This window comes from Apteryx rowi, unplaced genomic scaffold, assembly GCF_003343035.1.
Source record: "Apteryx rowi isolate R43461 unplaced genomic scaffold, aptRow1 scaffold_183, whole genome shotgun sequence".
NCBI classification, from domain to species: Eukaryota; Metazoa; Chordata; class Aves; order Apterygiformes; family Apterygidae; genus Apteryx; species Apteryx rowi.
This window is the reverse complement of record NW_020448119.1, coordinates 1,522,531-1,594,619: the sequence shown is the minus strand read 5'-3', so window position 1 is coordinate 1,594,619 and position 72,089 is coordinate 1,522,531. Positions and strand designations below refer to the sequence as shown.

General features: G+C 40.1%; 2 protein-coding genes across 10 annotated transcripts in view; one reads left to right on the top strand and one right to left on the bottom strand.

Moving 5' to 3' along the window:
• Positions 1 to 16,558, top strand: part of LOC112964043 (dynein light chain 1, axonemal-like) — a 26,658-nt gene extending 10,100 nt beyond the window's left edge. For 3 of the 9 annotated variants that reach the window (XM_026061654.1, XM_026061659.1, XM_026061660.1), the window contains 7 exons: positions 1,083 to 1,121; positions 4,899 to 5,008; positions 5,981 to 6,036; positions 8,861 to 8,916; positions 10,149 to 10,275; positions 10,618 to 10,833; positions 13,373 to 16,558. In XM_026061654.1, coding sequence (XP_025917439.1) covers positions 1,083 to 1,121; positions 4,899 to 5,008; positions 5,981 to 6,036; positions 8,861 to 8,916; positions 10,149 to 10,275; positions 10,618 to 10,833; positions 13,373 to 13,419 — 651 coding nt within the window. In that variant the 3' untranslated portion in view covers positions 13,420 to 16,558. Of the gene's footprint in view, positions 1 to 1,082; positions 1,122 to 4,898; positions 5,009 to 5,980; positions 6,037 to 8,860; positions 8,917 to 10,148; positions 10,276 to 10,617; positions 10,834 to 12,342; positions 12,486 to 13,372 lie in introns of all 9 variants that reach the window. The other 6 variants (XR_003252820.1, XR_003252819.1, XM_026061656.1 and 3 more) reach the window with 6 other exon arrangements.
• A 5,212-nt stretch (positions 16,559 to 21,770) lies between these two features.
• On the bottom strand, positions 21,771 to 58,609 carry ELMSAN1 (ELM2 and Myb/SANT domain containing 1). The gene is made up of 13 exons (XM_026061651.1): positions 58,529 to 58,609; positions 49,392 to 51,087; positions 41,980 to 42,300; positions 40,605 to 40,950; positions 40,035 to 40,101; positions 34,279 to 34,421; positions 33,310 to 33,413; positions 31,795 to 31,870; positions 30,485 to 30,573; positions 29,128 to 29,277; positions 28,767 to 28,940; positions 28,163 to 28,362; positions 21,771 to 25,863 (listed from the first exon to the last, which is right to left on the bottom strand). The coding sequence occupies exons 2-13, from the start codon at positions 50,850 to 50,852 to the stop codon at positions 25,641 to 25,643; spliced, it is 3,354 nt and encodes a 1,117-aa protein (XP_025917436.1). The 5' UTR covers positions 50,853 to 51,087; positions 58,529 to 58,609; the 3' UTR covers positions 21,771 to 25,640.
• Between the last annotated feature and the right edge of the window lie 13,480 nt (positions 58,610 to 72,089).

Below are 72,089 nucleotides of genomic sequence, written 5' to 3'. Positions count from 1 at the left end.
AGCTACCACAACTGTTGCCTTTTATCATTGGGTCCAGAATTTCTAGTGTTCCAGAGCAATAATAACCTTATAGCTCTGTGACCTGAAGGAATTACTCATAAGATTTTGGGTGGAAGTCAGTTTGTTGGTTTTAACCGACACAGTTGGTTTTTTTGGTATCTGATTACCTGAAAAGCTGCTTCAATCCACGTGTTGTAGAGCTACAGAGAAGAGCAATAGAGATGTTCAAGCTAGAGTCTACCTGATTTTATAGGAAGGAGGCTGTTGAGCAGTTTTTGTGAACGCCCAGTCTCAGTGGAACCGTTTTCATCCAAAAGACCTCTCGGAATATGTTTAAAGTTTAGGACATATCAGAGTTTCTCTATGTACTACTGTTTTTGGATGGAGAGTCATTTGGCTTTGATGAAGGAGTTAGTGACAATAGCAAGTTTATCAGTGGGTTGATCTGTAAAAAATCTTGTACAGTAGCTCTTGGATTTTTTTAAACAGAATAATATATGTTTTTCAATAACATGATGGGACTGGACATAAAATGAAGAGAAACAAATATAAACATTCCAGACTGCCCTTGAGATTTGGCCAGACGTGCCTTATTTTCCTCAGTGAATCTTAATAGGCTCTATCTTTCTACCTATTCATTGACTTACTTTCAGACAGGAAGTTGCATAATACATAATAATAGAAAGTGTGTTTTTAAGAAGACTGGACCATGCTTTTTAGTATAGTGACTTCTAACTTCTGCGAATTCAATTAAATTTCATCATCAAAACTAACAAGCAGTGTCCCTAACCCATTCTCCAGTCTACGCAGAGAATAAGATCACAAAGATAATGTGCTTGTATGAAGTCAACTGATTCCTTGTGAAAATGCTACTGAATATCCCAGAAAATAAAATTAAGAACCACTAAGGAGTTGTGCTCATTCCTACTTCTTAGAACCAGCTATAGGACGGTAATAGAGGAAAGTGGTAGAAGGGGGTTGACAAGCAGGTAAGGGAGAGTGAAGGGAGAGGAAAGCAGTTTGCAGTGAACAAGCCATCTAAAAATTGCAATGAATGTTAATTTTAATTTGTTTATTTTTAGGCAAAAGCAACAACTATCAAAGAAGCTCTAGCCAAATGGGTAAGTACTAGAATGGGTAAGTACTAGAACAGTATCTAGCTGCTTTGCATTACTCTGTGGCATGGATTTTGACTGTATTCAGATAAATTTATTTTTCAAACTTTTTGTAACAAATATGTTTACTTGAAACATCTGCTGCTGTAATAAATTTCACAAAGTAAAATTTTTATTACTAATATTGATGTGCAGTCAATTCTGTTAAAGTTTCTTTGTGTTCTTCTTAAAATTATATGGCTGGTAAAGATGAGTCAGTTTTGCTGTCTTGCCTTGTTCTGCTGAATATGCATTGATAGAAGGCCTGAAGCTACAAAGAGATTCAGGATATTAGTTCTTGTATTTTAATTATGCTCTGTTCATTTTACCTGAGTATAATCCCTCCCACAGAATAAATAGGTATGAAACACTGACTGTACTGAAGTCAGTGAGACATCTGCTGTTGCCTTATAACAGTGCTAAAATGAGTGTATAGAAAAAAGCTACCAGCAATGCTCAAAAATTCAACCCCCTCACCCAACTTCTAGTGGGTTCATTTCAATACATAATATTTGCTTGTTTAGTGTAGTGGTGTAGAATAAATTTAACACTGTTATATCAGTGTTTTTCTGCAGCAGTGATACACAGGCSTCTTATATTGTCCACTATGCAAAGCTTAACTCAGAATGAGTTTCTTATTTGTTTTTCTCCTTCAAGTACACCATTAATACAGACAGTTACCGGCTGTGACTGAACTGGTCTTGTAACCTTCTAGAAAGCTGTTTGATGGAGAGGACATGGATGTCATTTCAAATAATGCTACAGGATGCCTCTGGGGTCAGGGTCACAGTTCACTGAAGTCAGTGAGAATTTTCCCCCAATCTCAGTCGATTTTAGGTTAGAGCATAGATGTGCCATTCTGTGTGTACGTAGGCCCCCTCTTGTTCTGTCCGGCTGCTAGAGCAACAGCACAAACAGTTTTGGTCTCTAGATGATCTTTGTATGAGATAGTGTGGGCAGGTACAGTTGCAAGCCAGAAGATCTTTACCACCAGCTTAAGGTACAACACTGTAATTGAAGATTACTTCCTTTTTGAATGTTATCATTGTTTAGTACTTTCAGTATTTCAGGGGTTTTTTTTGTTCTTTTTTTAAGCTACACTGGTATATCCCACAAACTTCACTCCTGCTGTCATAATAAGCCAGAATGCAACATCTTGTGGAAAGTAGCATTACTAGAGATGTGAACAGAGTATAAAAAATTCTGATATTTTTCCATTTTCCTCCCTCCAAAACCTCAACTCCATATCTCCTATTAAAGATTTATTTTACATTTGCTCTTTCGTCATGTGTTTTGGGGAGAGATAATAGAATTACGTCAGTGAGTTTTTATTAAGTAAGAAGTGCTGAATTTGCTCTTCTGTCCACGTTGTTTTGGGGAGAGTTTTAACTCCTCATTTTCCTGCTCCTAATCTGAATCTACCTGACTTGTAAAATTGGATCTGATGTTGAGCTGCATTCCAGATGTTTTTCTTCCCTTCAACATAAGGATTTACTTATGCCCTGTTTCGAGTCAGGATGAAGTTAGTTAACTCAAAGAATCTTTAACTTAGCAAAAAGGAATCCTTACCTTAAAAAATGTCTGTTCTACTGGTGGTTTCTCTGTGGCTTGTTGGGGTAGTTCATCTGACCTTTTTTCTAGAACCAGGTGGCAGTCAGGATGAATGTTCTTCTGCAGGTGCTCACTCATGGCTACAGTCTCTATTGGGAGCTCATTCCCTTTCATGTTTTTAAGAAACAAATCATTTTATTGATTGGTATAGGCTGATAAATTGATAAATTGAGTATAAGTGCCAATAGATACAGTGTAATCCTTGTTTTTAGAAAAGAAAATAGAAGTTTTTTTCACCGTACTGTAGCATAACATCTGACATGCTTCTTATTTTCTAAATTGCTAATGATGAGTGAAAGATCATCACACTGAATTTGGACCGTGAATACATAGGGCAACATGTTGATTTTTCATTAAATTAAGCCACCTGAAGTGCTTGGGACATATAAAAGAGAAAATAATGTTATCAGAACTTATTTTGCATTTACTTTGAACAACCATATGAAGTATTACATATGGTTACTGAGGTGAACAGTCAATACCTGATCTTATGCTATGGGATTACTAAATACTTCTGGGATGCAATTCATTTCATTCTAAAGCAGACACATAAAATAGGTCAGACCTCAGCTTTCTCACTTTTCAATTAGCTGAGTAAAAATGGGGGAGAAAACAATACTCTCTGTTTTGTAAACCTGGGGTAGATTTCTCCTTTGTTAATGGACCTCCAGTCTTCCCGCTGAACACTGAGTGAACTGGCAAAACTCTCTCTTTGTTCTGTCAAGGAAACAGCTGTCAAAACTGCTGTTCCACCTAAATGAGTACTTATTCCAAGTGTTTACTCAATAATCACCATCAGTTCAGAATTTTAAAGGACTTGATAGACTGCAGCTTTTAAATAAACACACCCAAATGATGAAGTTATGACCATTTTTGTAAAGTTCTGAACTTACTAAAGTACTTAGTTCTCTAGAAAATTATCAACCTAGATTATAACTAGGAAATTTGCTTTTTGCTATATTCTCTAAAGCGTGAAATCTTCTCCTTTCCTTTTTTTAATGACTAAGTGGGGGTGTTTGGGGTTTTTTTTTTTAAAGCTATTAGCTCTGTGAATGGTAAGGATTTAATATTTTCTCTAAATACCAACTTTTCCATTATTTCTAACCAGCATTTGATAATCCAAAGATGGAATATAATCAGTCTAGCTTCAAAATTTCCTCCTCTTTGCTCTGTATTTTATTTTTCTTTATTGGGTAAGAGTGTAAACTGATTCTCTTTTCATGCATATGTTCCTTTGGACGTATAGTTGCATGCAAGAATTACCATCTAAGCTCATGCATATTTTAAGGCTGACCTCAAACTACCAGCACAGCTGGAGGAGCAGGAGTCACAGCACAGAGTTCATGAGGAACACCTGGGATCTGTCCAAAATGGTTAAAACCATGGAAAGACTTGAGAAAAATGCAATTGAGGTTCTCCCCCAACACAGGCTCCCCTGCCTCTGGGAACAAGTGCAAGTCTCCTAACTATACTTCATGGCTTATGGATTTCCAGCTGCATTTTGTGTTATTTGTTCACCTATAGTTGGCTGTTTCGCTAATGCTTTCAGCAGTTTAGGCTGTGCTGGGCAGCTGTAACTACGAGGAAGTAGTATGAGTGTAGCTTAGTCCTGATTTTTTGGTAGTGAGTTTTCTGGATGAAGTGGAAACGAGATTTTTCTAGCAGAGTTTTTAAGTATCTGCTTCTGCTACAGATTGGCCCTAGTTCAGGCTCCCATTTGTCAGTCTCCATGGAAGTAATTTGATTCAGCACTTCAAATCTCTAGCTAGTCTCCATTTCATTTTAGCAGAGGATCGCTGAATCAAATTGCTCAAGCGTAACACAACTTTTTTTAAACAAAGAAAGTGTATGTAATGTATAAGTGTTTTATTACCTTGGACATAAGCAAGCCTTCTCCTCTCTACTCGCCTTCCCCCCACCCCCTTTTTTTAATTCAGGCTGTATTTGTGATTTAGTGAAATTGGGTTGTTGTGGCTGAGGTGTCATTCAGAAAAGCAACACCAGTAGGTGTCTTGATAAAGAGTATTCAGAATGCTTTCTCTTTTCATTAATAACTTTTAATAGTATGTTGGCATTAATTTATAATAATTGCATGTACCAGTGAGTATATTCTTTGCCTTCTCTTTTCTTTAGGAAGAAAAAACTGGACAGAAGGCTTCAGAGGCAAAGGAGGTGAAACTCTATGGCCAGATTCCTCCTGTAGAGAGGATGGATGAATCTCTCTCCACGCTTGTTAACTGCGAGTAAGTTCTGTTAAAAACAAATCGGAAGACAAATATTCTCTTCTCTTTGTATTAATTTTCATTTTTTCTGTTGTCCACTATGCAAACATGTATCTACTATGTTTAAGTGTGGCCTTCAAAGCAGCACCTTTCTTTTTTCTCAGCTGGGCTTCTTCTTCCACACACAGTTCCTGCTTGTTTGAGGTTTTTTCCTATGATTCCTGTCACTTAACTGAGAAGATGTTAGGGTAGATTCTGTATTAATATTTGTCCTCAGAAAATTAGCACATTATTCACCAGTATGTAATTACAGGTCCGTGTCTGGAATCTGCTAACTAACAGACACATTTGCAATCCATTTATTTATTTTTCTGTGGTATTATAAACCAGAGTCTGCAATAACACATCCATTTGTTCAGGCTCTTTCTGCCTTTAATGACAAATCTGAGGTACTTCCTAAAATACTATTTGTACTGACTCCTACAGTGTTAAGGTTGTAACTGCACAATGAACTGTCTTGGTGAATGTGCCCAAATGGCAAAGTGCAGCGGCATGCACAGATATCTAAGTATCTCTGGGTGCCAAAGCAATATGGCTGCTGTTTAACTGACCAAACTGTTGTAATAATATCTATGTTTGAAATGCGAAAGCAAGAGAAAAGTAGACCTAACTAGGACTTTCAGAGAGAAATTACAGGCATTTCAGAAAGAAATGGCTGCCTATTTGTTAAGGTTAGACATAAAAAGATAATCCCCTATGTGATRTAAATTACTGGTGGTAGTTTCCCAGAAGCTAAATAAAGTTGCAGAAATCTTGATGGTTTGAGGATATTATAAGTCTGTTCACATAGTTAGTTAGTTTACCATCTAATGAGAGAAAAATAAATTGTAATTTATTCCTAATGTAGTAGTGTTTGGAAGTGGAACTCTTCTAGTACAGTGATCCCTCTTATACTGTCAGCATAAAAATGATTGATTATTCTTGTTTTGAAAGGAAGCTGTCATTGTCTACAAACTGCATTGAAAGAATCACCAACTTGAACAGCCTAAGTAAGTGACAAGCCAGTGGCTGATTATATTCATTTTCTAGTTGCTTAGATTGGACATATACCATAACCTGGATCTAGCTGTATACCCAGTCTTATCCTTATTAATTCTTTTACCTTAGAAAATTACATGTGATTTTTAAAATTACCGTTATTGGAGAATGCATGTTTAGCAGTAATGGTGTATTAAAGCATGTACCCATGGGCACTAGTCTTGGCAGTTAGCCTGTGCAAGTTTAACAACAGCAAAAAATCCATACAGAAAACACCTTTACAACTTCCAGTAGGCCTGGGTTGTGATATTCAACAGGTAATCAAATCCAGAGTGGTTTAATGACCTGTTTCCATGCTGATAACGGAGAGAGTCTGCAGTTCAACAGCTTTTTATCTGTGGTGTTGTCTGTTGCTGAGGTTGTAGACCTGGGTGGAAAAATGTCATTCCATTTTGCAGAGGATTTGGTTATACTGGTTTGGATTGCGGTCATACCTGAAAGGGGTGTGCTGGGGGCGAGGGGGAGCCAGCTGTCTACAAGTGGAACTGAGCTCTTGTTTCCTGGGCAGCTGTTCTGGATCTATGAAACCTTGAAACCCATCGGGTTGCTGACTTTAGGACCAAAATCTTAATGGTCTGTCCCCAAGTTGTGGACCCTGTGGCAAGGAGCTGCAGGTTTTGGGCTGGAACTTCCAGGCTTTTCTGTCCCCATCAAATTGCCAGGCAGATGGACAAGGAACCTGGAGTCCCATCCTCTCCAGCTACACACCCATGGGGCTGCCAAAGGAGCCTGATGAACTTTACTGCCTCCATAATATGCTTAGACTTCCACAAATTCGCAAATACTGATGGGGAAAAAACACTCCCTTAGAGTCTTTCCAAATAACTACTGTGAATATTTCACTTTGATTAACTCTATCACAAACAAAAAATGATTAAGCAATTACAGAAAAGTGAAACAGTCTTTAGTGGGAGAAAACTTTAAAAGCCTTTAAAGCATCTTAAATGTTTATATTAATAAAATGTAGAATCAAACCATCCAGTCTGTACCAAATATCTGATCCTGCAAGCAGACACAATAGAACCACATGGTCTGTCTTTTAAAGGTTTAGAGTGTGAGAAACTCTCAGTTTCTATTGCTTTCTGTGAAAGAGAGAGAAAGTAGTGCTTATAGCTATGAAAATCAGGTGAGTAACTGTTACTGTTGCATATTTGATTTGGTTCATTGTGGAGAGGAAGCTGAGAAATAAGTTTAACCATCCAGCACTTTTTTCAGACAAAAAAGATTAATGTTAATGTATCTTCCTAGTTATAATTATGTCGAGTAGATAATTTTGTGTAAAGAACTACACCCCTCTATCCATACATTTGAGGAAGATGTTTCAGATGATAGCAAAAAGCAGGTAATTTTGTGTTTTAGCAACTGTAAATATTCCATGAGGGAGATTTAGCTTCCTCTAAAATACAGAATTTCTCAGAACGAGTACTAAAGAGCAATAACAGTACTTAGAAACAATTTTAAGGCATGGCATTTAAGGCATTCTGTTATTTTGTATTTCTAAGTATCCTTGTACCCTTGTATTTCTCAGAAATTTCAAAAGCTAATGCAGACTTATAATTTCTAGCCATGCATTTCAGCGAGAACAAGGATAGCTGGCTAGATCAAAAGGCCTTCTGCTGCTGCTCCCCTCTGTGGACAGAGATCCTTAGGGATATTCTGAAGAGTATTAGCTGTAGTAGGCTTTAGACTTAGTGATTATGATTCTTCATATTTTAAGCATAGTTATGTATTAAGCTGTTGTGTATAAAAAAAAAAAGAATTCAGAATCCTGAACTCTTTAATGAAAATGAATGTTCATCTTTTAGAATATTTACCTTTTTTTATCAGGTGTGGTTTCATCCCTGCATTCCTTGGGATAGGAACAATATAAATGAACATATAACTGTCTATTCCAGACTAGGCTTGAATACTCTCTCCATAGCAATCCTGAGCCACTAAATGTGCTATCTATGCATCATATATTGCTACTCAGTTGGAATATTCATTGGTCTTGCCTTTAATTATTGTACAACGTATTTCAATCATTGTGCATACAAGAGCAAAACAAGTTCATTAATTAATTGATCCTTAATTCAGTTAAGAAGAAGTCTTGAAATATTCAAGGAAGGTTTTGATTCAAAATTAACCCAGCTAGATGCTACAACACAGTTTACATATTTACACCTGGAAGAAGGCTTGTGTGAAAACTGAAAATGAGTTTCACAAAAAGATTGCAATTTTAATAGCTTTGAGTTATATTAGTATTGCACTGAAAACCAGCAAGAACAGCTCACTTGAAAAGGAATTTCATCTGGGTGCTAGACCAACTGAAATGTCTCTCATCAGACTTCTGTAAGGCAGCTTCATATGCTGCCTCTATTTTAGAAAACAAATCTTTTGCCTTAAAATAAGATCAGAACAACTTTTGCCTAGAGAAGAAAGGGCATGGACCACATAAGATCAGAACTAGCAAGTCAGCAGTGAGAGTTCAAGTAGGAAACAAAATAATAGCTTTTGTTGAGTATCTATTGGGACTGAATTTCAGCTAAGTAATGTACCAACGAACAGTTTTGTATTCATCTATGTATTTCTGAGCTGTCCACCATGGACTGGACGTTCCTCATGATCTGTGTATGTAGAGAGTTTTGCTTCTGTTATGTCATTCTTTTTTAATACAGCTTGTTCAGAATGCAAATATTTTTAGAATTAGAATGTGGGGTTTTACCAGACTTATAGCATCTTCTTGCAATTTAAAAAGAATCTCTTATTAATAAGAAACTGTTTCATCTGTTGCAGAAAATTTGAGAATTCTGTCTTTGGGAAGAAATAACATAAAGAACTTGAACGGATTGGTACGTGCTTCTTAGCAGTAACTAATATTCACTAATGAAATGGAGTGCTCTCTTGAATTTGGATCACTGAATTCCCCTTATTGCCTAACCATTCCTTTCATTTTCTCCTTTCACTACAATCTTTTCACCCTCTCACACATTGCTTCTGAATTTTCAAATTCTCTTCCTTCTCTTCCTATTTTTTTTTTTCTTTTTACTCTCTTCATGTTTGGAGATTTTTCAGGGCTAATTTACTCCATAAAAGGATATTAGAAAGGGGGAGTTCTTCATTTGTGATGACGAAGAACAGAACTTTTATTTTAAAATTGTTTAGGTTTGTAAAGCACTTTAAATTCCACTAGCTTTACATGAAAATAATTTATTCTAACATTTTGAATATGGAATTTTTTTCCAGAACATACTTGGATTATGGTTCTGTACTACAAATATTGGCAGTCACGTGAACCCATGGTTCATGAGTGCCGCTTTTTATGGGTAACTGGCACTCTGAGCAATATGGCTTTGGGGGAGAAGATGGTGACAGGACTAAGTCTACCAGGCAAAGGAAAAATTATTGGGGAAAAACAGGATCGATTTTGTTACATTTGTATTAATGGCAGAAAATTATTTTTAATCATCTGATTAATTAAGCCAAATGAATATAGGAAATGTTTTCTTCCTCAAGACTGGTTGTATGTTTCTCCTGCAGAATGTCTCTCTTCAAGGCTGTTCCCACCTTTGGAGATGCCGTATCTCTTAAGTGTGAAATATACAGTCAATGTGTAATGGTTGGTTTAAAAAAATACCTCTGTTTTTGAGGGAATTGTGAAAGCAATTTCTGGCCTACAGATATGAACATACATGTACCTGAATCTATTCAGTCCCTCATACTGTATAAAAATCCCTCTAATGTGGTTGTTGAATCGCAGTCACTTTGTATGTACTTACAGTGCACAAACAGCCAAATTAGTCTCCTCTGACCCTATGCCTTAAAAAGAACTGCTCCAGCCAGCTATTCCTTGTATTATTCTAGTATTGTGACTTCTTTCCTCCTAAATATATTTCAGATCCTTTGTACTTAATCCCCATGGGTATTTGTCGTGCATAATTAGGGACCTGCTTGAAAGGATATGAGGACCAATATGCATTAATAGTTTATTACATGAGATGACCTGCAGGGTGTGAAGAAGAGAGAAGCTGAAGAATAAGGAAGACTTACCTTCACTTCTCTGAGTAGTCCTGTCATTTTCCAGGAGGCAGTTGCAGATACTTTAGAGGAGCTGTGGATCTCATACAACTTCATTGAGAAGCTGAGGGGGATCCGTGTAATGAAGAAGCTGAAGGTTCTCTATATGTCAAATAATTTGGTGAAAGACTGGGGTAAGCCAGACCTTTTTGTTCTGTAACTTCTTACTTTCTTATGGGGAATGCATAGGTTAAGTCAGTAAGTGGAAAATAGTTCTGTTTGTTCTAGGGGCTAAGTTTTACTGATAACTACAGAGAATCCCTAAATCTCTGCTCATGCAAGAGATTAAAAATAGTTAGAAAATAGTTCAAAATTTGAATTTAATTTCTAAGCCCAATGGATTTTGTCCTTTGAACCATCTTTCTCTGACTTCTTTTATAGTACATGCCTGTTCTTTAACTTGATACCAATTTTTGCCCAAACAGTCCCCATCCTCTTTTATTCCATGCTATTTGTGTTTGTATTGACCTTGAAAGGAAGGTTTGCTGCAGATGTACTTTCCACGTTCCACAATCTGGTTGGTGTTTTCACATTTGTGGTTGCAGCAGAGTTTGTGAGACTGGCAGAGTTGCCATTACTAGAGGATCTGGTGTTTGTAGGCAATCCACTACAAGAGAAATACGCCTCTGATCAGAAGAACAGTTGGATTGAAGAAGCAACCAAACGAGTGCCCAAGCTGAAAAAGCTAGATGGTGAGTTTGGGGCATGAGGCAATTGGTGTAAGTTAATAGCTTAATATACAGAAGACCACAGTGAAATAAATCATAGCCTCAGAAATACATGTGTGACCATGTAATACTCCTCTTCTCCTTCCTCTCACTGAGTTATTATTCAGAAGTAGACTAGCTTCTGACAGCTGAATTTTGCAACCCTGGCTTCAGGGTCTTCTGAAAGTGTCTGATAGATTTCAGAGTGTTAAATCTATGCGGCCTTGCAGCTGGACTTGATCCTTGAAGTTGTCCAGTCAAATAGTTCTAGCACCTAGCTAATAAGGAACTGAAACATATGTATGTTTATTTTTAATACTGGTTTGATGTTCTCTTGTGAAGTTCACACATTGACTCATGTAATTATATACTTACATGTTTAGCATTAAATAAGTTAACAAGACTTCCATCTGCCAAGTGGAATTATAGTTTTCACAACAAAGTCGAGTTACAATTTTTCCAAAAAAAGATGGTGTCATGGGGGATAGGGATATATAGGTATATGTTCTCTGTTTTGCTTCTGGTGCAAGGGCAGGTTTTCAAAACTTCACGCAAGTTTCCCAAATGCCTGAATATGCCCCTCTCTTCACTGCAGTAAGCCTCAATTTATGAGCTTTCCTCTGCTGCTTTCTTTTTTTAGTGGCTGATATGAAAATATATTAAAGCATGTCCTGATTAGTGAGTAAAAGCGAGACAATTTTAAAAGCTATTTTAAAATATGTTATTTTCTGCTAATGGAGTTATTAACTGTTCACTGTTATCCCCTGTTTACTAAAGCAATGAAGAGAAGAGCAGGACTGGTAATATTAATAAAGAGTCAGCGTAGCAGCAGGGAAGATATGGGTGCATAGGGGGCAACAAGAGAACAGCATCAATGCAGTGGGCGATGGATGGGAAATCAAAGCCAGATCAACTGAAGTAATAAGAACTAGGGAGAAGCTGAAGGCTAGTGAGAGGGCTGTACTGCTATGAAGGATGGCCTGCAATAGTCCATTCACTGGTGTAACAGAAAATGTTATGTGAATAGAAAAGCTGGAGCAGGGCAAGTATTTGTATGGGCAAAGGGTAACCTTGCTAGTACAGGGCTGCACCCTTAGTTTTGTAAGCGTTGTTGCAGCCTGGAGCAATGGACAGCTCTGAATTAGGTTTGTGTATTTCCTACACAATGTAGAAGGAGAGGAAGATATTTAAAAATGGAAGCCACAAAATACAGAATGTGGAGTAAAGCAGATCTCAGAAATGCTGTAGCAGGACATAAGTTTCTTGTGGCTGCAGTGTCCCAAGATCTTGCTATGCTTATGCAGTATATGTGAGATGACTAATATAGGGATCTGAAAATGAGTAAAATGTTTGAAGATGTTCTGGATGAAAATAGGCATTGATGGTATCTTTGGGCAGGTGTCTTCTTTCTCTTGGTTCCTGTGCCGGGATCCCTCCTCAGAAGTTAGGTGCCTAACCATGACAGAAATCAGGCTGCTTTGTTTTTATTTTCAGTTTCCTATTTGTGAAAAAACAGAGACACAGCGCCCCAATCTTGCAGTAAGCAAAGAGTTCTCACCTCAGAGCCTCACCAAAGTCAAGTCTCTGCTCCAAGCTGATCAAAGCATGAGTATGAACCTACAGTTCCCATTTCCCAGGTGAATGTTCTGGTCACTAGCACAGGTGGATGGACATATACCTCCACACCCCTACTATTCTTGTACTGTTTATTTAGGCATGTACTTTACTGTGCTACTTCAGTGTGCTGTGAGCTCACCTGTACTATTGAATCTTGCTAGCGTGGGGAAAATGTCTAATTTGATAAATCTTTTGGGGACTGTTAGCATTGCAGCTTATTTTAAGTTCATGAACACATCACTGTGAGGTGGTATCCTGAGCCTTGCAGTCTGTCAGAATCTGAGGTGCCCTTGCATTGTGTTGCATTCATACCTTGTATAGGGTATGTTCATACTGTGCAATGCAGCTTTAGTCTGTGACACCCAAGTTAGCTTTAAGAAGGTGTAACCATATTGCTTCTTGGATCCCCACTAAGAATTCACTCTTTGGCACTATGTTTTGTAGTATAGACATCCTAGTTAGGTATCTTTGATGATGTAGCCTGTACAGTATGTCATGGAAATGGCAGTACAAAGTAGGGGCTCTCCAAGAGGAAGATTGAGTGCTAGTTGGATGCTAGCAGTTGAAACATCACAGTGCATCTTCCAGTGACCAAGTTAGGCTGATCTTTGTGGGTCATGCTTTAATACTTTTTTACCTTTAGTATCTTTTTGCTACTAAAGAAGTTGGAAAAGCATCCAAGAGAAGATCTCATCAGTTGAAGCCTCTTCTAGTTAAGAGGGATTCAGTTATGTAGAAAGTTGGTGTCTACAGTTAGAAGCAGTGGCAGCAAATAGTTGTGCAACTCTTTCTTCCTTCTGTCAGTCCAGATAAGCTTTCAGGTATATCAGCATCAACTATACCTTTCTCTGCATAATCTGTTTGTAAATCTTTGCAGATTTGTTCTCTTTCTCTCTTTTTCTTTTAGGTATCCTAGTTATTAAACAAGAAGATGAGGAAGAAGGAGGAAACTGATAAAGCTTTCTTGTTGGGTATTTAATTATTTAAGTATTTCCAGAATGGCTCAGTACATAGAACTTTTATATAAATGTTTGTTTTGAAGAAAATCTTTGGGCAACTTTTAAAAGACTAGCTTATCTCCACAGCCTCTCACCTGAAGAATTGTTTTCCAAAACCTGGGCACACCAATTTGTCACTCATGTCACCTTCTGAAGAGACCAGTGGAGCTGAGTTTATCTGCTGTTTGACTAACAAAAGATCTTTACCTAAAATAATATGTAGCTATTTTAAATCCCTGATTAGTGATGCTTGTTGTTCACTCTTGGGTTACAATAGAACAGTTTTAGCTTGTTAAGTGCAGCTGGCCAACATTATCATTTGAAACACTGAGGCCAAAAGAACAGCATTGTGTTTTAGAGAGACTTTATAGACTTTGTTCTGTTTAATTTTGTCATGGGAATCCCTTAATATTTTCAATACGGGAGTTTGCCTTCTCTGCTCCTTAACTGTTATGCCAAACGGTCCCAGTAGTTGCAGACTTGCGCACAAAAAAGATATTGGTCTGATGATCTCTTGTTACTGGCCTTAAGTCTTGAATTGGTTTTCTTGCATTGAACTCTTAACTTCATTGCTTAGAAGGCCATGTATAACTTCTTACATATTTATTTATTTTAAAGAAGCAATAGCACCTTTTTACATGGTTTCAGATGAGACTAAAATATTTGCTAGTTTTTTCTTTGTCTCTTATAAGACACTATTTTTTTTTGGAATATGTGGACTATTAGCCTGCTGCTGGTTCCTAGTTTCTTTCTGGCTGATCGAGGCACAATCCTTCTCAGCTCTGGAATTTTCATGTAACGAAGTAAGTAGGCTAACAATCAGAAACAAGCAATGAACAAAAGACCTGGGTTTGAGGATATAAAATTTTGGTTATGAGGATACTTGGTTTTTTTCTAAAGCACAGATGTAAGCAATGCATGAAAGGTTTATGTAGTTAGTGAGGAAGGTGGGATGAGGTGGGAAGTAGGCACTGGAAAATAAATATKGAAGTGCCAGATGTGCTGAATTGCAAGGAAAACAGTTTCGTAAAGCCCCCATATGTGACAGGTAACTGTTTTGTAGTGAAAAGCATTAAGTACTGATGAAGACATGTATCTGATTGCACTACTGGGCGCCAATAGTGACTTTTTTCCTCCCCTCTTTAGAGAATAGATCAAGTGACCTATGTAGATTTTTCTGCAGCTTGTTTTTTTTTAAGCTTTTCTTCTTATTCTTGGTACCATCTTTGTTTAAATTATAATAGCAATGAGTCTATTTGCTGGTTCCAGAACTGATGTAGAAGGGATGGAGGCAGAAATCGACTTTTAATGATTTTGTTTGTGGAGGTGTGGCAGGGGTCAAGATCGTGGAAGTCATTGTCAGAGAAGAGAAGGTTTAAGTAAGTTGGCCCAGGCAACAGTAGTATTCAGCTCTTTTTGTGATGGGCAGGAATATTAAAGCTCCAGGTCTAATTTTAATAGATGATAATTCTAGAGCTGATCAATTTCTAAGTGAACAGTACAAAGTAGAAGGTTACAAGCAAATTATAGTTCCGTTTCAATATATTCTTTCTAGTTGTTCTTTTCATTGTTAGAGCAATTCTTAGGCAGTCCCACTGAAATTGGCAATTGCAGGTAAGACTTAAGTTTGATTTAGGTCCACTTTGTGAAATAATGTCAGAAGAGCAGTGGCAAAAGCTTTAGACATTCTGTACAAGCTCTTTCCAGACAGCTGTTTATCCTGACCAGAAAGCTGCCTGTTTCTTAATTAGCTCACTGGATTTATCTTATGGACAACTTTATACTCATACGTAGTTTCTTTTTAGAATTTTTCTCCTGGCTTTATCACTAGTAAAGTCCCCATTGACCAAGAAGCATGATGGGAGCCAGCATATATAGCTAGTTAACAGCCAGGTCATATTGGCTTCTTTCAAAACTAATCCAGTCAGTTGACTTGCAGCCAACCACTTCTGGAAAAGTGGATGTGCTTCAAGAACATGCATAATGCAGTGCTTATGACAAACTCAGCCTCTGCTGCCACCATCTTCTGTGTTAGAGCAATGGCGAATTGGCTTGTGCTCCTGACTACTGTAATTAAAGCGTGTTTAAAATGAGCCAGAACTTGAGTGGAACGCAACTTGACTTCTGACTATTGCCAGCAAATGGAAATGCCAAATTCATATACACCGTTGGGAGAAGTTTTCAGAATCAAATATTCAGTGCTGTTGTCATGGAGTATGGTCACAAGCAACATCGCTGTTTTCTCACAGCAAGATTTCTACAGGTACGGTACGTATGGCTAACTTAGCTCCTTGAATGAAATAAGGCAGGGGAGTGGATATGAGAGAGCAGTCCAATGCCATGTATAATCCTACTGGTGGACTTTTAATATCTAAATATGGTCTAAATACTGTACATTTATGAAGGCAGACTTAGATACAGAAAATACTCTGTTTTGGCTATTTTGTGACATTCTGAGAACAGAATACAAAGTTGGGACTATGTTTTGAACAACCTATGGCTCCACTGATGAGACCGGAAGGATAACAAAAGTATAGTTCCTGGCTCTTGTAAGTGACAAATGCAGTCTATACATACTGTAATTATTCCAAGAACTTTGGCGACTCTTAGTTCCTGAAGCTGTCTTCATTCTGTGGCCCATTGTCATCAGCTCTTTTCACAGATAAACAGCACAAATTCCCTAGCTCTTCTTCAGAGCTGCATTATAAATACCACAAAAGATCACAGCTGAAGGAATGGGGCATCTAGTTACAGCAGCAGTAAGGTACACTTTGAAGTAAAGTAAAGTAAAAAGATTTTCTGCTCCCTTTCACCCTTCATGCAGTGATAACTTCCAGCATATAATTTAAACCCTTCTGATAAAAACTGTCAGTCTCAATAGAAACAATACGGTAAGAAAAAAACAGGCCATGGAACTCMGATAGCTGTCAGAGACTCCAGCTTAGAGCTGGGTGGAAGTTTCAGCTTAGTTTTGCTTTGCCTGATGAATCATGGTTCCTTTCATGAACAAATCAAAATCCCCCTGAACTTCTCCCGAATCAGTAGTTTTTCATACATTTTAAGATTTGCACTTTAAAATTATGCAGTGGATGTGGTAGAAGATATACACAGATGTAGAAATAAAGCAGCTTATTTGCATATTGATGGTGTTACACCATGTCATTTATAAGTTAACAGATGAGMGTGGCAGCTGACTCACTGAGTAAAAGAACTGTCTGTCTGCAGTACTCTGATCGTCAGTATCTCACCACATCCATTAAAATAGTAAGCACATTTTTATTCATGGATGAAAAGAACACCCATGTAAAACTTTCAAGCCATGTGGAATACTGCTTTTCCAACTAGAATTATGGAGGATTAGCATCCACTTTATTCCTTAGGAAAAATCTCCTAAAATAAAATTAGCGATAGAGAAATAGGTATTTTACTTGCTTGCTAGCACATTGACCTGTCTTAAAAGAGCTGATGTGTGGAGTGATTATATTGAGAACTGTTGGAAAAATGTGAGAAGGGACCTGAGAGCCAGCAGTTCTCCCTGTCTAGTTGTAGATCACTCAGGTTACACTAGAAGTAGCCTCAGCTAGAAAAATCTTCAAGCAAGAGAGCACTTTTAACATCTACTTTGGTTATCTTTTCTATACAGTGATTTTGTAGCATGACCAAATTGTTTAATTTGCTGTGTTTAAATTATTTAGGCCTGTGTTTATAAATGTTATTCAGTGAAATGTGTTTAAAAATAATAGAATGTTATTTTATACAAAAATTTTTGGCTGTTGTGTAATGAAATAGTTCAGCTTGTGGACAGCTTTCAGAAATTAAATTTTGTTCTCATTAAACTTTCCTAGCTGCTCAGGGAGCAACGTATTTATAGTATGTAAACACTGTTCCTTTTTGCCTCTATATTTTAGGATAGGAAATGACTTAGGCTTTAAAAATGTTGATATATTGTGATTGTTGTCATCTAAAACATAAATATTTTTCAATATTTTAAGTAAGACATYGTTTGTTAGACTTTGTTCCTACATCCTAAGAAACAAATCTATTACTTTCATAAGGGGGAAAAAATATGATAAATAAAGGGTTGATCTTATCTTAATACAAAATTACTAATTCACTTTGAAGTTGAATTCTGTTAACAGCAATATACAATCGATTTCATTAAACCAGGACAGGAGAAGGTTGCTGCTTAACTTCCATAAGAGAACCTTTAGCCTTCAGTAGACGCAGTCACTGTAATGTACTCTCAAAACTCAAATCTAAAAGAAAAAGCTTTCTACCCCATAGCTCACAGCCGTCAGTCTCAATGAAGACAAGAGTAGCATCAGGTAATTATGGGTGTAACACTGTTTAAAAACCATATAGGAAATATTACTGCAGAATTCCTCACAATACCACTAACTCAAAATGCATTTAAGGTTAGTAATGACTAAAATGGCTTGTCTTTCAGCAATTGAAATAACCTCTGGAAAAACTTGGGCTTGGAAACACTTTAAAAAACAAAAACAAACAACCAAACCAGACCAAACCCAAAACCAAAACACTTGTGAAGTTTTTGGTTATCCAAGCATTGTTTGGATGCCTTCGCTGTTTTAATACTAAGTAGTCAACCTTTCCAGATGCACACTAACAGTTTTGACAGTTTGCTTTGACAGTAAGACAAACACCTTATTTAAAGCCTTAAAGAAACAGTGGTTTCCTATTGTATGTGAAGGCTTTTGTGTTCCCTACTTTGCCCACGGAGCAAAATACCACTTACTTCCCCAAACGGTATTGCTGATTAACAGCCACATCCACAGGAGTAAATTAAAGCAAGGGTGCTTAAACTGAGCTGAACAAAGAGTTTTAATATCTTGGGCTAAATCCTGTCAATCATCAGCTCTGCCAGCCCTATTGGGATGAAAATTTAGCTGTCAGCATAAGACAACAAAAATGTGTTTGACATATGCCTTCTTAGATTTTAACTGCAATCTAGTTTGARGCCAGTCAGACTGGTATACTGGTATTCTAAAAACCTGCTTCGTTTAGTGAAACATTTTTGGCTTTCAAAGACTTCAGGCCCATAGATGTGGGAAACAGTAGGCAYCCTGCAAACGGTTCACTAGCAAAACAGAAGGAACCTTTGTTTTGAAGTTGGGGGGGGTATATTAATATTTATTAGAAACCACAGCAAGAGATCCAGCTACTGCCAGAGGAAACAAGATTAATGCCACATTAAAAAAATATAAAAATCTTAGGTCCAGATAACAAACAAGCTAGGACAATATTACAATATTAACTAAAAAAAATCTTTTAAAACTCTACTAATGAAAAATACGATGCAATATGATTTACTGGAATCATTGTTTCTACATCCCACAGATACATCTACTATACAGTAGGAAAGTATTATTAATCTCTTTCTAGCAGTTCTAGATTTACTTCAGTCTCTACTTTTTAACCCACCCACAGCCATCCAGGAATGCAGATTTGATACAGGCCCCTCAAGCACTAGGTTGCTTCATACTGCCTTTGCTCCGCCACTGTCTTTGTGGTTGTTTCAGGTGGTGTTGCAATGAACTGGAACTGCTTTTTGTGGATTTCTAAAATTTGGAATTCAACTAGAAAGTGCTTTCAGGCTTTTCAGAATGGTCCCATGTGCAAGAGCAAAGGGCCGTAGTAACTCAGACTTGTAAAGCACCGTCAAGATTGTTACTGGCATTCAGCGCGGGTGCATGGGGCTTGGAGCGGGATGTACACAGCCAACATTTCTGTAAAGCAAATGGAGCTGCGTCTACCAGTTATTTTCCTGGATATAGGACACAAAATACATCACAGGCTGGAGTATTCTGAGAAATGTTTACATTGAGAAACAACCTTGAGGACAGAAGTGAATATGATCAGAGAGCAGGATAGCTAAGGGGGCTCATCAAAGGACTCACTTGCTTCCTCTGTATGAATGAATCACAGTCAATATCCACCCAGAAAACCCCAGCCACTCACTCATACCAACAAAAAATTTCAGCTATAAAACTATTTTTTAAACCTCATTTAATAAAAGGTTTTTAAGAGATATAGAGGATATTAAGTAAATAAGTTACATAGTACATTACAATCACATCAGCAAGATTTCCTTTAGTGTATTAATATTTTTATAAAAAAGCACACAAAAAATAAATTCAGTCCAGTCTATCACAACTGTACAGCAACAGGTAAATATTTTTATATTTATATATGTACATTTTTAATATGTAACAGTCATTTAAAAGGTGCCCTAGGCAGCAAACACACAAAAGGAAGTGTCTGCTCACTTGTTAAAATAAAAGTAATATACTTTATTAGAAAGCATTTATACAGTAATTACAAAGGCTGACTGCTCCTGTACAGTACACCATAGCTTTGACTACAAATTTAAAAACAGAACATAAAAAGAATGAACAAAAAAAAAGTTTATATCAAATCTGAACTACAAGGGGAAAAATAAACGTGGAGAAGCTGCAGGAAACAGATTTTTAAAATATACAATTACATTTCTATAAAAATATATGCTGCCCTCTAATCTTGAGAAGTTAAGGATTTTACAGGCTCAGCTCTCAATGGAATCCAAGTTTCARAAAGAAAATATTTAGACAGCTGAGGATTCAAAGTCTGTGTCTTCCTAACATTTGACATAGGAGAGAATGTGGGTGAATAAAGCAGCTGAACCCAAGTGAAGAATTTATATAGAAACTCACTCCCACAAAAATCAAACATCATTTTTAGACACTGCTGCTCTATCTCTTTGAAGCTTTCTAACTTTCAGACATACTTTAGAAGATGAAACAGGGAGAAAGTCTGCATGGGAAAACGTGGTGTACAGTGAGGTTTCTGGCCGAGGTAAGCCCCAGGCTCGCGGTGCTGTTGTGCAAGAGTCTCCTAGCAGCGCACAGGCGCTGAAAGGYGACGACACTGTGACGGCTGTGCAGTCGTCCCCCCTTGCATTTGTTTCAGAACAGGGTACAGGAACACTGTGACTTCCCAGCCCACTGCCCGAAAGAGGATGAAGATAGAACTGCTGAGGCAGTGAGAAAGCTCACTCTGTGGTTTAGGAAACACTTTTTTTTGGATGTAGATTTTAATCTAAGCTTACTGCAATCATAAGAAAAAACCTTAAACTTCAGTTTGATAAAGCAGATGCCTCGTTAGCTAATTTAAGCCTCACATTACATCACTAGTATGGGATTAATAGATGATTTACCTGTAAGTTTCAGGATTTCTAGCCTTGCCCTGCCTTCAAACAGCTATATTCCTCCCTGGCCCTAGCTATTAAAATGCCAAGGTCCTGCGTAGCCAGTTGAAATTCTGTAGGCTTCAAACTTAACAGAACTAAGTTCTCTCAGATGAGCGTTACCTGTTAAGCAAAACCACCCATGACTTCAAATGGAATAATGTTCAATAAATTAAAATGCAGAGTAGTTCTTGCAGCTAGTCAGCTAAACACCTATAGCTACATCAGATTTGCATCACAAGTGCATGCATCTAGCAATTATATACACACAGGCGTGCAAAACTGAGATGCTTTCCCATGCAAATCACAAACCCGAGAGGTTGAATACTGATAGCTCAGCTCTGAAGGGCAGACAACATAGGCAAAAATACACAATCAGGGCAAAATACAGTTTGAGCATAAGCCCATCTATCGGTGCATCTCTGCAACACCCTGAGCCTGCATCAAGACTCAAATACGTAATGGTTTTGAAATACAGCCGGCTGACTGCTAGGTTTATGTCCACCTGGAGCCTGATCTCTCCTCGTAAGAGACAGATCTATTAATACACATTTACAGAATTGCAGTCTACGAGTCTTCTGTTGTGTTTCCACAGAAGACAGCTGAAGCAGAGAGAGGCCTTGTTCAAACTCAGCTTAATGAAGGAGGGTATAATGCCTTTTGCTAAATACATAGCAAACCCTCATACTAACTGGAGATCGGCAAATGTGCTTTTAAATGTTGGAAAATAATGAGCAAAGGACTTTAAAATGGACAAAGCAACAGAACAATACAGAGTCATATTTTTTTAAATCAATTGGAACAACACAGTCTTAATACTGCGCTGTGATAAAGAACCACTCACGTATTTTTCCTCACTAAGAGCTGTACCAGAATTCATTCCAGATCAGACAAATTCAATTCAAATACTTTGTCCACAGTGTTTAAAAACAAAAACACACCTCTGCCACTGTTGATAGTGAGCAGGATCTAATTTGGACATAAGATCAATTCCAAACTGCTACTGTAAGCAAGTGTGCAACAAGTTTGTTGGTTTTGGGAGCTGTCTTTTTTTGTTGTTGTTGTTATTACTAAACAAGAAACTCAGCGGGCTTTTTTGCCTTTTTTTTTTTTTAAACTTATTACCAATTACCATCACTGGAAAAAGGTCTTCCAGTAGCTGCTAGCAATATGTAAACATGCTCAGAAGCATTTCCAGATGAAGCATTTAATGCCACTTGAAATTCTTAACCTGCTTTGGGTGAGCCACGCTAACCCACAGTTGCTGGAGGACACCCTCAGAAAAAGCCCTGTTTGATTTTCTTTCAGTGGCAGCCGTCAGCGCATCAAATTCTCCTGTTCTCTTCTGCTTCTACTGCAGTGGGGTGGGACAGGAACAACCAGTACTCGGTTCATCAGTGTGTAATAAATACACCTTTCTGTGCAATTAAAAAAAAAAATTTTTTGTTCTTATCAGCACCTCCATGGCTTATCCTTGATAAAGAGAAAAATGACCCTTCTACTGATTTCCTGCAATAGAGAACATCAGTGAAAGATCTGGTCTTTAGGAAGACTATAATAATGCCTACTCTAAAGCATTATCAAGCCTAAAAGACAACTAAGCTGGTACTTAAAGCAATCATGTGTTTTGCTCCTTAAATCTTTGTACTTCATTTCTCTTCATTGGCTGTTTGTCCACCATAATTTGCTTTGCCACATCTAAAAGTACTGCAACCTTGGGAACTCCTGAGGGCTGTGACTAAATGTTGTTTGCTCATTATCACCCAGGCACACTTTGGGAAACTAAAAATACTAGAGTAAATGCAAGTGATATGATACACAGAGCAAAGAGTAAAAGGCAAAGAAATGTACTCATTTTCTGCCCAAATGGGGACAGTACATTTAAGGACAAACCTATCTGCAGCTTTGCCTTACTGGAGAACACAAGTAATTCCTTCTAGCTTAGCATCTTGTTTTCTGCCAAGATATTCCTCGCTTTCCCTGTTGGTATACTTTTTTCCTAAGCATCTGCTCCTGATCACTGTCAGAAACAGGACATGGAGCTAGACAGCTCTTTGGTTTGACCCAGTCTGAACAATCTCTGTTTTTTTCTAAAGGATTACACATTAGTTGATTTTGTCCTGTTTTAACAATGACAGTGAAATTAGACAGTTTGATTAACCTTACTGTAGTTCTCAAGCTTAGTCAGATCTCTTTTCCAACCTAAAAAATCTTCACGTTTGCCATGTTTCTCAACTTGGGTGGGTTCCACCTGTATCTCCGTTTCTTTGACATGTGTTTCTAGGCCTTTACAATCTCTGTTAAATAACTACACCATTCTACAGCTGAAGCATTGTACTTCAGGCTAACATATTCACTACAACACTATAACAACATCTACATTATCATCAAAGCCTTTTTATTTTTTTTAAATATACTTACATGTCCCATTTGGTTTTTTTGAACTGCTGCACTACCCTGCAGTTCTCAAGATTTGGCAACTTTTGGCAACTTCCCAGAAATGTACCCGAGATCTTAAAATTTAATTGCATCATTGGTTTTTACTGGAATTAACCCTGGTACTACGAGAGGACCGTAACGCCCAGCTGCTTCACTTATTGGCCATCTGGGCACTGTGTGCTAAAGCTTCTGTTCTCTGTAAGGGACCTGGGATAATGGTAGACAAGCATTTTCTTCAATTTACAAATGCAAAAAAAWATATATATATATAACTTAATAGGAAGACTGATTTGGTTAAGCTTCTGTTGAAAGATTATTAGCTTTCAGCTCTTTACAGTTTTCTAATGGATTTTAATAGTTAGTGACGTGCCATCTGCTTCCAGASTCTGGTCAACAAGATCCCAGTTTGTGCAGGGACATGAAAACAGTCATCCAGACGCTGAAAGGGATGAAGCTTTAGATAATTGTACAGAAAGGTCTTGATTGGAATTTGGTCTTTCGATCTCTAAATTGATGTAAACCTAATTTTGTTAGGAATGAAAAATACAGCATTGGCAGAAAATAGAACATTTACAGGCAAAAATGTCAACTTTTTTTTTTTAAAAGCGCAGTCCTCACTAATACTCCAACTTATTGTAAGAGTAATTACTGTTTCTGCTCTTAAGGAAAAAGGAGTCTATGCAACAGCATATGTTTTAAAGAAAACATGATAGAATACACAACCTTCCAGACTTTGACAGTGAAACAGTCCTGGCTGCATAAAACTACCCGGGGCAGGAGAAGAGGGGCAGATGGCACGCTGGCGTTAGATCCGCCTTCTATTCATTACCTGGAATTTATCTAGCAGCTTGAAAGGTCGGGATTTAGAAACCAGCCACTTGGGAACGCTCTGCCGTTCACGTACAGTGATCCCCCCGGAGCCCTGCTCAGGGAGGCAGCAGCAGCCAACTCATTCGGGATCGCCCCGTGGAGCAGCACGTGTCATGCTGCCAGCGGCCGAAACCAGGAACCCAGGCGGCCCTGAGCACTGGCCTGCAGGGAGGGCGTCGAGCCCGGAGCACTGGGCTGTCACTGACCAGCTGTGCAGTACAAGGAAATTACGTGATTCTTTACTTCTTTATGAAATAGCAATAAGGGTGGGCTCTACAGAAAAATCCTGTGCAAATCTAACAGGTATGTCACCTGGACCACTTTAACTGCCTCTGAACTCTCTTTCACCGCAGGCTTTTGGTGGCTAGACTTTTTTGGCTGTTAGCTTGTGTCAGTTCTGAAGGAAAAGGCTGCATTTCAGCCAGCAGAGTGGTCACAGCAGGACAACCCAGCAGGCAGGGCTGTCCAGTCACTTGTGCGGAAATAAATGAAAAGCTCCTCCTGTACATACAGCCACACGCTGTCTGTCAGGAAGTACTTAGAAACCCAGGGCCCCACCAATACAAGCTCTTGATGATGGCCATTTCAAAAAATAAGTGAGRGCTACCAGGAGAAAGAAACACATGTGTTAAGAGGTAAGAGCCATTCGTGGAGAGATTTAAGGAGCCTGACAGACGTAAGAGTCTATTCCTCCCATCTACGAGGCACACACAGTGCAGTAGACACACAAGGTCTTCGTTCATTTTCACTAAACAAACTTGCTCCCATTTATGCAAAGTCAAAACCATCAGTTTTCATTTCAAATTGCACTTGTGAAGCCCAGACTACTTTCCAAGAAGTTAATCAAAGGCCGACTATTTTGTTTTCCATGATGAGACACAACCTGCACATGGTCTGTGGCTACTCTAATCCCACAGGATATTTTATATCCATTTCTGCATTCTTAATGTCATAAAAGAAAATCACCTCAGGCTTCCCTCAGAAAAATAAAACTTCATCTCAAAAGGAAGAAGGCTGTCTTGCTCATCCCACTTTTCATTTTTGTCAAGCAGAGGCCAGAAGTGCACATCATCTTTCTGCAAAACTTGTTGGCAGCCCAAATAAACTCTCAGAAAGGAAGGCAGAAAAGTGTATAACAGAAAGAGGAACTTGCTGAGAAAAGAAATATCTAGAAATCACCAGTGTCACAGTAACTGGATACAGTTAGCTCAGAGCACAGCATCTTTTTCTTGCTCAGGTCTGGAAACCTTTATATCCAAGAGTCCTGTTACCATGTCTCCTGACAAGCACAAGAAGAAAGGTCTGGCTGACCTGAGAGAGAACTTACTTCCACTGCAGGTGACACTGTTCTGTTATGTACCTCAGATATCATTATAAATAAAATAGAAATCTCATTTGTTAAAAATAATTTAAAAAAATCCAAGTTGAAACAGATCTTTTCATCCACCGTTCTGGCTTGGTCAGTACTGGCAAGGTGAAGTGGAACATGTGGCATGAGGCAACGGCAGCACTGAAACTGAGACCCGATGTAAATCAGCTCAGGTAAGAAAAAGTGCAAGCAAGAAAGCAAAACCAAGAGGGAGACTGGGTCCAGCCTTGCTACTCCCTCCACTTTTGGCTTGCTGCTATATTTCTCCATCCTCATCTGAGCTCCCACTGCTGCTTCCACTGCTGCTGCTCCCACTCTCGCTGCTTTCCTCCTGCTGGGCCTGGCTGTGGGCTGCTGCCGCCGCCGCTGCTGCCACAGCCRCTGCCTCTCTCTCTTGCTGCTTCAGCGCAGCCGCCTTCTTCTCCTGCTCCGCATGGCTCTTCATGTGAGCGCTGCGGCTCTTCACCTTGTAGAACACCCTGAGGAAGAAGCACACACATACATTAGTGCTTGTCCCTTACAGGCTCCTGTGCCAGCTCCCACAAGAAGCTTCCATAGCTCCAGCCTCAAGCCCATGAGCTTCAGCATAGGAACCTGCGTTGGCATCGCAATGGAACATCTTAAACACAAAAGTTGGCTGCTTAAACACAGCAAACACTGCTTCCGACTCGGTGTGTGCCAGTGCACTAGGCCAAGTGCTAGCAGGAGAGCCCAAATGCCCTCAAACCTGTTGCTTTGTTTCTTAAGACTGCTACTTCCACTATGTTTCATTCAGCTCTTAAATTTTCTAAATTTAGGGGGGAAGTGCTGGTATCTGACATAGGCACATGCTGCTTAAATACAACAGGGCCTCAATTTTTTGTCACTTCCCCTTTGCTGCAAAAATACAGTAAACAGGCAAACAGTGGCCAGTACACACTCTTGACTCTTGTCCACACAGTTGAGAACACTTGAGCTTTTTCCTCCCAACTTTGCACCTCCATTCTCTGTCCCTTCACCTCTCACCATTAACTTTTTTGATTTGGCATCAAATGTCATGAGACAAGTTTAGACACCATTAAAAATCCTTTCCTGCTTCTCCTCTATCAGTGGCCCAGACCCAAATCATAACTGTGCGAATTCTCACAGCACTGCCCTTTGCAAAGCCACTGACAGGCGAGTGAAGAGTTAACAGGACTGAAGTTTGTCAGTTGATATGCAGAAGAACTGATAGCACAAGAGCTGACATGCACAAAGCTGTTGAACAGAGGACTTAACAGGACTAAAGTCGTCTACCAACCGATAGATATGCGCAAGGACTGATGTGCGCAAGGCTGCGGAATGATTAACAAGACTGGAGAAGTCTGCCACCTGGAATCTGCACGGACCCCCGGGGAGGGAAGAAGCAATATGGAGGTGTTGTGGTCTTGCCTCGCTAGCAGGGTCCTCCCAAGCAGACAAACAAACAGTCCTGTGATTGTGAAACTTGCTAAAAGTCAGCAAAAGCAGTGTTTGCCCAGAGCCCCAGCCGTATAAAAAGAGGCTTGGCAGCTAGGAGAGTTTGAGCAGGGACAGGAACCATCCTCTCCGGCTGGACCGTGAGTATCCCCCCCCTCCCCTTTTCCTGGGACGCTGGGTTAAGGTAACTCCTCGAGGTTGARAGYCCTCTCACTAGGAGAGTGAACAAGAAAGCTTTCAAGYAGGGATAAGCAGTGCTTCCAATTAATAACGCAGTAATCGACGGTTTCAGGTTATCCTTTCTAAATTAGTAACTGATGGCTTTGTGTTATCCTTTCTAAATTAGTAATCACATTATTTTAATGGATGTTACTAATCCAAGAACTTGTGTGAGGAAATAAACATCTTTTTTATTATTATTATATTATTGTCTCAGTCGTTGCTATCGAACCTTCATAGCATGACAGCGTGACAGCCACGTGCTCCCCAAGGGCACGGAGACAGCCTGCCTTGCCAGGGCCAGCTAAGTCCCAGCCACAGCAGGAGTATGTCAACACGCCTGGTGATTTAACTGGATGGAGATCTCATTTTCTTGCCATCCTCTAGCTTAATGCCTTTTTTAAATAAAGGGATAACCTCTGGTATTACAAGACTCGCTATTGTTTTGAGAGTAATTTATGTAGGGAACTAAACTTTGCTGGCATTTATGAATCTGTTGGCAACAAACCTACAAAAACCACTAGAACTATGTGAGGAAAGTAAAATATATTTTATAGGCACAGAAGACTGGTGCAAGTTTAACCAGATACACTGGGTATTGACTAGCCTAACATCTGCTGCTGTAACAATGATAATGGCCTGTATTTCTATAGCATTGTTCATGAGTAAAATTTCTAATATGGGATTAAGCAAATATACAGAAATTACTCATTACAAAAATGCAAACATTACAGAGAGGGAATAGAGCAGCTGTTTGAAAGTGCAACTTAGCACCAAATACTACAGACAGCTGAAATGCAGGAGGTATCTCATTTCATATGAAGAAACATGGCCCACAGAGCATTATTGTCCAAGTATAGCACACCTAGCACTTCAACAGCAATATACCTCTGAGGTGAAAGACTGTGCACATCTCTGCAAGCCCCCCCCCCACCAAAAAAAAAAAAAAATTCCAAAACATAAAACCCCCTAATCTACAAGTATTAGTAGGGTAATAAGTCATTATATTGCCAGTCTCTCCTGCCTAAATAGACAGAAAGAAAGCTCATTTGAGAATAGGTTTCCACAGAAGATGCCGTACTGCCATTCTGTAACTACTGCTGGAAGCTAAATTCCTCTTACCTGCCACATTTTTTACATGGAAACGTGTTTTCTGAGTTCTGAGCTTTACTGGTAGTATCTATTTTTATCTTCTGTTTCCGCCTCCTCCTCTGCACTGGAGCATTAATAGGCTTTCGAGGCTTCACTGCTGTCTCCCTTGGCCTCCTTGCAATCCTGCCTGTGACGGTTGCCTCTTGACTCCTTATATTGGCATCATTGGCCTTTGCAGGGGGATGAGAGGGAAGAAAGGTAAGGTAAACCCGAAACTTAAAACCACCATCAGAAGGAAAACAATGACTGAGCTCCTGTGCTCCAATTACTCCAAAACAAGGTTTTATTAATGATGAACTCACCAAGATATTTTCAGGACACTTCTCATCACAGTCCCATCTTGTGTACCAACTACAAAGAATTATATTGGGTTTCCTCCCTTTGCTCATCCCAGTTCTCCCAGAACAGCACACAGTTTGGTGGCTAATAATACTCTAAGCTACCCCAGCCCAGTCCCATGCATCAGGAAAAGTTAGAGGTGAAAACTTTTTACATCTGACAACCGTCCATTTTCTAAACTAGCTGTAGAGTGAAGGTGGTGTAGAAAGCACAACATGCCCAATGCAACACTTACTATTACATCAGTTTGTAGTGTCTGTGCATCTTTGAGGGGAATTGTACTCTTCCTTCTGTTATCCAACCCTTCCTCTGCCTCCTCTTCCTCCTCCTCTTCTTCCTCCACGTGCCCCTGTTCTTCACTGAAAATGTCCCTTCTGAGAGGAAGAACACGTGCAAACCTATGGGAACTCTTCACCAGAAGATAAAGGAACTGTTAATTTCCTTGTATGCAAGTAAATGTCAGTATGTGACATAGGACACAAGTTTGCGAGTTGGACTGCTCCACAGAGGCCAGATTGTTTCTGCTGATGACTTTACCAGCAAATGGGGCAACACATAGTCAGACTTGGCACTGTCTGAGGACTTTAGGAAATTACCTTGATGTCAACTTCGGCTTCATCTTTCATAGACTTCTCATTAGTAACATCAATGTCCCCAAAGATTAAGGTCCCATTCCGACCAATTTTCACTTGTTTCTTATATGTGTAGTAGAATTCCACGCACTGAGCCACCGTCTTGGTTTTTATCTGGTGTTTTAAAAAACACATAAGTCCAATAGATTGCATGAGTTTATAAAGGCTTATAAATAATTTATTTACTAAAAGTGCAATACATATACACTATGATGCACTAGAGATGCAATAAATATACTTTGTATTTTTTTCCCCTAGCAGTCTCCAYTCCACTACAATTGCCGTTAAAGCCTTCTCCTCCACATGATGGTCTCCTGTAGGCCCCATCCCATAGCCCACCCCCTACTGCCACTATTATTCACTTTGAGTACTGCAGGACTTACTTTCCAAAGAAAAACTGGTCAATGCAAAGGTGACAGAACCTGGCACTTTGTGAGCCTAATGCACCTCTTAACTTCTGAAACGTTCCAATTGAGCTGTCAAGCTTGAGAGCAGCCTTTCAGTTTTATGGGAAAGCTTTATTTTCCAACAGCACTTCAGAGAAGACCAGACCAGAATACCGATCCAAAAATGGAAAGGAAGGTTTGCTGCGCTTTCCCATTTTGGACACATGCTTTTCGTACACATATGGTGGTAGATAATTAGCAGTACAGACCTATGATCATTTACATATTTTATTCAGTGATATCTTGAAAGTTTGGGAGGATATTCTTAGTTTCTGGGCTTTTACAACTTAACTGCCTTTTGGATATTTATTCAGAGGAAATATGTAAGCAACTTCTGTCTTGTGCTCTAACTCCTCCAGCAATTTCCCTCCCAGAAGTGTCATACCTCATGAAAATAGATGTGAGATATGAATTAAATGATGACCTTTACTTTCATCTTCACAGAAAGCTGGAAACAAGGATACTAAAGGATGCATCATTCACATATCCTTCTCTACTCCTTTTCATGAGTAGCAAGGATGTGTTTCTATTGAGTTTTACAAGCAGTCCGTTTAAGCACTACTGGAACATTACCAGCACTCTATAAATAAGCCCTGTAGAAGTGACATCTGCACTGTGTGGACTAATGGAAGTAATGCAGTAAGTACAAGGGTTAAGTTAACAACAACAGCAAAACAAATACTACTGTCCTAGCTATCTCTATTGAGATTATATGCTGTGCTGAATGGTAAAATTTCTCTGAAATCTGTTGAGTGTAGGACTCAACCTCAATGAGGTTTCAGAAAAAGCAAGACTGAACTCCCTGTATTAAATGCTGAACAAACATATGGGAAGTTATAGTTGCTATCATTAAAAAAAATGAAAGAGTAACTTACAAGTTTTTGGACCAAGAAAAAGTCTTTCTTGTAGATTGCAATGCCTTTGTTGAAAAGCTTTTTTTCAGCAACTTTCCACTTGTCTGATCCTGTAGATAAAGAAGTTGAAACTGAAGCCCTTGCAATTTCAAATGTTTACTTTTCTATGTACTTTTCTTTGAGTTCTCTCTAAATAAAACCAGCATGCATATACAAAGGTGCAGTCTCCCATTACACCTAATCCAGCTTAACTGCAGGCTGCTGTTAAACCCCTGCCCAGCTGCTCCCCTGGAGCCCTCCTGTCATCACTTCCTTTGTGTTAGCTCTAGTACTTCCACTACCACATGGTAAACTCAGTTCAGCTTGCTAAAACCAGTCCATTAGAAGTAAGAGGTTTTTCAGAAAAACTGCAAGCTGAACAAACACTTTGTGGTGGCCCAGTCATTGGATTTGATACAAGGGAAATGGTGGGGCAGGAGAGCAGGATCTTCTCTTTCAACAGCAATCCAGTTACACCAGATTAGGTGTAACATCAAACTGTACCTGAAGATTTATTACATTTCAAGTACTCCTAGTATCCTAGCACCCCTGCCTCTAATAACAAACACATTCCAGGATCTCCTCCTGCCTTAGAGATATTACCCAAGTAAAGGCATTATAGTAGGAGTGTGTAATAACAAAGAAATGTAATTTCTATGCTTTGTGGCAGGAGCTACTAGACTTCTCTCTACCCTCTCGCATGAGGTCTCTCAGGTGCCTAGGGTCACCCTAGATTACTGAAGTTAGTGTCATACAGCCATTTCCTAATTAGGTACAAGCACTACAAAGGCAGTTTAGGGCACTTAAATTTTGAGGAAACAATGACAAGCATCGACAGTTGGCTAAGCTCTGCATGTACTAGCTTTCTTCTGCAAGCTCAAAACCTTCTCCTGTAGGACTCCCTCTTCACTCCACCCTGGAAATCCATGCCAGGGAGGCTGCTGTTCGGATGTTATGACAGTCTCTCCTTTACCTATTAGCTACCCTTCTGCATTCTCTGTGGCTTAGTATAAGGGGCCAGATTCCCTTTTCCCCACAAAGGGGATCAGAAAACACACATATACAAATACACACATCCACGTATTCTGACACCTACAGTGTTTTTTACATTGTATTACAAGTGTCATGCTTTGCACATGCAAAATTCCTGGCAAGCCATCGTCTGATTTACCAGAGAGAAGAGCAGTCTTTTATTCTTATTGTAACCTTACAGAATTCCCCAAAAGAGTAGAAAAGGATGGGAGAATTCCCCAGCGATAGACAGGCAGTACAGAGTTATTTGGTTAGCAAACCTGTGTAGTGATAATCTGCTAGAGGGTGGGTAGGTGGTCGTACTGGCCTCTTCAATAGCAGTTTGGTCAAAGCCCCCTATGATAAACACAAATAATAAGCTTAATGTAAGACACTCACTCTTTTGGGTATTTAAAACAAAGACTTGGCAATTCCTAATCCTTTCCCATTAGGTAATCTAATTGAACAGAAGCTCTCTTCTCTTTCCCACTGCACAGTTTAGCATTTGGGACAGGGAACGGGACTCAACTCTAAAATCACATTCTTGACTCTCCACTGAGCCTTGGGTACCGCTGGCAGGCGGCCAGCCTCTCAGCCCCTCTTCATGGTTCTGTGAATCAACACTTTCCCACCCAACCACAAGAGCGTTGGGAAGAGACCTAATCCCATAGACAGAGATAATACAGCAATTTCCTCTTATTTATTGAAGGCCTAAGTAACATACCCACATCCAGAAACCTGCCCTAAATGATGACTTTTTTTTAAACACCTAAGTCACTGTGATCTTAACTCACTCAAGTAAACAAAATTTCAAAATAAAACAGAACAGTCATTTCAGTGAAAGATTCTAGACAAAAAAAAAAAAAAAAAAAAAMCTCTCAGGCTGCATTTTACTTTACGTTTAAATTACAAGTACGTTCAAAGTTAGGAGGAAGGAGAGAACAGAGTCATGGTTCCAGCAGCAGTTTAAACCACTTTAACCAGAAGCTCCCGCTGCAAGAGGCAGCCCTGCTCCTCCCTAAAGCCAGCAATAGCATTCACGATAGAGGACTGGTTCTGGGAACTTACCTAGCAGAAAACTAACCCAGAAAAAAAAAAAAAAGATTAATTTTCAGTTGATTGACAGTCTCACAAATGCCAGTGCTGGCACATTACAGAGGATGGGAAACAGCCAGCTAGGCAAGAGGGTGGGATGCTCCTTCTGATCACAGCAATGATTTATACCAAGTTAAATCAATCACAGAACTATAAAAAACTGATGACCCTGAGCTGTACACTATGGTCTGCACCTTGATGTCACCTCCCAGGGATGCCAAAGGGCTTCTATGGAAGTACATCATGTCTTACAATACTGATACAAAATTAACAAGTACAGCCATTTTAGAGATGTGCACAGAGAAGTTAAACGGATTTACCCAAAGAAAGAGGAATAAAACAGTGCACTTCTAAGTCTCAGCTTCAGCCTCAGGCTCTTGTTTTTCCTTCCAACCAGGCCTGCCTTCCCAGGAAGGCAACGTTAAGACTCATTTAGCAGTCTCAGCTCACTCACCCTGGTAGACTGACAGTCTATTTGTTAAAAAGCCAAACACGTCCAAGCCTGAAATATGCAAGACAGTAGGTGAATATGGCACTGTACCTCAGGCAGAACCCACTTTAGGGACAGCAACATCACCAAGGGACACTAAACAGTGGGAGCTGGATACACAGGAAGGAGTTTGCAAGGCTTTCCTTTTTTGAAGTGACAGACCTTCGTTAAAATCTTTTGCCACAGTGTGTGAAATGCCAGGAAGACTCACCAGAATGCTTCCCTTTGCTTCATGCAAGAAATGCAGCGCCAGCTCCTGGTTGGTTCCAGCCCCAGGAAAAATGCTTGAACATGCAGCAGCTAGCAGATTTTCCACTGTTTCCACAGATGTACCAAACAAAGCCAGATAAGAAGATTAAAATGGAGTTCCTACATGAGTCACACCATTAATTAGCTCTTTTGAAGCAGAACTAGACATAACAGAAGGCAAAATTCAGAGAAGTTGAGTCTCCTTGCAAGTGTATCTGGGTCAAATTTGGACACAAGAACCCATTAGACTGCAAGGTTGCACAGCATTACTCCGAGTGCTGCACTGTTCACACGTGGAGTTTCTTGTAGACCTCCTCTTCTCCTTCCTCTAATATCTTCCTATCTCCCTTTACCTCAGAGATTTCCTGCAATCCCCCTTTACTAATCTGTGATCTTTAAAAAACTTCCATTTCACAATACTCTCTTTTCTCTTTTATCAGAAATATCTTCCAAGCCTGCCCCCTTCCTCTTCCTTTCAGGATTTGTACATGATACAGTCCAGGTGCGCCAACAGCAGACAACTCTTCAGCATGCTAACTAGCTGCCACAACTCCTGCTTCTTCATCCCGACTTCCGTCTACAACTTGATTTTTCCAAAATGCTATTATGTCTAGAATATTCCTTGAAATTAAGTTGGCCGCATGTAGCATTCAAAAGTTAACAGAGACCAGGAAGCCTCACTGAGCACAAGGCCTCTTCTTTGCCTGACCACTTACAAATGATCCGATTTAATCTAAACAAAATCCCATACAACCTCCGCTACAACCCACTAAACAAGTTTTGCTCCCAAGATTGCTTTCAAGGTCATTCAGTCAAACATGCCACTTGATTGGTGGCACAGACATTTAAAATTATGCCCACAGTAGATATGTGGTTACCCCTGCCACAGCTATGGCATCCAGTACTATGTACCAGCCTTCCACATTCTTACCATTCTCTTGGGTGACTTTGTTGGTTTCCAGGTCGCCCCACGGCCGCCACACTAGCTCCGCTTTATGCTCATCAACTGCAGCCAGAGATCTGTCCTGGAGCGATGGGATTTCTGCTTGAAAGCGGGTTCCCACATTGATTCGCCTGCAGAAATAACAACTAATGGTCAGAGCCTCTTTACAATACTCAGAAAGTCTCCATCTCTGCTAAATGTGTGCATAATGAAGAAACTGAAATGCAGCAGGCTCTTGCAYATAGCAAGAACAATTGTTTCAATGTTCGAGATTAAATTACTAAATATGACTCAAAAGGTGAGAGGTTTTATGTCTACTAACAGATTCCACTGTCTTCTCAATAATAGTTGGAATTGTATTTAAATTAGGATTTCCTAAAATCCGTTCAAGGAACAGTTATTAGCTTTCAATAATCACCACTTTTTGAGAGGCTGTCATATAAATTTCTCTTGTGGTAAACTTGTTCCTTATGCATAAGACAGCAGAACCTTTTTCAGTATCAATGTTTTGCAAGTCATAACTACAGAATCATAGAATATTTAGGTTGAAGGGGACTTCTGGAGACATTCTGGTCCAACTCCTCATTCAAAGCAGGATCAGTCTCAAAGTTCAGTCCTCTAGGATCTTGACACAAACTAATCTCTTCTAGAAACTATTTCAAACTACTGAAACCAAGGATATAAAACAACAAAGACAGTCTTGCTTATCCTCATCAAAACCCGTCCTTACCAAAACCAAATCACATTCTTTTGGCAACAATTCCACACATTTAGATATGGAATTAGAGGATAATATTTTCACAACGTGCTATCCACAGAGCACTACACTTGCTTTAAGTAGATGCTTCTTCAAGTGATTATTCACAGAGCTTTTACTCTTTACTAGCAAACAGAATTTTGTGCTTGGAGATAGGTTAAAAAAAAAAAACCAACAACATTGAAAGACTACTCTACCAGAACAGAGGTCTACACCAAAAGCACAGCAAGCAGTGAAAACATGGATCTCCTTTGTCACTGCTCTACATCTCTTAGCCAATGGCAAACTAAACAGAGAAACTGCAGTGGCTACACAAACTCAGTGCAAAATATTTTGGATAAGTCCAAGGACAACTTTCATTCTGAATAACTTAGCAACTATGTATGCAATTCAGAGATACAGAAGAGAGATTCAAAAAAAAGTCCAAATTGCTAGGAAAAAAAAAACACAAAAAAAMCCCAGCCCCAACATATTTGAGAACTGGTGCTGCTCAGACCAGTTTAAAGATAATGAAAATCTATTCTGAAATAAAATGGCTAGGCCTGTTGCAAAAATGTTTCTCTTTGGGATGTCAGTCAACTAGCACTAGACTGACAGCTCCTGAAATAATGATAAAGGGTGGAGAGAAAGGCTGTTCTTCTTAGAGAGTAGATCAGGCAGTGCCCACAAGAAGATTAAACTCTGAAAGAGTAGCTTTATTAGAAATACACATAACTACCGGCCCAAGGCAAGGCTTATTATAATTCTCAAGTCTTGGCTTTGTTTCCTCAGCATGAGGGGAAAACACATATACCAGAAAAAAAAGCATGGTCTGGTACAATATGCAAGACTAACAAAAACATCTTTGAGAAATGCCAGCCTCCACCCTTTTATGGTCCTCTGCTGTTCTGAAATGACACATACATGTCTACTGTGAAAACAAGAGTCTGGAAAAAGGTGTGGGAATATCTATAAAATATCATATAAAGGTGGGTAATATCTATAAGGCCTTGAAAAAACATAGATATCCCATAGAAAAGCCCAGAGAGCTATCAGAAAATGATCCAACAGGATGTTTTGAAATCCTAGAAAGCTGTGGTATCAAAGGGAAGGAAAGTTTTGTTTTCTGTTCTGAAAGGGGAAGAAGGAAACACCTTTATTCCTTCCTTTTCTGCCTAATACATCACTTTGATATTGTCTCATGGTGCAAATGCTTACTGACACCACTAGATAGAAATGCCTGCCTTCAAAACAAATGGCTGACTTCTAACACATGTAAAGGGAGACTTTACAAACAGATTACTTCTTTTGTATCGACAGCAAATCCAAGTCTACTTTCTCACATTTGAGGGGGAACAGCTTATAATTCATGTGTTTATAACAGAAGAGATGCCGAAGACAAGTACTCTACACACCTGTTCAGACTTCATCCACCCATTCAACCACACGTGGACATTCACAGGGTGGGATTCCTCCTTGGACAAGCAGGATCTGCTAGGCACTTGGACTGATACTAACCTCCTTGTAGCCAGTGATGATAAGGTAAAATCCAGTCTGACAGATAGAGTAGGGAAGCTTTAAGAAGTCTGCCACATAGTACCTGCCAGTTTCCAAAAAACATCATCTCCAATTCATCTTGAAGGTAAAGTGATAGGGACGCTACACATTTCAAGCCATGGCCACAGGCAGGAGAGAACTAAGGTGGTTGAAAAAAATCCCATCTTTGATGTCCATGGTTTATAACTGTTTCAGGATATCTCAGAAAACAGATTCAGCAAAATGCATGCTGCTTCACAAAAATAATTCAATCTCAAATGCACACTAACAGTGGAATCTGCATGGAGAATTAAGAATCCGAGGAAGAACTCAAAGTTTGGGTTTGAGTGCTTTACAAGCACAAAAAAGTCTGCTAAAATCATAACATTATAAGGGCTTTCATTTCTCCTTCACCTGCCTCTATGACTATCTTGTGGGACAGAAACCACACTATGCAGACTGAATATAAGAAGTCAGAAATTTCATGCAAGGCTGAGCAGAAGACCTTGCTAAAAACCAAAACCAAAACCAAAACCCCTGATAAGTCCTTCTTTCAGTACAGGGTGATAGACTGCAGAACGATGTTAGTTTGGAGTTTTCTACTCACTGCAATTAGTCCAGTTTATCACCGCTAGGGTATGAAGTCTCAAAGTGGAGGCAAGGGTGTTAAGGACACTGACCCACCCCAGAAAGGATGGCTGAATATCACTAACACTTCCCTGTTAACTGGAAACAGATWAAAAAAATTGTTACTGAGTTACGAAATTAGGGAGATTTTGTTCTCTGAGACACAGACTCTTCTGGCCTCACTTCTGAGAGGGAGAGAGGGAGGGATAGAGGTAACTGAAGGAGATGGAGAAAAAGACTGTGGGCTTGAAGGGATATCTCAGAAGTTGCTCTTTATCTTGAAATTAAACTTATAATACGGTATTCCTAGGCTCATGGAGCCTAAGAATTAGATCTTGTACCTGCAATGTCCAGATAAAACCAGATTTCCACTGCAAGAGCTGATCAGTTACCTGAGCAACCTGACCTAATTTGGCTCTGCTCTGAGTTGGACCAGATAACCTCTAGAGGTCTGTTCAAGCTAAATTATTCTATGATTCCTTTGCTGATGAAGCCTAGATTTCAGTATAGCAAAAGATCTTGCCTTTAAGCACTGATGGTGCTCCTGCAGCACCTCAGAGTAATACAATATCCAGAAATGAGGCTGTGAATTGAGAAGGCAAGAGTAAGCCTCAGGCACCACAGCTGTGCTGGAGGCTGGCTAGCTGAGGGGTGACTCTGAAAGACTTGGAAGCAACTGAACTACAGGGAGCAAGAGCCCTAGGACACCGGGATCTGTGACACCAGCTGCCTGTTAAACTGTTTTGCAAATAGAAGAATTAAGCTTCATTATCATATTTCCTATTCCAGATCTCTGCAATATAATGACTTTGCAAACAGCATTAGCAGAAGGTCTGGCAAAGAGCAAGCAATTTAGAGCACAGTATAGGGTAAGCACAAGCTATAATCAACTGCTGACAGAGCCAAGAATAAAAACTAATGGAGCAAATTTAATATTTTTTTCTTAAAAAAAAMCAAAACAAAACTAAAAATATGTTTCCTGTTATCTTTCCTTTTCAGAGGATGTTTGCACAACAGACTTCAGAATGGTTCTGCCCAAATTCACTTTGAAGCAGAGAACTAATTACTCTGACAACACAGATTGACACCAACTTGTTAATGTACCTTGGTTAAAAGTTAAAATTTTCTATCTATGTAAGGATCTGTTCAGTAAGACTTAAGATCATAGCAAGATGCTGCTTTGCACATCGCTCCCTTCCAGCAACAGGAGATGAAACTGCATTACTAAGTTTTTGAAGGTCGAAATTTACAGCAACAAATTTCAAAATTTTCACACAGGACTAAATTTGCAGCTAACATTATGCCATTAACTTCAGCAGTTTAAACTGATAAACACAACAGGCAAAGACAATTGCACCATACAGAGTTCAAAGATCAAGATCTGGGGGAAAAACAAAAAGCATCAGGTCAACAAGAGGTTTTCCTGTATTGTTATGAAATGAACCAAGAGCAGAAAGAAGGATCAAACTATTTTCAAAATAGATTTAAGAAACTAAATAATTTTCTTCTGGTTTATTTCCATCAATGGGCTTGTACCAGTGGTGCTGGTGCAAAACAGGACATAAGAGAAGAAACCAGGAATTATTTATATCTGTTTCAATTGTCATGGAACCAGAGTCTGGGCCTAGAAAGAATTTTCAAGGGTGACAAGAATGATCTAGGTTCATCCACAATTGCAACTGAATCGTTTTCAACATTGGCTTGGGACAGTCTGCTGCCAAAAATGCAGAAAACAACTTTGAACATGAAAGGAGAAGGTAAAAAGGGGTGAAGCCCTATAAATTGACAGCAAATGCTCCAGTTAATTTTTAAAATATAAGCAATTTCAGGAGAAACATAACAGAAGTCTGTTCTTTATTTGGGGACAGTGTAGGGAGCTAAAAATCTCAAATGTTACAGGCTGTGCTTCAGAGTTAGAGCAGAGATTCCTGACTGCACAGAGTCAGCACTGCAGAGCTGCATGGGTGTCTTTATACCACATGGGTGGTTTCATGCCATGCTTCTCCATGTTTTGATTTTGCAAGAGCTCATTAACCTGGTATAACACTAAATTTGATCTAAGTTGCTGTAGTTCTGCAGCACTTCACTCCAGCTGATAACCCTCTTAGAGGGTTTGCAAGGGCTGTGCATAGACATTTGCCACTCTGCTTTTCCTGCCAGGTTTGGCAGGACTGGCGCTGAGCCTAAGCTCATAACTCCAGCTTTGGTATCTCCACACTGTATTCCCCAGTGCAGTTTGGTCCAGGTATGTCTGAGCTTGCTGAGCACAGAGCCAGCTAAAAAGTCTAATAAGGTCCATCAGCTCAGGCCTCATACCACACGAAAGTGGCTGTACTGCTCTCAGACTGAGCTAGCCCAGACGCAGCAAAGTTGTGTTCACAATTGTGCCAAAGCTAATATGCACCACACAGATAACTTGCAACTGGACAATCAGTCTGAAAGCCAACTATATTCGTCCATGCTATGTTTTGCCCTTCCTCTAAAGAAGCATTCTTTCCCCACTCTAAAACAAATTATACAGCATACAAAGAAGTATTCATATACAGCAGAACAGGACACACTCACCTTTAGCTAACTTTAACTAATACTTTTTCAGCCCAGAGAGAGATCCATAGTCATAGAAAGCAGTTACATCACCAGAATTACGAGACACATTTGCCCAAAATAAATGCTATTTACTGTGTGCAGTCATTTTTTAATAAAGGCAATTTATACTTTGAGTCACTAATAGGAAGAGTTCAGATGTTTCTAAGAGATGCATCACCACACAGGGAACAGCTTGAAGATTTAGGAGCATGAGAAGAACCATGTTTACTACCAGGCTAGGACTCTAGTGAGTACTTACGGTTCAATGCTGACTGGGGTGGCTTCCCCCATTACTGTAAGAACAGGAGGGGTAACTTCTGAACTATCTGCAAGGCAAAAAAAAGAACTGGTCAGACAGAATCCATGTTCAAATTTGAGACAGATTTACAAGCTGTGTGAAGAACATATCGGAGCTATCCATCTCTCAAAACTGGTAGTCATCTGCTAAAGGAGTTTAAGATGTCTATGGAGAACTTATCTTCCAGTCACCATTTTCATCTTAGTAAAACTATTTAATGCCCCCACAGTTCAGGATAATGACAACATACAATAGAGGAGGAATCAACTTTTCCAGAATTAAATCTATTCTTTAGGATCTCACTAGGGGGTGTTGCAGAGTACATGCAAATGCATCCCCAGATGGAAGCAATTTTGCATTTCCTCCATCCCAGCTGCCCAGAATTTATCAGCAAGTAGTCCAGGTTCCACATACCAGCATTTCCTAAAGTCATAATTGTACTCCTATTGCTTCAGTTTCTCATTACAAATTAGCCAAGAAGGAAAAAAAAAACAAAACAAAAATTAAAAAAAACATAAAAATGGAACTTACTAGATCTAAGCAGAGTTCTGTGAGCACTTTTAGGAGTCATTGGAGGTGCAACTGAATGACCACTTGAAGAGAGGATAGCATTAAAATACAGCCCAGAACCTTCTCTCACTGGGCTAAGAATTGGTGGAGGAGTGTAAGGAGGTAGCTCAAAGTTCCTATCAGAAGGATGATCTGCCAGACGGACAGGTGACCGTAAGTGGCTCTGATATGGGGTAATGTTGGAATAAACTGGTGGTGCAATGAATGTGCCGGCTTTTGGTGGTATGAAGAGTGGCTCAGGTCTTGGGCGCTGCTTTGGTTTCCGGGCAAAGCCCTCTGCTTCATCCTTTGGAACAGCATCTTCATGCTATTAGAAAAAATTTACACACTTGATTTCATTTTAAAACCTCAAGTCATTTGAAAAATTTCAGTGAGATGACAATGTTTTCTCCTGGCAGCCCAAAATCTGGATAGGACTGTTGGGGAGTCTCAAAAATCAGCACAAAGGAAAAGAGGGAGGAAGAAAATGGGGAATGGAATGGACTCAAGACCTATTAGGCAGCAACATTTTCTGAGTGCTTATGAAATTATATTTTACAAGATCTACACACATGTCTGATCCCACTTTTGGACCAGATAACGACTTCACATTAACTTTAAAAGAGGATATATGATTACAGCAGAGCTCTGATACAGGTGTATGGTGACACCAGACAGTGATAAGAGAAATAACAGAAGAAAGTACAGTGATACTTCTTCAGACAGTCAAGCATTTAAATGGAGATAAACCTCTTTGGACACCTGACACTGTCATTTTTTTGGATATCAGAATATTCTACTGTATTCCTCAATAGAGGAAGCACAAAAGCTTAAACAAACAAACAGAAAAAAAACCCAACCCAGACCAAAATAAAACAAAACCACCCCCCCTCAACAACACACTGAAGGGGAACACTAAAATACTGACCATCAGAACCTCAGCAAGAGATTTCAATTCCATGAGAGTGAATCTTCAGTTTGGATTTTACTCATACACAGAGATCTATGCACTACTCACAACATAATGGTATGTATGTACATATGGAGAAAGCACTCTTTACTCAAACACATCAAGCAGACACTCTTTACTCTAGTGACCATCTGCCTTTATTTACTCTACTGCTTAGCAGTGGGGCATTCCTTGGCTGTATTAGTATAGGTCATGAAAAGCCAGTGATACCCAAATATTAAACATGATATGGCAATGATATGAAAGAAAAAAACCATAACCGAGGTCCCCAGATTACATCCATTCCAAGTACAAGCCTTGAGATCAAACTATTTCAATAGAAAAGCTTATGGATAAAAACGATGTAATTAGATCTGACTCATCTTTGGTTTCTTAGCCTGTCCATACCTGATTTGAGGTTTCCATGTTGGTATTACGATTAGATCGTCTCCGAGTGACTATCACAGAAGGCTTGCGTTCACAAGGAGCYCGATCATTTGTTTGGCCTCTCTGGAGCTTCCCATCCTCACACTTCTCCTTTCCAAGGCTCTGCAAGTCAATTTTTCTCACTGGCACAGACACAGGAATGATAAGAGGCACAAGGCTGCTATCTTCCCGGGCCCTTTTAGGAGCTGGTGAAGAACTGGCAAATTCCACGACACTTTTAGCAGCTGTAGGTCCTGGAGCTGCCACTAGCACACTCTTCTTCTCTTCTGAAGTATCCAATTCCTGAGAAGAGGAAAAGAAGATTCCTTAAAAGTTCTTTAGTACTTAAATAACAATCAGATGACTTCTCGCTTTCAGTATAAATCAAGTAATTTAATGCAACTTGCAAGCTGAAAGGCATTCAGAACATGGTACTGGAGGAAAAAGGATACTTGGCAAAAGCACTCACAAAATTTATAAGAATGGCTTTAGGATTGTCTAAAATCTCAACTGCTAGAAAACTTGTATAAACCACCCTTAAGCTTCATTTCACCACCTATGGTTAGACATTTTATTTTTGAGACCAACTTACACCCTGCTTATAACTTCTACAAAGGTTCTTCAGTTCCAGTAATAACTGTAAGATGCGGGTTACTTATTTCAAATATCAGATTTCTTTTCCCAAAAAGGCCGAACCATGATAAAGTTAATGAAATCTCTCAAACAAAAAACAGTTAGCTTTTTCCTGCATTTCTTCCCAATTTAGATGACAGAAGCTGCCTTCCTTATTATAACTGAATCCTTTAAGGTTTGCTGTCTAACTTCTAAATTGAAGAACTTTTGCTCAACAGGATTAATATGGCATAACTGCATGCCAGCATTTTTTGTGCAGGTACATCTTCCATGTCTCTAGTTTCTTTTACTCATGGAAGCCTGGAATATTRGGCTCCAAAGAGATGGGAATGGAAGTTGAGTTACTGAATAAACACGTGGATACTGTAGCACAAAATAATTTCAGGTACTGTTAGATAAGTGATTTCTACTCCTTCAAAAGACTATCCACATGTTCATTTCACTCTAGGATCAACTTCAAAGTGGTTGCCAGCTCACCTGGAAGTCGGATGTCAAAGGACAACTTTTGAAAACACCTCTCTTCAGGGATGTAAAAGGCACTGCTTGAGTTCTGCTGAAGTATAATCTAGAAGCTGTAGAAAACGCTCCATTCACTACTTCGGAACGTCTCGTATTAGAGCTCTGTTTCGAAAGCCTTTGGATGGACTTCAGTATGCAAACTCATCCTCTCTGAGTCACAAATCGCTGAGGAAGCTACCTGAATAGCTCTGTGCTTTGCGAACTGAAAACTAAGACATGTCATCTCTCAGGTATGGGAAGAGATCTCCAACCTGGAATCCCCAAATTTTGCAGAAATTTACTTCAAAGTCTTCAAAAAGAACTTACTGTGGGTCCTTAAGAACATGCAGGCCTGACAGAAAGCTAGCATAAGCAGGTTCTGCTGTAAGGATTCAGACCTCCTCAGTCTTTTCACTGTATTACAGAGATCAAGAGAGCTAGCTTCACTGACAAACAAGAGCACACGCTACAGCTGACCCAAAAACAATCAGCCCATGATAGCTAGAAGGACTGGACTGAAATCCCACTTTGATACTATACTTGTATTGAGAGAAGTACAACTTCTTTGTCACAAGATGCATCAGTCGCAGCTTGGAGCTAGGGCTCTGGCCTCTCTCTAAACAACAGACCCAATTTTTTTTTTGGTTGGTTTTTTTGTTTGTTTGTTTGGGTTTTTTTGCTTTTAGAGCAAACAGGTCCACTCTGACACACAAAAGCCTTCAAACCACCTAGGTGCTAAGCTTCAGCAAGCAAAATTCATCATAACAAGAAGACTTAGGACTCCCTTCTTTCAAAACTTTTTTATTGGAGTAAGGTCAAGTGTGCACAGAAAAGTTTTCCCATATGTAATTTAGAAGTTTGACTGCTTCCTCACAGAAACTGGAGATATTAGCCCCCACTATGCAACAATGTAACACAGAGCTGAAATGTCACAGCTGCTATCAACTGCCCCAGATTGCACTCCAGAGGAATTCATGAGCTTTGAGGACCTCCCTTCCCTTCAGGATGTTGATATGCACCTGCACTTTCCCATGAGATTATTAATTTTAGATCCGGATGTCATTCATCATGTTGACAAAGATGTCACTGGGGAATACCATCTCTGAATAGTAAGGAGCCCTTGCAAATGTTTTTAGCATATGGTCCACTACTTCAGTAAAGAGAGATTAACAAGGATGCCATTTTAGACACAGAAATGGGTCATCTACATGAAACAGATACATACTTCCACTAGCCCTGCCTGCACTTGAGGCATCACCTTGCATACAGTTTCATGCTACTATACAAAGGCCTCCATTCATCAGGCAGATCTATGTTGTTATCACATCACCTTATTATTGAAGACTAGATAAATATCTGGTATAGTTCTGGATATTTGCATTCAAACTACATCCTAGAACAGATACAGCCATCATTGCAGACCGCTGCAGAGTAAAAGTCTTGCTTTTCTCAGATGATTTTTCCCCTTGATGTGGCTATTACTATTGCAGTCACTCTGGTGAATATTTTTAGGGTACGTAACAGAACAATGGCAAAGCTGTGAACCAGTACCAATTCTGACCTATCTACAAATCTCAGATACTTCCTGTGTGGCAAGTACAGATCTCCATAAGTCACTCGGAGACATGAACTAATTTCCTGATTGCAAGGAGGAAACTACAGCAGCTAGTCACACAAAAAAAGTCACATTTCTTTGGCTGTATGATGGATTAACTCTTTTTATTTTCAAGGTTGAGAGATAATCTGCCAACCTTTATGAGGAAGAGACTACCACTTCTCGAGAGAAGAGTAAGGAGAAGACCTGAACAATATAAGAGGTTGAGAAAAGGCACAGAGGGAAAATTAATATAAAAGTTGAGACAGCCTTAAAGATGCTGTGGTCCAGAGCAATGTAAGGTCACACGTACCTACAATGCCTTCAAAGGTTTGCTAAGAGGTGATACAATCAATTTTGGAATCAAGTAGTTTGTTTCAGATCCCTAAATAGTTTTCTCAAACTCTTTGATTATGTTCAGAGGTAAGCAGAGAGAAGCCCTCCTAGCAAGGGATAGGACCTTCATTTGCAGAACTGCTAAGGATTTTCAGCCAGTTTGGAGTCTCTATTGCAAAAGTGGAGAGCAGGAAGACTGCTGGATAACTCCAGCAAGTACAACTTGTTGTACTTCCATTTAGGCTCTTGCATCAATATCAAGGGATAAATGACTGACCTAGAATCCTCCAGGACATTCACAGAAACTCAACAGTCATTTTGAGGTTAACAAAATGTATCCCAAAAGTGGTCTTTAAAAAAAAAAAAAAGAAATTTGCATTTCACAGAGAAAACCCAATTGTGATAGCTGGAATAACTGTTCCAAGGCCACTACTGTGATCAAGCCAAAAACCACACCAGCCTCAGAAAGGCCGGCCTGTACACTGCTTTCTGCCATCATCCTGCATCACCTTGCTGCTAGGAAAGGCAACTTCTCTCTGAAGTCAAACTGAAGCTCATCTGTGAAGGAGGCGAGTCCAGAATTGCAATTCCACAGATCTGCCACATACACACAAAAACATTGCAAGCTTTTTGTTCTAGGGATTCTCTTAATAGTTGCTAAAAAGGAGGGTATATCTTGTCCATTTTACTTTCAGGTGCAAAAATGGGACATTTCCATGGGCGAAATCTGCTAGGCAAGTTTGGGCAGGTTTCATTACTGCAGGATCTCACCGCTGCAGAGGTTAGCTGTGGGGGACCCTTAGGTCCATCTTTTAGTAATGTGCAAAGGTCAAATGTCTCCATATTACATCTGTAATGCTACAAAAATCATCCGACAGTGGGATCCTGTGGAAGACACTGCTTCTTCTGGAAGAGAATATGACTGCACTGAAACAAAGTATCCTGTTTTTGTGAATTGAGTAACAATCTCTTTGACCAGAAATTGCCCAGGGAAACGTAGGCAATGGACATATATGGCTAAAGACTTTGAGAATAATGTATTATTCTAAACTAGGACTTTTGAATAGCATTCCTGGTAGCCAAGTTTCTGTTTTGGGGTGGCTGCCTAAATCTGCTGTGAGAAAGTGAAAGGTCTAAAGGGCTCAGCAGGGAACAACATGAACAAGCATGCTGTATCCACTGGCATAGCCAGCGGCCCCAGTGCTGTGGGAAGACCATGAGAAAGGCAGATGTGAAGGTCACTGAAGTAAAGGCAAGAGGTATATCAGGCTCCTTCTACAGAGCTAATGCCATGAACACGGTAGAAGTTGACAGTTGATCAGCTGTCTGAAAGCACCAGTATTGTAGTGTCCATTTGGATCTACCATGACAGTTTTGACACTGCTTTGGTCAGCTCCATGTGATGAACGAGGGGTCTGTGCCAAGGCTCCTCTCGTGAATCACTATGTCGTCCAAGTCAGAAACTGAAGCTGGGGTCTGGGAGGAAACGGTGTCTTGCCAGTCGCACAGCCTGACAGTTTGATGTTCGTCACTGCCACCTTTATGCTCTTAAGGAGCACCAAGAACAATTGGGACTGCAAAGCACCAGTGAAGGACTGCCAGGCATAGGGGAAGTCCTTTACGCTCCTTTAAACAATCTCTAACTCCCTGTTATCTCAGAGGGCATGCTTTTTTCCATTTTGGACAATGGTGATCAGCAAGACAAAAGCCTGCACTATTGCTCTTAAATTCTCACATGTCTTTAATCTATGGTCAGCCTCATCTATTTGCCTAGGATTTTTCAGCATCTTTGTCTCCCTGTCACTGTGGAAACAGTTTGAGTGTGGGAGGAGGGGAGAATTAGAGAGAAGGGTAAAAAATCTGCAGGAAGAGCATGTAGCTAGGAAGCAATATCCCAGCAAATACAAGTACACAGAGCTGGATACAGGTGCAATGAAGATAAGGTGCATAAAAAAAAGAGAGGGCTCAGAAGCTGGCCCTCTGCTGTAGGGCTGGGAATACATGCTCTACCCGAGGGTAATACCTCTCTGCAAGCAGAAGGAGGAAGGGTAACAAAAACCTTCATCTCCCTTCTATAAATCCACTCCCTTCTCACTTGCCTGAAAAGCCTCACTGCATAAGGCAATATTTAAACCCAGGCAATCTTGACAAGATCACTTTAGATCTGAGAAATGTTTTCTGTTTTGTTATTAAACAAAACAAATGACACCAACTTTTCACATACAACAGAGCTTTGTGTGAAATGAAGCACTAATAAAGAGTTGAGGATTTGCTGCAGTCTGTAAGCAGCAATAAGTTTACACCACCTGAAAAGGGCAGGCACACTAGGTGGGCTCTGGTGCAAAGCATGAGTCACAGCTCCTGCATGGAGTGCATATGCATACACCAGATGTAYATGCCACATAAACACTGCTGTCCAAAATAACTTTCTTGCATAAGGTACACCTTATCTATGTTAGAATATTCAAACAATTGATTTAAATTATGAATATAACTTTGTTTATCAATAATTTAATCCTATGGCCTTCTTGTATACTCCTCACATAACCTAGGCTAGAAGGCTTCTGGGTTGTTTATATGGGAAAAGTCACTGATAAGAGAGGCAGACCACTCTCCTGTAAACACATTTTCTCTCTCACATGATATCCAACCCTCTTAAAGATGCAAGATCTGTCAGACCCAGGATAAGAATTTTAACCTCTTTAAAAAACTCATCCTGAAAGCCTGAAGAGATCCGAATATAAAGAGTTCTTCTGCTAGTGTCATCATGGAAGCAAACAAGCTGTTCACATAACTGCAAAGAACAAATGAGCATCTGTCAAAAATATTTCTCTGTTTTGTCTTCATATTATGAATCAAGGTACAAGCAGACATGCCTTCAGATGAGCGATTTCTTGTTTCAACTGTCAGACCCTTTTCCTAGATGCTCTTTTAGTTTTCTCTTGTCCCTGTTGGTGATCAAACTGAACATAGGCCTTCCTTGAAGAATATAAATGTGCAATGGGTGGGAGGTTAGGAGAAAGTAGTTCACACTGCTAACTGCTCCCTAATTTGCTATCAAATTCACTTGTAGACAGCTTGCTTAATCAGAGAGAGAGCAAAAAGGATGGAAGACAGTATCAACAGTCACTGGTTGCTGGTTTCAGTGCAAGGGATGGAGTAGGCCATGAATACTTGCTCCACTCTATTAGTTCAGGTCTTTTAGTCAAGCAGCACATTCCTCTAAGGAAGAGATCAGAAAAGCAGCCACAGACAGACTGAAAAAAAAAAAGATGACAAGATGGGGTGGGGGGGGAGGGAACACTTTTCCTTTCCTCTAACTGTCTGACCGGGCATCAACTCAAGGAGGCCAAACACTGTAGGTAAAGGTAACTCGTGTTCTAACACCCATATTTTACCACCCTCTGGCAAAAAAAGCTTCCAARGAAAAGCATCTCTTTACTTCTCATGGGAGGGACTCACTGAAAAATTAGCAAAAACACAACTGAAAGAAAAAAACAAAGCAAAAAAACCCCCAACCCACTAGTGGCCTCCCCTATGCTGTATAATTTGAACCTTGTATTTTCTCATTGTGTCATATAGTATACATACTGCATGGCTTATAATGATGGGACATGAAAAAGATAAAAGTAATGTACGCCTACTCAGCCAGCACTAAACTTCTTCCTCATCAAGTCCTACAGAAGCTGTATAGGCAGACTTTGTCCTCAGGTTATCAATCTCTAAACATCTGCTGCTGGCCATTCTCAGAAACAGGATACCACAGAAGACGGACCTTTGTTCTGACCAGCGCAGCTTCTTCATGTAAGTTAGGCTTCCTCAGGCTTTTAGTATTTCGGTAATATGGAACATGTGAAGTACGTTATGTAAAGTTTCTAGGTAGCACAATTTAGAAACACTTCAACCTCTAAAACTGAAAAACTGGCACATAAGCAGTCTTTAACATAAAAGGAGAACATTAAATAGGCCAAAAGAAATCAAGTAAACTGATTTTACTTATCATTCTAAATTCCTGATCAGCTTGAGACCTAAGGAGGAAATAGCCATATTTGGAAGTCCTGGGCTAAATCTCATTCTGTATTAGTGAAGTAAAAGTCACTACCCTTACATGGTTTCACTGCACTAACAGATCTCTGTTCTCCCATGTTTAAGATTTATAGCAGCTGAACTTGTATCTCACCATTCCAGAGCTGTCCTTGCTGTAGTACAGCACCTCTTACATCAAGACACCTCCCTAACTTGCATGCATACGTGCATAAATTCATTGCATTTCAGCCCTACTGTGTAGTATAAGTTGCTCCTCACACCATACTGGTTAGGACGTACATCTTACCTTGACATTCTGAAGGGAAGCCAGCTCAACAGCTTTTTGGGCCAAAGTTAGCAAGTTGGCTTCTTGAGAAACACGCCGTCTCCTTCGTGTACTCTGGATTACCCCACCTCTGACACCCAGAAAGTCATTAGCTCTCTGCGTGTTTTCTTCAGCTGCTGCTGTCTGCTTCTCCCCATCTCTACCGTTCGGGGCTGTAGCTTTCCTGTCTGCCTCCGCCTGGCGCAGCTGCAGCTCACTGTTGACCAGGACGTCCTTCTGCCCCAGATCCATTCTGTTGGGGTGTGAATAGCTACTTTTGTTGTGTGCCAGTGCTTCAGGGGGCTGCTGTAATGGGACCTCTTGCTGATGCGTTTGCCAGTGATGCAAAAATAAATTGCTGGATTGTTCTTCTGCCTGCTTGGAAGCCAACACTTCGCCTGCAGATGTCAGCAGGACACCTTCTTTGGAGAGTCTCCGTGACCTCCTTGGAAAGGGAATCTGGGTCTGAGGTAGCACAGTCTGTTGGTTCTGCTCTGTTAGAGCCTTGAGCAACTCCTGGTTCCTCTCTGTTTGCTGAAACTGGTGTGCCATCATGTGATGCTGAGGTGCTGCAGCTGCCACATGAGGCTGTGCTATGGAAGTAGCTTGCTGTAGGCTGTAGGCTTGCGTGGCAGCCTGTTGCTGCTGCTGCTGGGGGTAGAAATTCTCAAACAGTTGTAGCTGGGGAAGAGCTTGTTGTTTTTGTGGAGCAGTAAATGCTGGATTAGAAGAAGCTGGGGCTTCTTGAAAGACATGTAACAATTCAGGAAGACCTTGCTTCTGGCCTTGGTGACCAAATGCAAGTTGGAAAGGCTGTAATGGCAGACTTTGATTCTGCTGCTGCTGTTTCTGCACCTGGTGAAAAGAATTCATTTGGGCCTGCTGTCTAACCAGGGCTTGCTGTTCCAGCTGAGCCTTCTGAGACATCATCTGCTGGACAGCATCTTCATACAAGTCCAGCTGTGATACAAACACTCCTTTCTCTGGATTTCTTTTAAGGGCTTCTGGGTGGCCATAGAAGCCCGGGGCACCAGTGTTGGAATGGGCTCCTTTTGGGTTGCCCCCAAAAACCACACTGTGGTTCCACATTGCAGGTGGAGACTGCCAGTGGGAATCACCTCTCTCTGGCAACCGGTTTCCCATTAATGAATTCTGCCACTTGACTGCTGTCACTTGCTGGGACATCATCATCGATTCTCCCCGATCTTGATTGTAAACAGAGTTCATCAAAGCAACATTGTTGGGGGCACTTGTTAATCCCCCTGCATGGGAAATCTCCATAGTTTGGGAGACCGGTATATTCCCTCCGTGCCCATAGTACTGTCCTTCCTTAAGTTGCTGCTGTGGTTCCTTTGCTGACACAGCTATTTCCTGCTCATTAAAATAGGCAATTCGTTTCCCAGTCCTTTTACTTGAGGACTTTTGCTGAGCCTGAAGATTCATGGTTCAGGCTATTCTCCCAGCTGCACAAACCGTATTCACAGTCCACCCATCCCTGAGGTTGGGGGAAAAAAGGCACAGAAGTCTCTCTTTTCCATTCAGTTTTAGTAATAAAGGATAGGAAAAAAGTCCAGATGAAAGTGCATCCACTTCCTTTTTCTTTGTGTGCTTCTCCCACTTCTTTTCACTCTTATCCTTTGTGGTTCAGAGGTCAGTAGGGTCCACTTAGTTATAGGGCCTGAAACAGAGAAGCAATTGCTATGAGTCATCAGCAGACATATCTGGCAAAAAAACCCTCACACAGTATGCAATAACAAGCATGCCTGCCCCATTTCCCATGGAAATTAAGATCAGGATTACATAGGTAAGAAACAAGATAGATTTGACCTGCTAGGAGAACATAAAATGTCTTGCTTTTACAAAATAGTTATCAGACTATATCTGCATGATGTAAACTGCAATTGCACACAGACTACTGACTAATCACTCAAGCTCATTCTGAAGGCTTTCCTCTTAAACTCTCTCTCATCTGGCCAATTACTTCTGTGTCTTAGTGTAGCCAGAATAATCTGTTTTTAATCCAAACACAAAACAACATCTAAAAAACCTCATGACTTGCCAAAAAGACAAACCGTGTCATGCCACATCTCCCAGAGACATTTAAAACGCACACACACGCACACCAAGGCTGCAGCCAAGCATGCAGTAAGAGGCTCCATTCAACATTTTGAAGGAAAGGGACGGGTGGTAGCTTTTCCTTCACCACCACACCATTACAACTGCTGTCCAACTAAGAACTGCCCACCATGCATCCATGCGCTGCAGACAGGGCCTGAGCAACCTGCTGCCCTCTCAGATGCTTTTTCCAGCAGCTGAAAGCTACTGCTCCTGCTCAGGTCATACGGTAAAGTAGTTCAGGCAAATTGTTACAGCTGCTCCTGGACACCAACAAACATCTGTTAGTGTAGAGCTACAAAAATAATAGGAGAAAGTCTTTCCAGAACATACAGTCCAGGACAATTCTACCCTCGTCTTCCCCCAAAATACAGCAATCCACAAACTTGGGTTTTAAAAGCCTAGTTTACAGTATTAAAGCCTAACATGTTCTCTTTAGACATATATTAGTATTCATATTAGGATATCTAAAGCCTTTTACAGACATTTAGTTTTAAATTAAACTCTTAAAATATCAAAACCCCAATGATAAGGTGCAAGCCTCTATTGCTACCTCTCTTCAACATGCACTCTGCTCCACTCTCAGTCACATTGTGCCAATGTATTTCAGAAAGACATTAAGAGATTGTTAAAAATCTATTCATTATTTCAACTCTTTTCCATTAAAGTCAAGTTTCTCTTGAAGAGCGCAGTTCACCTCTCAGGCTTTAGAGGCACAGGAACAAGCAACACTTACAGCAAGGTACTCCTTCAGGAATTTTGCATAACTGAAGTTTAGAGATTCCCCCATCTCAGGTGAACTAGTCAACAAAAAAAACTATGGGAAGACCTGCAGGTAAAGCACCAATCATAGGTATAGACCAGAAGCCCTGAAGTCTCAGAATACAGCAAGATTTGAAAACAACAAAAGAGAAACATTTTTACTGATTGATGACATGAAGGCATGTTTGCAGACTCACTAATATCTATTACTAAAATAGCACATTTCATTCCAGAGAGTCACAAARTGTTTTAGAAACAAATATGCAATTTAGGGATCAACTGCAAAAGAAATCTCTTCTCCTTTTACATGGAAAGGCAGCAGCTTTCCCCTTTGTACCTTACGTACGACAGGGAATTCCCAAGCAAGAACAAGGCCATTTCGTATAGAAACTGCCCTGGAATTTCACAAGTCCACACAAAGCAGGTAAGGCTTTAAAACCAACACATGTACTCCTGTAAAACCTGCAACAAATCCTTTTCTCTCTTTATAAGATGAAAACCTATTAAAGCACATTGGGGTCCTGTAAGGTGAGTTCCACRGCTGCAGAGCGGATTTCAATACCGGGGTGGGGCTGGGAGCATGAGGAGGAGGAAAAGGCAGAGGGTTCAAACTTATGCAACTTCCACCCCGGAGGCCAAGCTCGGCGGCGGTGCTGGGGGAGTCGGGGGCCTGCGTTTCAGCGAGAGGAGAGGTGACTCACTTCCTCGGCCTGTTACACAGCCGTTCCCCGCGCTCCCTCCCCCTTCCCTGGCAGCAAACCCTGGCCCACCGCCACCGGCCCGATCGCAGCGCCAGGGCGTTCCTTCCTCCTCCAAGCACAGGCRCTCGGCTCATTTTCCAGTCCTCTTTCAACAGGACTAAAATAACCCTAGGAGAAACTATGGACATGTGAGATGGAAAAATTTCTTAAATTGCAACTAGTACACAAACGAGCAAAACTTATTTGATGAAATCCTATTGCAAAACCTCACTATGGGAGGGGAAAATATCCCACAGCCGGCCACTGGATCCCTGGTAGCAAAACGAAGAGCTGGAAAGTTGCTGTATTCCTCTCAAGAGTGTTAACGTTGTTTTCCCTCTTTGCTTTTTGCAGTGCTGCTACAAATTTAACAGAGCTAACAGCTTCACCACAGTACCTCAAGTAATACTACTAATAGTGGCTTACAATACTATTTTACTTTCTGAAATCATTACAAACTATTTTTCTCCACAAAACGGTCAACCTCATAAAAATTTTCCTTCCACTGATGCTCCCACATGCCTTCGTATCAGTCACTCAAATAATTCCAATAAAAAGAACTAGGTTTTTCTGTAGATCACAAGACATTACCACTAGATCAAATTTCAACCTGCAAGACAGCCTTTAGAAACTCTGCTTAACAGCTTTGCTACACTTTGAGGAAGAACACAAAGATAACTGCCCAAAAGCTGGCACACAGCTTCAAGAGTTCCTTTTTTTTTTTTTTTTTAACCCTCTAAAACAAAGTCGCTGCTGTTCTTAGTAAAGGTGGCTGAGGTTTGCAACTACCACCCATACTCAGGTATCCAGAAGACTTTTAAAAAGAGGGCTCCCAGACTAGCGAGAAAGCGTTGCATTAACACAGCTCTCCAAACTTCCACTTGTGGGGATTTGGCTCTGTTCTTTCCATTACTAGAAAAGAAGCCTTGAGTATACAGAGCATAGCTCAGTCTGGTTTACAGGTGCGCCTGTCTAGGAAAGAAAGTAACTGTAAGATGCAAAGTTTACAAAAGCAGTTCAGAGATAACCTACAAAGAGGGAAAAGAATGGGTGCTTGTGTGTTGTATAAAGAGGTCTTAAAAATATTCTGCGCCTCTGATGGAAGTTACCTTCTCACTTTGGAAGACTGTAGGGACTGAAGAGCAACTGAAGTTATAACAGCACAAAACCCAAGATAGTGAAAATGACATTATTAGGGGAGAAAGAGATTTAAGATACTTTGAACAAAACACACTTACTGAACATCCCAACTCACCCAATTACATGTGAAAATAAAGAAATTTTAACTAAGAGATCTCTTAAAAAATAGAATTTAGTGCATTCAGTATTAAGTGGAGAAAGAAAACAACACAGAAATAAGCTTTTAGGAATTTCTTTCTACATAGTAGAACAGCAGAAAAACATCTTGCAGGTCATCTTAATAACAACAGTCCACAGTTTCAGCTCAAGTGATAGATGTTCAAGCTGCAGCATGACTATGCTCCAGCAGAGCTCACACTTGGCAGCTGCATCGGCTGAGCAATGCTGGCTCGCTGACTGAGCAGGCTTTCCTCCCTGAGGTTGAGGGATGAGCTCACTGTATCATCATCCTAGCCACTTACCAGCTTTGGGTTTTTTTTGTTTGAATTTCAGCACAAGAGTCAGCCTGAAGTAGCACAGTAAAATGGCAACATACTTCCCAGCTTAAGTGTGCTTTGGAGCAGTATGCTTCTGACCGGTTCTTACCTCTGAATAAAGCACAGAGACAGTTCTCATATCATAATTCCCAGTAGATACCGGGTCTTGTCTCCAAGTATATGGAAGTGATATGATACTTCGTATTGCTTTTACAACACACAGAGAAAAAGCAGAACCTAACATCAGTATACTTTGCTTTAATGACTCTAAGATTTGGCATGCACCATCATCAGCTACTTTCACTTGCAGGGACTCCTAGCATATAAAAACATCTCTCAATCTTACTTCAGAAGAATACAGATTGCATGTCACCTCCTTTAATACCATGAATATTTTCAGATTTCTACAGAATTTTTCTTGTTGCAAGACTTTCACTTCCAGACTTTAAAAGAACTTCAAATTAGATATGCATATACACAATGGGTACATATGCAGTATTTTCTGGAATGAAAAACATTAATGAACTAACCTATGGCACCTTGCTGAAGGAACTTAGGGTTTACATTTTTAGCTGTGACTTCTCCAGCACATCTGCACATCAGCACCAGAACCTTATTAATGAAGATCATAAATACATATAAAACACAAAGACATCAATATATCTACCTGGGTCCAAAGAACTGAGGCCAGGACAACATAAGAAGATTGTTCAGTTTAAACATATCAGAAAGGTAAAGATCTGTACTAGCTTTTCATGAGACAAGGTGTGACAGAGATTCACCAGAAATGCTAAATAATACCTGTTTCCTTACCAACTCACAACCCTTGTGCTCCTTGTCCTCTACTCAAACATCACTTTATTCAGCTTCTCAATGCCAGTGAGAAAACCAGAGAACCAACTTCTGGCACATCCTACCTAAGTACAAAGATGAATATCCTAAGCCCCCATGACAGAACTGAACCCCACAGAAGCTCAAAGAGGGCAAAGAGGCAAAATTAGCTTATTGCCTACCTTTTCCATGATACTGTGTTCCCAGAGAGGAGAGGAGAGACAAGCAGGAGAGCACAAAGTGCACACTGTCAGAAGAACCACTGCAGAGGACTTGTAGAGYGATATTTAGAGCTAGTCAACTCAACAGGCAGGCAGTTTATCTGGTCTGCAGGTTAACCACACTGTTCATGCAGAAATACTCAAGCTGGCTTTACACAGAGCCAGGCCTGCATTCAGGGTGTATCGGTTCAGATGTGGCAGTACGTAAATGCAGTGGAACCATCTCTGGAAGCAGATCAGCTGCTTGGGCATGATGCTGTATTTGAGTTAATGTGCCAGCAGGCAGACAACGTGAATGGTCTTGCACTGTATTCCCAGAAATGGAAGTACTGAATAGGTTTGTAAAGACACCTGAGTATGTGTACTTGGACTTAGCTCAAGTTAAGCAGTGCTATTATCCAAGATTCGGTGCCTGTCTTGTGAAATCTGGGCTGGATTGAGGCAAAGTCTCCTGTGAGACTTACTTAAGTATACAAGAGGATTGAGGAGAACTCCGCATGCAACTGGGATGCTGTCCTCAAACAACAAAGTACTTTCAAAATGCAGAGATCTGAGGAGTGCAGGGCAGAGGCACTCAGAGCTGCTCGCTGGGCAGGGACCAGCCCTGAGCTCCCTTGAACAGATTCTGCTAAACCCAAAGCAGGGTCTGCAAAATCATTTAGGCATCCCTACACTCTACTGCCATCATATCCCAGTTTGCAGTCATCCTATCCCAGTTTATCATTAGCCTAGAGAGTTTGTTATAAAACCTTTCTAAATTCAGGTTTTTCTTAAATTAAGGTTAAAAGGTTATTTGATTTAAAGAAGAAAAGTTTAAATCATTCCAATCATTGTTTCATACATTAAAAGATCTTCCTCATCTCCCTTCCTTTAAAACTTTTTGCCTTGATATTTACTAACCACTCAACAGTACTTTCTCTATTTCTTTAAATACTGTTTTCCATCAAGTATGCACGTATTTATACTATTTCACATGCCAAGTTCATGACCTCACATTCTGTAGCAACATTAAACTCTACTCTTCAGCCCATCTGTTGAGAGCCTCCTGCAGTCCTGTGCTTCCTTAGTTCATCTGTTATACCGCCTATATTTAGTAAGATAAGTTTAAATTCTGCACATTCCTGATCTCCTTTGGGATTGTCTGCATACAATTCTCTGACATAAACCACAGAAATGATCCAGGAAAGACCCTGACTTCTCCTCAAACCTTGGCAAAGTTAAGCATGCAGAAAATTATAATAAATGGCAGCAAATCATCTATTTCACCACTTTAATCCTAGCTTATAATTACTTTGATTTTGTAAGTTTTTTCATGTGCCAAATAAGCAGTGTTCAGGGGTTCTAGCTGAGGTACCCTCTCAGCCTTACCCACAACGATGCAGTCAGTTCCTTACAGGAACTCCATCAAATCAGAGTGACGAGAATCACGTCTCACTAGCAACTCAAATTAGTGCTCTCTCCTCTAGGTTCAGTCACTTTCAACTACAACGAACAGATTCCAGGAACAATCTTTACATTTAAGTCAAATGTAGCAAGCTAGTGAGTGCCTGTCTTTCTGAGATAGAGCACTCGAGGCTGCCTTCTCTAATTCACTACTTAAGGTCGAATCCCATAGCATTTATGAAACAGGGAAAGAATCATGACCCACATTTTACTAGATGAAGAACAAAGAGAAACTAAAATAATGTCTAAGACCATATAACAAACCAGGGCAGAATCAAGAACAGCATGTAGGATACTAACTACAAGTCCCACTCCCAATCTACAAGAAAATACTGTTTAAATCTACATGCAAAATGTAAATATTGAGGTCACTGTAAAGGGCACTGAAAAAATTGAGATTCTTAGTCAAACAACTCTGTWCAGCTAGCTGTAAAGAAGGCTGCACAAGGAGTATACGCTATTTATTTTAATACAAAAAGGGCAGATTAAATTTAATGCTTCCAGTGCAATAGCAGGATGAATTTAGTTCAATAGATTTTGTTGTTGTTGTTGTTTTAATTAAGTCACTGGAGATTTACAGTGCATCACAAGGAAAMAGTTAACAGAAATTTGCCCCTGTAAAACCCTCACCTATTGCAACAGATTTGGGTAAGAACCAAGGAAGCAACAAAAATGCAGGGTAGTTTTTGTGTTCGGTCGAAGATTTGCCAAGATTTTTGCACAGCTTCTCCATATCCRATGCCTACTGTCCTGTATATGAAAACAGCTTCAATCTCCCTCTCAAAAGCCTCTCCCACACATGTACTTTGTCACGTTTTCTTCCAGACAGTTAGCACCATCACAATTCCTGCAGATTGTTGGCAACCTCCTACTCACCGCCCCACAGGAAGGATAGCAGCACAGCTTTCCTGTATACCACCGCAAGGGGAACAAGAGAAAGCAGAAAACAGACCATGCTTGTAAATTGTACACAGCAAAGCAAAGGAATTGATCTTATGAACGAAGGCAGGGGAAAGCTCAAAGCAACTGAGAAAYGCAACATTGTCCAAGAAAGCCAAAAAGGTAAATGGAGGACGACCGTTTAATGTCCCTTTCACTTTATACCAAGTGGTAGGGCAATTTCCACAAATACCTAGACAGGCTGTCTCTACAGGTAAAGGCGTAGTTTCCAGGAGTATAGCACCATAGATAGAGCAGCATCTGAAGCCCAAAGCGAACAAGCAAAACCAACCAACTGAACAGTCTCCAATTCAAAAGAAGCCCACTGGAAAAGAATATAAACATGTATCAACCATCCCCAAGTGAGAGACTAATCTAGGGAACTGTATCAGATGAAAGGCCTAGAAATTAATAAAGTAGTTTTAAAAACCTAGGAAACAGGGAAGACTTACCTGTTTGAATAACACTGCACAGCAGAAAAGGATCTCTCCACAGCATGCTCATAGTTGAGTAAGGGGATCCAAGGGAAACCACTTACAGACAGACAGACAATAACAAAAGGGGAAAATTGACATCTGAGAAACTTGACAACTTCTACTGTTGTCTGAAGATGCCTGCTATCTGGGACCAGCAAGTACATACCTAAATAAATAGTATACATTGAAGGCTTTCACAGCCTATCCAAATCTTCACACAACTGGTCCCTTTCCATTGCAGGGGAAGACCGAAGCCATGGCCTCAAGGGCTCAGGAGAGCCCTGTGGCCTGCCGACAGCCCAGTTAAGATGACTTTACTACCACTCTCATCCCCACCCTCAGAGGCTGGGGATTGATAGAGCCATATTAAACCACCGTACTAACCAGAAACTCAAAAGTGGACTTCATTAGCTCTGTCAGGTGAAAGAGGTGAGGGAACTGCCACACTGAAGGATTACGTGCCGGCAGGATCAGGTAGAAGGTACTACACAACCCTATGTGACAAACCTCCACTGCTGTCTAGACCATTCCTGACATATGGCATCATAGGCTAACACCTTAAGAAAGCAAGGTGATACAGAATGTAGAATTATCACATTATTTGGGAAAAATATACATACCCAAGAAGAAAGTGTTAACTTCACCTCATGAACTGAACCAAACCAGAGAGAAACACAAATCCTTCCTACTTAAGTAAAATATTTTGGTCTATTACAGTAGAGGATGGTACAGTTTTGGGGAAGCAATGAAAATGAGCTCTCACAGATGTTATTCTGCAGCTTGCTTTTTTGTTTAAACAGTCTTAAAGAAATCACCCAGGCATGCATTCCAAGTACCTTCTGGCCTACTATTTATATCCTTGGATACGTTTTTATTTATCCCTTATCATCATCACAACTGTCTACACTCCATCTAAACACACAGATGTGTTCTAGCAAGCAGTGTATTTTAAAGGGATTTTTTTTGAATTATGGGGTGTGAAGCACCACAGATGTGCCCCAAAAGGAAGTTTTCAAGTAATAGTCCTATGGAGAGGGAGTTCTGTACTTTCAAGGAACATACCAAAAATAACCTGTAGGGCTTCCTCCCCACCCCCCAGTTCAAGCTGTAAACTCAGGACAAATATAGGAGGTTTTCTTTCCAAAATGCTTCTGGGGTTTTCCACTTTGTTTTGTTTTAAAGGGATGAGAAAGACGCAAAAAGTGATTACAAAGAAAATGTCCATAAAGTGCCRATTATGAACCAGCAGGGCAAAGCCTTCCATACACAAACAGCTCCATTAGAACAAAATCAGCATGGATGAAGAAGAAAACAAGCTATTAAAGAAACAGACTGGAATTTTAAAACTTAATAACTGATTTTTTTTTTTTTTTTTTTTTAAGGAATTGACAATGTTGTTTCCAGCAGCTGCTGAAAAGGTACTACAATGAATGCAAGCCAGATCCTCGGTTTAATTTATCCCCAAGCAAAACTTTGAGTGATGCTTCCAAAATAATTGAAATTTTTCCTAGGTCTCATATTGAGAAAACAAAAGTCATGATTTGCACCAGACTTATCTTTTGTCTTACACATGAGGTTCTTAGAGAGAACTATGAGAAAAAAGACAACCACATAAACCAGACTATTGTAAGCAAATCTAGAGGAAAGCGCATCTGTATAAATGGCTTTACAACATGGCGCAGGATTACACTTTAACGAAATAGGTACATGGTACATTTCTTAAATTAGTTAATTCTTATAARCTGTAGTGAAGTTAAGAATATTAATTATTATAATCTGTCATCATGATAGATACCATGATCTGAAAAAGCTTGAGCAGCCTTACAGTACAGAAAGAGCACAGCAATTAAGGAATATAAAACACTGTTTCCCAGCTTTGTAAAGTTACATGTGTGAATTACTCTTTCCCACCGGAAATGGGTTAACAGTTCTTCTAATTGTAAGCACTTAGATAGCTATTTTAAGCTTTTTTGTTTGGAGCTGTCAGGGAAGGCAGTTGCTAGCAACAGAGATACTAAAACACACTCCAACACGCAGGAATTGCAGAAGGCTCTAAAATCAGAATGGCAAAGAGCAGGCCAAGTTTCTCCCTGCACTCGTGTTCACATAGCCGACATAGCCACAATGCTTCCTTCGCGTCGAACACCTCTCCCACCACAAACACACCAGCTGCAGAACTGGATGGAAACACCCCAGAGACTGACCAAATCTCTGTGCACTTTTGCCCAGAGAAGAAAACGTATCTGCATGTGCTGAGCTGCAACAAGGAAGACTGTTGCAGGTTCAGTTGTTTGCATCTTGACCTTTCCAGCACTCCATCACGAAGCGAGACATGTAGGAGCCCAGTGTATGGAACCCCACAGCTTGAATGCTTTGCAGATTCATTCAAGGCTTTGTAAGAAGTAACAGTCTACAAATAAGGGAAGAGGAAGAGGAAAGGTCATAGACAGGATACTTTCCATTGCCTGAGCTTTCCTTATGAGGGACACAAATGCACGTAACACCTAGACTTCAGCTTTCAGCAKAGACACTCTAGACACCATCAAGCAGGCATCATTAGCTGCACACGGCTGGCTGGAGGACCGCTGTGTCTAAAAGCGCAGGGAGAACCTCAGAGGATCTGGGATCAATTTCCAGCTGTGCTACAGGCATGCATCTTAAAYAAACCACTTCAGATCAGTTTGTAAAATGAGAATAATGCCTGAAACCCAAAACAGTAATATTTATGAAGTACCCTGAGGTCATGACAGTGGTATTATCTTTAACAGTATACACTAATATGCCGGACAGGGATTCTTCCCTGAAAAACTGAAAGCCTCATTTGAGACATGATGCAACAGGGTACCAAAAACCAAAGAAGAGGGAGGGGGCCAAAGACGTGAAGAGAAAAGTTCACATGAATAATACCACACAGTTGTTCTTTTGTCATATGCTTATCTCTGTCTTTCTCTACTCAGGAATGTCTTTTTCTTTTTCAGCAGTTTTTAAGCTGAAGCACTGCTGATCATGCTTTGCCCACATCTACACTTGCAGCCAGACAGATGTCAGTGTTGACTCAACTAATCTGTTATAAAACTACTGAAGTAGTCTTTAACAGTGCAGACAGGACTTTAGTTTGAATTCTTAAAATGGTTATACATCTTCTGTCTTTAAGAAAGTTCTGTGGTCACTGTTGAACATGAAAGGGCCTTTTTGTTGCGCTGGTCCATTACAGAGCAAACTACGCTCTTAGCCCATGACAGGGGCTGACAAGCATTACAGCAATGCTGCTAAGTAAACGCATGTTAGTTAATACCGCAGATAGGAAGAGCGAAAGACATGGGCAAGCATGATCATCACATGGTGGAAACCACAGAAGTTTAAAGAATGGGAGCAGTCTCCAGGCCCGCGGGTCCAGAGCTCCCTGCCAGACACCCACCCAAAGCCAGACTGCTCCTTCTGGAGGGAGGGAGGGATTTCACAAGAGGAAGGAAAGAGCAGGTGGCTGGCACCAAYACAGGATCAAATGTAAAGCCAGCCTCTTCCATTCCTGTAGTGGCTCATTTGTATCCTTACTAAATAACATGAAACACTCCCACAATTGGGCATAAGTGACACCAGCCTCAAACTTGCTCATAGCAAAGTCAGAAGCTTCCTGAAAGATTCAGCCTGCCAGTTTTACCCGAAACCAAACAAACCACCTGTCCTGCACTTTATAACAAATAAGGAAAAATGTCTTTCAACAATAGCATGAGGTAAAATACACTCTCCTAAGAACCCTTGCAAAGCTACTTTAAATTGAGCAAAGGACTCCCTTCTTAAGAATGTACTGAATTAAGGCTACAACGATCAAGTTCAATTCTACAGGAAAAAACAAAGCTTCCACATTTATCCACCTGCATCTGGAATCCTGTGAGAGTCAAGCAAATCCTAAGTACAACATGCTGTTACATTTCCTTCTGCACTTATGTAGTTCACTAAGAGTCCCGGAGGAATATAAATACATTCTAATTAAAGTCATAACATTTTGGGTCGCTAATCCCTTATTGCACTTTAAATAGCTATATTTGTTGAAGATGCAAACTACATAATTGCTATTAAAAATACCAGGAGCAATAAGTCCTTCCCACTTCTGAAAAAACAGGCCATAAATGATTGGAAAGTCACACGGCAACTTACCAGAAGAGCTGATAAGATGATCAGTGCTAAACACTAGRCCACTTCCAAAAGAAATTGCTAAGCATAAAAAAAGAAAAAAAAAACCTTACATAACATCATTTTCACTCTCAGAACAAAAGGCTAATGAAGTAATCATCCCCTAAGGTGTATGGGTCCCATTAACCTGATCCTCTCACACCGAAGAAAAAGAAATTCAGGAGACTGATGCTCCTTTATAATCATATTTAGCAGATTTCAAAGGATTTTTTTCCACTAGCCAGAAAAACACTCTATTTTGCACAATTTCCTAGTTCAACTTATGTCCCACAGCTCCTGACGACTTACGGACTATTTTTAAGGGATCACCAAACAATAACTAAGAAAGGCCAGTCTACTGTCAACAGGCTGACATTCATTACACAGTTCTTCCCCACTGTAAAAATGTTTAGGATCTCCAAACCAAATCAGGCAGAAAAACATTCTGCTAGTTGTTACGCCAAAGACAAATTTAGTTTGGGGAAAGTCATACACAGAACTCGCCCACAAACAAACTTGATCTTATTGTATTACTTAGCACTTACATAACACTGTGTAATGTTTAACCTAATATATTAACACTAATACACCAAACCTCACACCACATGTAATGTGCAATATTCTAAATTTTTAATAGGTAGATTAAAAAAAGAGGCAAAGTGACTTGCTTTGGAACAGGTAGCTAACAAGAGATTGTATTTCTAGAATTCCTGGATCCCAATTTCATCCACTGTTTACTCCTACAGACTACGCAGATACAGACCGCATTTGCATGATGTCAGTAGCAGGTAAAACATCTTCATTTTGATCCCATGCACTAAAATCCAGAAACTTGTATAGAATAGTACTTCTTAAAATACTCTGTGGAACTCACAGCATTCTCATGTAAACATTAAGGCTATTCTGACATATAATTACAATGTCTTCTGAAGCACGTAACAGTTTGTCCACCWCTATCTGTAGAAAAGCTCTAACGTTAATATATACGGTGCAGCATACAGGAGTTCTCTAACCAGTACTTAGCAGATGTGGATGTCCACAATCCCTTTGTACTGTCCAAGAGCTCTACCTGAAACTACGGGCTAAGGGAAAGTGCGCTTCCATTTGTACAAGCCAATTTTTTTTTTCCTTAAGAAAATGACAACACTAGCCAGGCATTCTCCTCTTACTGTTCTTGCACTGCAGTACAGAAACTGAATTACAGCATCTTCTATTTTCTGCACTTGCATGGCCCCATAATAGTAGTGTAGGAGTCGCTAACAGTTCCCTAATGCACTTACTGTGGCAATGCCTCTGTAAGGGCAGGAACTAGTACTATTACCTTTTCACTGATGAGGACTGAGTCAGAAGAGGCTATGATGTGATTTGTCTGAAGAGGTCTATGATAGAGCAGGGAACTGAACTCAGGACTTGCAAGTTTCAAGCAAAGTCCTACCCTTTTGCCAGCTTCAGTCTCAGTGATCTAGTATGAAGCCTCATTCTCAGGTTGGCTAAAACACAGATGAAGTCTACCTGAAGCATTTCTGTTTCAGCCTGCCCAGGAGTCCGTATGAACTGCTGCACATAATAAACCTAAGATATGTTAACAGCATACAGCAGTCAAAACAGGTTTATTATGGATTTAAAAATCTTTTTCTGGCTCTTAGTAGAGTTGTCACCCATGAGCTGTAACAGATACGCTAGCCTTGGCTGTCGTCAWGTCCAGACACAGGCACAGCACATCAGAACACTAGGCAGACCTATGCAGGGGGCAAACAAGACTTTATTCTTAATTTTATCTAGGGACTAGGTAACTATGTTAAATAATCTCATCAAATCCCTACCCTACATGCAATTAGAAGTTAAAATGAACAAAGGGAAAGAATATACTTCCTTAGAGCTATAACTAGATCAGTTTTGATAGGTGTTTTCATCTGTTCAAATTACTTATGACCATGATAAGCATAAAAACACTCTTTGAAATCAGAGAATGAAAACGGGAAGGGGAGCTCTTAAATACTGCAAGACAGTGCTTCTGGCAATTATCACGACATGTATATTCCTTCAGTCTTCACAACCTCTTTCCCATCAACCACTACATGGGAAAAGAAAATTTTCTTTTTCCACAACTGCAACATCTGAGGCAGCAGCAAATAAGAACCAGCTTTCAAGCCCAGAAGAAACTGATGYGTGAGAGTTGTACGTCTTCAGAATAAACCTTTCAGAGCCAAGCATCCGCCTGCTAAACTGACCAAATATTTTGTATAACTCTCTCTCCAGTGAAGTGAACAGCAAAACCCACTGATTTTCGGCAGGAACGTGCTAGAGATCACAGCAACCGGATTGCAGGAACAGGGACGCCAGGAGCAGGAAACCCTCACCTCTTCCTGGTTTGTGCCACAATTTAGCTGTAAGTTTTCCTGCAGGAACGTGGGGATGGGAAAAGCTCCGACTGTCCCCACAGGCTCTGCTGCTCCCGAGAGGCAGGGGCTCATCCAGGCGGACGCTGGCTGTCCTCACACGTGGCTGGGCCACGACGCAGCTGCCTGGGCACAGACAGCGCCGAGTTGCCCTGTAGAAACAGGCAGGGCGCTGCAGCCCCTGCTAAGGAGTGGGAAGTTTCAGCTGGGGGGGCTGCCCTCCCCTCCCAGGGTTGCAYGGCTCTGACTCACCAGCGGAGCTCACGGCTTGCGTGTGGGAATGGTGAGCAGGAGAAAATCACACGTGTGCACACACACCCTGCAGGGCAGAGGGGCCTAGAGCACTGCCCCGGCCAGCACAGAGTGCCCCACGCACTGCGCCGGCTGCGGTGCTGAGGCTGGCACTGCAGCAAGGAAGGCTGCTGGATTTTCGTTATTTAGAAAAGTAACTGGAACCACCACTTTCAGACTTTTGTTGTGAAAGCTCATGAAGCATCATGGAAAAAAAAATTAGGGGCAAGGATTTAAACATAAAGGCTAGATAGGAAAGTCTTGCACATCTTGTTATTCCCCTTTCCATAAAAAGATGGGTATTTATAGCAGCTTCTTACCAAAAAAGCCTTGAGAGTTGTGTATGAGGAATGCTAAGTCACCATATAACTTAAAAAGAAAAGTAATAATTTAGACATAACTGTGATGAAATTCACCTATGACAGTAGATTATGTCAATTCTGCTCCTAAATCTCCTGCTACAATGTTTGTGGTTTTAGACATTACATTCTCTTCCTTGCTTAAAATCCAAACAGTCAACATGAAGGATTGCCTTACAGATGAAATATGATGCCAAGTCACAGTCACTAAAGTACTATCAGAGCCACACAATAGAACAAAAAAATGTTGAAGAAAATTCACACACTCTCTCATCATAGCTCCCCACAGGTAAGAACATCAGGAAAAGGTTCAGACAAAAGAAGAGCATCTACATTTATATAGTTCCTGCATATAGCAGCTTAAGCTTGTATTATCAAAACCATTTCTAAAATTATTGCTTTGCTTAAGCCAACAAGGTTTCCACACTCTCGTGGGATACCCTCGAGCCCACATCCTGCAAGACAGGAGCAGGCAGACCCCGGAGCTTGCACAAAGCCCCACACTAGCACCTGGGCAAAGACAGGGATTCCCCCCCCCACCCCTCCACAAGGAGTTTCAGGGGCTGAAGAATTTGTCACTTTTATTTTTTATATTGAGGTCAAATACAGACAGTGGTTCATTTCCATTAATGTTGCAACATGTAGGAAGCCAACAAGTGAGAGAAGGGCAAGAAGATGATAAAAAATGTCAGTAAAGAATAAAATATCTCCTTTTTGAACCCCAAAGTGTATTGGTCCCTGCAGACATAGTTCATCTTGCGCCTATATTCTCTGTACATATCGGCCATATTCTACAACAAGATGCTTTCCAATTAAAAACATTTAATTCCACAAAGATATCATGGTAGGACAAATTGTTTCACAAGAGATAACACACCCTTCTAAAACTATATTTTCCCTAAGGTACATTCAATACCACATAAAACTTCATCTCAGAATGTGTCTTTTAGTTTAAGCCAGTATTTAATTATTTGCTTTATGGGAAATTTTAGTATAGCATGAAAAGGGGGGAAAAAAAATCACCTATACTGACATATCAACAGCCTGTGCCATACATATCATTCTGCAGTTTACAAGTTGAATAAGCAAGTGTAATAACCTCTAAATGTGTTGGGTTTTTAAGTAGCAGGAGTTTCTCACAGTTGGATAGGTTTCTTTAACAAGGTCTGAATGTATTAAGATAGACTCACACACAAAAAGGCGAAAAAGAAATTGTTTATCATCAATTACATTCCTCAGCTCACTCCCTTAAAGAAGCAAAAGCTTTTCCCCATACATTTCACTTATTTATATATATCTTTCAGTTTTATACACAGATATTTGCATGGCGAAGAGGACTTAACACTTTTTTTTTTTTTTGCTATGGAAAGAATAATGCATGCTGAATTCCTCTATTATTGCAGTAGGAATTGCTTAAAATTTGAAATATTTATTATGAATAGTCAAAACTTAATCAAAAATTTCATACACATACCTTGTCCCAACATTCATTAGACATTGGATTTAGAGGTTCAAGTTTTAAACAGCAGCAGTAGGAAAAAACATCCATCAGTTGCTCAACTTTTAGTACCATTTCACTAGCTTCCCAGTCAAATTCTAAAATAGGTAGATCTGTAACCCTAATGCTGAAAAAGAAAATTTGCTTCCCCCACTCCAACAGGCCATTTATGCCTTTAAGCCAGTAAAAGGACGCTTCTTCTGGTCTTTCAAAGAACGATTTTAAATAATGTCCATAAATAGTAGAGATAATTGGTTGCCTAGCTCCAATAGTAAAAAATTCTCCACTAGAATATGAACTCGTTCTTTCCCTGTCGATTTTGCAGAACTAACTATTCAATATAATGTGCATTCTCCATGCTGTGTACTTATCACGGCCTCTACTACTGAGAGCAACTTAGCTGTTTCACTTAACCAGCCTAGGAATAATTTCCACAAGAAGCTTCAGAGGAGGGAAAAGAGAAGATGTATATGTGTAGATGATTAAAAAAACACACACACACACACAAAACCTCCCCTGCAACAATCTCAAATTGTGTGTGCATGTGCACACACATATACATAGGCAAGGGAAATGATTAACCTTCCCAGCTGATGAATTTTGGCTTCAATTCCCTAAAGTAACTCTGTGCACAAAATAGACACATGGAAAGAATAACCACTGGCAACCAACTTGCTGAGGGTTGTGGAAAACTGGCCTGTGGAGCCCGGCAAGCTCTCACAAGAGATGTGCTGCGGTCTGCTCCACCGCACAGACCTCGGTGAACGTGCACTGCAAAAGCAGCATCGTGTCCTTCCCAGGCTCTCTGGGAAACCTCAGTGCTTAAAAGCAACCACCAACCACCTCTTCCCTCCCATGCTAATTCTTAACCCTCTCCCCCTAAACCATCCTCCCCCCCCCAAAAAAAAACCCACACGCACACAAGCATACAATTGCAAATATATGTACCAAGTTAAGTCAATTATTCAGTTAGTCTCTAAGGCATGCAACTCCATCGCATGGCCCCAAGGCCTCCTCTGGATACCAGCATCACTACTGGCAGGAGATACAATCCATTTACTCTAGGTCCCAGAAAGATGTTGTTTTAATCTACAAGTTTGTTTTCAGCTTGAAGCTGCCTTTTTTAAACAAAATCCCATTAGTAATGGCAACTCCCTCTGAAATTCATTAAAAAAGAGAGAACTGCTCCCAGACATTCTGTAGGTATCTGGGGATCAGCTTTAATGTATATCGCTACTGTACCTCTCCAGTTTTTCAGACACCTTAAGATGCCTATCCCATACCTGCTGGCATCTTAAGGAGAAGTGTTCCTAAACTGATGCTGCAAGACATTAGTGTAGCACAAATTTCCATTTATAGCTCTCCATTAAAAGGTACTTTTTCTCTTGTTGAGGTAAACATTGGCCTCAGTATGATTACAATCCACCTGTGCATATATATGGTCAAAAAGTTATTTCCCCTTACAGAGGGCTATATTTATTTAGCTGTAGTACAGCTGCTCCAAAGCCAGTTGGAGTCAAGCAGCGTGCTTTTCTGATGTGCTTCCCAGTGAAAGGCATCAGCTGCCAAACAAGAACCCAAGTAGGAGCCTGAAGAAACAGTATCTCTCAAAGGGTTTGTGTCCACCTTGCAGCTGAGCTCTGGGGTCTCAAAAACTACACGAAGCGCAGCCCGCCCTCAAAGCAGGGCAGCTGGCAGCCCCCTGCCCTTGCAGGCACCCAGGCCCGCGGCCTGGCAGCTGCGGCGCCCAGGCCCATGCCTGGTAATTCAGGGCCCCCCGGGCTGCTCAGGGCCAGGCACAAAACAGAGACAGGGCTGGGGGAGAGCCCAAAGTTAGCAGAGCAAGCATGGAGTCCTTCACCCTGTCCTACAGTGCACATAAAGGCACCCTGGAATGGTTCATTTTGGCTTTTAATGATTGCTTCCCCCCCCCCTTTTTTTTTTTAAACATACGACCCATTCTGTTATTTCTGCTACTTGTTCTGCATTTCCACGAGCAATGAACATAGCTTCTTTTTCAACATCTGCATTAGAAGGAAAGTTCCCTAGAACCAGGAATTAGATAAAAGAGCCTAGTTACATCACAAAATTCAGACTACACTGGCACAGAAGGGCTTTTTGTTTTTAAATATAAAGAAAACAAATGATGCTCCCCACAACCCCCCCAAAGAAACCCTAAAACTGTAAGTATCTTTTTCAACTGCTTTATTCTTCACTTTCCAGAAGACCCAATGCTTTCAATGAAATTAAGTCCATAACACGCTTTCAGCCCGGTCAAAGTGGTGTTCTCCCATCCACTATTATACAACTTACACAAATTTTCTCTTTTCGTTTGGCAAGGAGAGAAGAATGCTACTAGCAAAGCACATTTTATTTGAAGTCACAACCATAAGCAACACCTGTGATCACTAACCAGCTGTAGTTTATCTCAACTATATACTACACCTCTACTGTATGTATATATACATTTACATGACTACATACACCACAGATAAGAACCAGTTTAAATGGAAGATGATCTTCAGGAGTAGTAGTTTACTTGAATRCACTTTTCTTAAAAAGATGCATTATCCCTCTCCCCAAACAAACAAGCACCACACAAACAAACAGATTAAATTATGAAGGCTACAGATTATTCATAATGTCTTCRCAGTCATGAAGCAACTGTAAATAACACTCCTCTGTTTAAGTTCTCAAATGAAAACAGTTATCTTGCTTTCAAGAAGCTTTTGTAAGAAGAGCATCAAGGACTTTGGAGGTTTTTCACCTCCAAAAATTAAATTTGTTTGCTATTAAGCAACTAATGTGTACAACTATATATTTTTTAATGTTTAACCGGCTAGCTGTTAGTAAGGTTAAACACTGTGTTTTAAAGGACATCTACAAAGGTGAGAAAATGGATTTTAAAAGTTTCAGCTGGAAATATTGTAATTTAAAGTTAGTGTGATGGAGGAAGCTTTTATTCTTAAAACTAGAAACAGCTAATCTAAAATGATTGACACATGAATAAGTGATAGATTTATTACAATGAAGTTGAAAATTATCTCTTGTGGGTACTGAATGAAAAAAGAATGCATCACTATTGTTTGAAACTAATATTTAATATACACTTTAGAGAAATTTTTGATAAGAAAAAATAACATCATTGCCTTTAATTAAGATGTGAGACCAAGACAGTTTTCCAGCAACTGTATTTAATAATAGTAAGGGACTGTTGCAGAACAGAGAAGCTGACAGATGACATCATCCCCCACACACATACAGTATGAACTTTTCAGATCTTCCCTATTAAAAGATTGAGTCCTATTCCTTCTTCCCCCCACTTTTTTTAAAGTCACTGTAAGGCAAAATACACTCAAGGAATACAGTCAGAATGCCAAATATTAACTTTTGTTTTATTTCTTCATCTGTTAGGACTTTTTTTTAAATTTTTTTGCATGACAAACAAAATCAAATCTTTCCCAGTGGAAAGATTTTGGGGGGTTCTTTCCCCAAAAGTGACAGGTAAGTCATCTGTGCTTCAAAATTCAGCTTTTATAAGAAATTCTGCAATGTTGGTGTGAGAATATGAGTGAATTATATGAATATAGGAACATGGAGCAATTAGGAGTAATTAAAGCAGCTCAAACCTTTCAGAAAGACTACTACACATAACACTAAGTAAAACACTTTAAAGTAACTTAATTCAGCAGTAAAAAAGTTTCCACCTAAACTAACAATATTGTTGAGAATTGCCAGTGTAAGYGTGCAGAACATTAGAAGTCGAAGAGATCTAACTTTCTTCCGGAGTGAATTCCTAGTTACCCCATGCAACCTTGTATCAGATCTCCATACCAGGACTGTAGCTGTAGCTACAAGGAAGCTCCCTTGTTCTTGCCCTTTCTTATCCACTCTGCTAAGCGGTAAGTTTTGTGCAAGTTGGTCACATGCAGAGAATTTGTAATAGGAAAGGCAAAGTTTCTGCAAGACTTTGCAGTTGTTACTGTCACTTTTTGATCTTGTTTGCTGTGGTCTGTCTAGCCACATAGTGCAAAAGCAGTATCAATGTCATGTAAAATACAGTTGCGCTTTTGTACATACCCGGTACTTCTCAGCTAACTCTTTCCTTGCTTGTTTGCAACCCAACATTAGTTATACGCAAGATAGCTCCAACGCTGTAGCAGTTTATGCCCAGGAACAATTCTGAATGCCAGCTGAGCTACTCCCAGTGAAGGGTGTAACCTTATCAGGGGTTACAAACTAGCAGTATACCACCAAACTAACTTTTTTTACACTTTTAGCAGGGAAATCTCTCATCCTTCAAATCTGTTTTATTGTGCATTAAGTAATTTCTGTTCACTGGATAGTATTACATTTCCATGAAATATATCAAAACTAGGCAAAAATATTTGTCAGGAAAGCAAAGGGTTAAAAATCTCTATTATAGTTGCCACAAAGAAATAGTAACAAGTAACACCATAAAATATTCACTAAGATTTCTGCATTTGAAGTCTCACTTCTCCCCTTTACACAGGGTCACTATGTCCTGCCAATTCATCAGCTCCCAAAAATAAACTAGTTGAGTAACTAAAGATGTCAATAGCTTTTCACATTCCCTCCACACATCCAAACAGCAGGGCTCAGATGGTTACTTAAAAACAGCTAGGCATTCTACACTTACTGTAGAGCATTTTCCCAAGCAAATGCTGTCATTTACAATAACTCAGTTTTAGCTGTCACTTATCACAGAATTCCCCTCCACCTCCAAACTGTATATTTCTCTCATAAATCGAGTCACTTAGAAGGAATTGTTTTCCTGAAATACCTTTTAGCGCACA